Source organism: Vanessa tameamea, chromosome 24, assembly GCF_037043105.1.
Source record: "Vanessa tameamea isolate UH-Manoa-2023 chromosome 24, ilVanTame1 primary haplotype, whole genome shotgun sequence".
In the NCBI taxonomy this organism is placed as follows: Eukaryota; Metazoa; Arthropoda; class Insecta; order Lepidoptera; family Nymphalidae; genus Vanessa; species Vanessa tameamea.
Genome location: NC_087332.1, coordinates 5,269,330 through 5,341,418, shown reverse-complemented (window position 1 = coordinate 5,341,418; position 72,089 = coordinate 5,269,330). Strand labels below are relative to the sequence as shown.

Genomic DNA, 72,089 nt, shown 5'->3' with positions numbered 1-72,089 from the left:
GTCTGTACGACCTTACGGCTGATGTATCATTTAAAGCAATGCTTGTAAAAAAATGAGGTAGGCGACGCGATATTGTTTCAGTTCAAAATAAGAATTTAATGGTTATTATGTTTATTTTAAGTTACTTATACGAACATGTCTTAATTAAATAACAAGTGCTTATACTGTACCTCGTTATTAATAAACCACTGTCTTCGTTTAAGTTTTTATTGATTAAAAATAATGTTTTATAACAATATCAATTATTTAATAATACAATCCTGTCGTAATATCTATGACGTGTAATCTGTGCAAACATGTTAAAGTGCACAAACATAGAATCACTCTCTAATCCCACAAACTCAAGTCCGATTAATTAGGTACCGCCCGATAGATTTATCACAAATCCTACCGTTAAACAGCAAAACTTAAAAATAAATAATATATATTTTGTGTTTTTTTTTTTTTTTGGTTTGAAGGTTGAAGGGGCCGATGTAGCTCCAGGCACAAGAGACATAACATTTTAGTACTTAAGATTGGTGGCGAATTGGTTCGGTTAATATTTGTTACAGCTCTAATATCTATGGTTTATATTACCATTTCATAAAAAAAACTCAACCGAAGATAAATCTCACGTAAAAAGAACGGCTTTACTTACTTACGTAAGTTAACTTTTTAACTCTGATTGCTACTGAGAGTTCCTTGAATAAAATCCAGGAATCAAGCATCAAGATCGACCTTATAAAGTATCAGACATTGGATGATTACTATTCATTATTATTATACCTAGTAGTTTTTGTTTAAAAATAAAATACTGAGTTTCATGGTACTTAGCCAGGTTTTCTTAATCTTGTAAAATGACGATTCACAATTGCTTATAAAAACCTACTTAAATAAAAATAAGTTTTCATTGAATTTATAACCTAAGTAAGAATAGAGAATACAGGCAATTAAATTATTCTAAATGGATAAATTAAATAAATATATTCAAAAGCAACATCTACGTGCAATGCGTTCATCACAAGCTAAAATAAAATCAACTGAATTTAACCAAAACTAACAAACCTTATGTTTACGCATAGTTACAAGTACTACTAACTAAAACTTAATTAGTTATTACTAAAAATGGTTAACAGAGAACTCTTCCCATAGCGAGTTCCCATCATTCGTACAATTTGCTAATGTAATTTCCCGTGCTTGTGCTGTTCCGTACCCACGGTCGGTGTTTGCGGCTACTTACCGGTCAATAGGAAATGCGCATCGCATATTTATACAGCGTGTTTACAAAAAAAAACTTTATTCAAAAGCTTGTGTAGGACCTGCTTAGTTTGGAATCATTATCTTAGAAGTCATGTCAAATGTAGAAGTAGAGGTATCACTAAAGAAGGAATACATGTTCTATTGAGGGTGGTCTGAAACTGTTCTAAATTGGTATCAATCACAACATACCACACGTTGGTCTAGTGAGGCTGCAGATCCCAAGTATTGAGTTCAAACCCAGAGATGTGCCAATGAAATGTTACTGACATTTTCATAGTATTAATGAGCTTATTTATGTAAGCAATCCCTTGCCTTGGAAAGTGGCTTACCGTTTCTTATCCCACATATATATTTCTTCATTAATACATATATATATATACATCATAAAAAACATATAGCTCATTAATACAGGATATATAATTTTCGCTTTTTCGTTAATATCTTCCCATAAAGCGATTCCTCTAGAATTTGTCAAGTAACATAATTCAATCTTGTACCTTCCGAAACTTGTAAATGGAATTTTTACTAGATATTTAAAAGAAATATCAGCCTGTATAAAATAATATAAAGACAATATTTCTCACAGAGAACGTTAACTGTGATAAGTAAGCTTATGCGTGGTAGAGGCCCATCGTGTTGTGGCCACTATTAACGTCACTTAAGGGAATTAGAACGATCTTATACTTACACTTTACGATTTCGGGACTTCTTACACAAAAATAAAGTTTTCTTTAAATGAGATCGTATAATCAATATGATAATGATTAGTATGGGTGAGTCTTTTTTTAGGGACAAAATTCGAATATCTAAATATTCATATTTTTTGGCTGTGATTAATTTACTCCTTGAAGGAGGTGAAAATGGATGGTTAAATAGGTATATTATGTATTCCAATCAAATCAAGGCTGTTAAATCATTATAATCGAATATATAATAACATTTTATTATAAAAACTTTTTCAATCTATTACAAGACAAACGTCCTGCAAATAGATCAAACAAAAATTGAGATTTTTAAAATTGGAAGGCCGATGAGTTAATGAGCTACCAAATGGTTTGAAACATGGTCATTTCTGCCCATAGACAATAGACTAAAATTATACCACACATCAACGCTCTGTTGAGTAAAGAATCCAAGATGTCATGTTATATCCCTTGTGCCTGTAATAATATTGACTCACTGTTCAGAACGAAACACATCAATACAATGTATTTCTTTTTTGACGGAACGATATCTGATAGTTGGTTGGTACCTGTCTAGACAGGTTTGATGTATTGGTACGTATTATTTGGTATTTTGGTATTTAAAGCCTCAATCTGTTCCTTAAGCAGACTGTATAACTATATAACTCTTCTTTTCTAGCTGGAAAATGCTTTTATTTATTCCTTTGTGCTCTACATAACTGATGACACTATTTTCAGCCAATACCCTGGTTTCCCAGGAGTTCAAATATATATCCCGCAGAGATAATTGGAAAATTTGTATGGACAAATAAACGATTTCTTATTATTACAGATATAAGTGTTATTCTAAAGTATTATTTATAATAGACATTGTTTTAATATTTCTATTAATATTTTATAAAGTCATCCAATTCAATTTGTCTTATATTGTATCGTAAGATTACAAAACAATCGAAAAACAGTATTAATATAATATCGACCTTAATACACGTGTAAGAAATTCACTGCGACGCGAAAACGTCTGCGAAACCACAGTCACACCTGCGCGACCGAGTAAGCTAACTATGAAACAAAGATTTTGCAGACACTCTGTTAAACAAGTGTGACTATTGCTTTATAAATTATTCCTCTTGCTGACGCTTTCGTATCGCATGATTGCGCAGGTGAGTCCGACCCTTAATTCGAATATTAACCATCAATCACTCACACTATCTCAAAAAAAAACCTACATAGATAATTCATTCGTGTTTCATTATTCTAAGTAATAATTCGCACTCAGGCAAAATATGTTCGTGTGGGTAGGGTTTTCCGTTTTTTCTTATATTGCGTCATTGTGTACACATCCGTAACACCTACAATCTATATTGACTAAATAATGAGTGATAGCACACATTGAAACTATTATTTGAATTTGGAATTTGCGGTCAAAGGAACGTTCAAAATTAAACGTTCTGCTTAATTTAGTAAAAATAATTACTATTTTATATGATTTTTCTACATTCAGCTTACATAATCATATTTATGTCGTATATCTTTGATTAAATCAACGAATACGTGTATTACGCCAAAAATATACTAAAATAAGTTATACGAATTTAAGAGAAAGTTAGATTAGCACCGCACCTGTCAAACATTTTGCCTGTTTAACGAACAACGTTCAGCCTGTGTACGACTGCATATACCGATTGTCATAAAAGTAGATATTTATCGATCGATCGGCGAGATACAACGAGATGTACGGTATGAGGACTTTCTCCATGAAACATACACAAACATTAAAAACGTGTGCAAACTTACACGATAACGTGGCGAATGTCGTGTTGTTGATCTTATTAATATTTTAAATGCGAAATTTTGTATGTATGGATATTACTCAATCACACGAGAATGGCTGAATGGCTGAATTATACTCTGGAATAGCGAATAGGTTAGTTTTACACGAGTAAAATTAACCTAACACCTATAAGAGGCCCCCCCTCTTCCCTCAGATGAGAAAAGTCGCTGGCGAAAACTAGTTTTGTATACAGGATACAGGTTTGTCGTGGTTATTGTATTTGTGTAAACGTGCGTCACCCGAACAACTGTCGGTTTGTCTAAAGCATTTATTATTATAATTACTGACTTTAAATGTTGGGTGATATTGTAATCAGTGGCTTTATATTACCTAAAAGCCAACACATAACTAAATACAGACTCCGCAGTATCTTAAATCTACACTAAAGACGTGCTAAGGACATTAGCATACAGCAATTAGCAATACGTTGGCAATAATGAATGTTCAGTCTTTGTCTCTTAATCTTTGACAACAATGGCTGAGAAACCAAGGTCTACGGATGTTAATTGTTTGTGTCAAAGGACGCTTTAAGGGATACAAAGAGACGTCTGTTAATAACTTTAATATGTTTGCACTTGTATAAGAATTCGTCTTCTCAGAGCGATTTTATTTTTTCCAATTCAAAATCAATGATTTCATATTCGAAATACCACCAACCACGCGGTAGTTCGAAAAAAAAAACTGAAAATCATATCCATCCTTCATTAATATAACCTCTACAAAGGCCACTAATGCGCGGCACACTCCACAGACGGCAGCTAAAAAAGAAATTATTCTTAATTCAAAATAAATATCTCGGCGTTCGATTTTAGTAAAGGCACCGTCAGTCACAATGGGATCGGCTTCACGAGTGGCCGTCTTGAGGGTCATTTAAAATATATTGAGTCGAACGACAAAGAGACGATTGTGCAGATGGCTATAAACTCGACGTTTTTCTACGGTGAATTAGTGGAGATTATATACGAATAGGGACTAATAAATCTTAAGTGTAGCCGAAGTCGAGTGTCCATTGATTCTAAGGTAGTAGGCGTGATTGTCGGTCGTAATCTCCATAAATTTTACGAGCGAAGCCAAAGAATGGGCAGCAAAGACACTCGGAGATGCATCATTTTGCTGACAAACAGACATTTGTAATGTTCAATATGAAATACAGTTACCATTGAATGGTATAATTATTTTGTATTATATTTAAACTGATAGCAAGTTATGGTGTCTGGGATATATGTTTTCATTCAGTATTCCATTTCGCCTTGTTGATCTAAAGTCTACTTGAAGTTATCAGATCCGGAACTCGCGGGTTCGAATCACCGCCAGTCGGGCCAATAACATTAATGGTTTTTTACTCACATGTCTCGAAAAGTACGTAAAACTCTTGTTCATACTGTATACTCACGATCCGAGATCACCTGTTCGAATCAGTTGGGATTGGACATTAAAGTTATTAATTTAGTATAAGATTTTTACGCATACGTTCCTGAGCCATTCGCATGACGAAGTTGAAACTTTATACACTGTGTTCAGTTACATTCGTCAAGGATTACTTAATAGAATAATAATTTAAAGAGGCATTCCAGCATATTGAGCCGAGATGGCCCAGTGGTTAGAACGCGTGCATCTTAACAGGTGAAAATTCAGTAGTGCAGGCAGGCACCACTGTATTTTCATGTGCTTAATTTGTGTTTATAATTCATCTCGTATTCAGCGGTGAAGGAAAACATCGTAAGGAAAACTGCATGTGTCTAATTTGAACGAAATTCTGCCAAATGTGTATTCCACCAACCCGCATAGGAGCAGCGTAGTGGAATATGCTCCAAACCTTCTCCTCAAAAGGAGAGGAGGCCTTTGCCCAGCAGTGGGAAATTTACGGGCTGCTAATGTAATGTAAAAAAATATATATTATTTAAAAAACACACTAATTGATTATTATTTATTTATACCGTAAGCGATTATCTGTGGACAGTAGGTCTGGCAGCATACACGTCAAAGCTGTCAATGACACCTCTTGATTTGACACTTTGCTTGTTACTAGGAAGTTGTATTAAGTTGACTGTTATCTTACAGTCTGTAAGAATGATATCTGTCAATGATTAAATTTAAACGGCATAATGAGCTCATTTGAATAGTTCCTTTCGTGTTCTAAACAAATGTCAGTTTATTCGTATATTTGTTTTTATAATTTTTAACATTGTTATTTCTTAAACGTATTTATTCGCCATATTATGAAAAAAAATATGAAAAATAAAATTTGAGTCGTGATAAATCGACAGTTACACATACATATACTTATTTAAAATATTCACAAAAACCTTTTAATCTTTTATAAATAAAATTGTGTAACCAATAATAAAAAGAAAGAAAAAACAAACAATATAAAACAGTTTTTACTCATAAGTAAATTTCCTCTTTACCGATTTAGAGCCCAACGGAAGACTACCTCTTACACTAACTCTAATAAATTAATTTTAAAAAAAAATAATATTTATAAAAAAAATCCCGTTTCAAGGCTCTCGTAATATATATAGTCTTTAACATTTCTAATCAAATTAAATATTTCGAATTCCCAATCATTCCCTTGAGCTATCTCGCCTTACAAATACTAAATTGATACCATTACTTTTCCTATATTAATGACAGTAATTTCGAGTGCTCACTAATTAAGCAATTCTTTACCCGAGTTTTCAAGACCACCGACCATTGACTGGTCAGATGGTGAATTAGCATAAAGTGTGGTGCGCTCAGACACCAACAAATGCGCTTATCTCGAGCAGACGAGATTGCTTGAACACAGCGCTTAATTGGTCATCAATATTCGACCTAATAAGTCGGTGCTGCTGCTCGAAAGTTTTGTAACCTTAAACGAAAAAATGCACGTGTAATTAAAAAACAATAAATCTTTTATAAAATCGACGAGAATTACCGTTTTGTTTTTGCAAATTTTAACAGAAGAAAGGCCTTTATATGTGATGTATGATTGATTAATTTAATAAATCATTTTAATAGTACAAATACACCAATAATAACAGTACGACAGTAATTTTAATATCTATAAATAATTTGAAATTTAAAAAAAAATAGAATAAAACTACCGAAGTCAAATAACAAGCACACATGTAAAGAAATTAATTAAAAAAAAAAAACTGTCAAACGTCGTCGGTGATACAAAATTACCATTGTACATATAACTTTGTAAAGTACTGCGCAGGTGTATTTCAGTAGTATACATTTCATTGTATTTTCACGAGAAACATGTTTATTTAAAACAATTGTCACTAGCGATTGAATTGACTTTATTTTATAACCGGAGAAACTTTCTTCCTAAACCGCCTTGCACCGGTCGCCTTAATTAAGATGTAGGCAGAACGCGGCGTATGTTCGCTAACGAGGAGCTAACATCTGCCCGCGGAACCCTATTCATACATACCTATGGTCAAATAGAAGATCAATAAGATTTGCAGCATTTTTTATTAAAAGCTTTTATGTATAGTTTTTAATTTGCTGAAATAATCATTCTTATCTACGATCAATAAGTATTTATAATGACATACTATGAGTGTTTTATTTCATAGTTTGTTTTTCATATATACGTATTTTTTTTTATTTAATTTTAAAATGTCATATTTTGTCAGTTTTTTTTATTTGATTACGAAACTTAATTAGACGAAGGTTAGGTACTATTCAACTCAATGCTGAGTAACATCGTTAAGGGCTAAGTTGAAATCACATGAGATTGCACGGCAGATAGTTTAATTAAGTCCGTCTGAATCATCTGATGGCGGGATATTTTAATTTTTTAATTAGTTAGCCTTAATAGCCGGACTTGAGCGTAAATGTACACAACATTTTAAATTATTTAAAAAAAAAACACACACACATTTATTTTTTATATTTTTCACTTAACTATATATAACTTATACCTATCGTATATATATAAATAAATATATCTGATTTTTATTTTATTGAGTATACTTTATCGAAAACTTTTTCTTTGAGGCGGAATTAAAATAATCAGGTGTATTCACGTAAAATTAACGAATACAAATGTATTTAGTTAATTAAGTATATACCTATGATAATAAAGTTTTGATTGAAAATATAATAATCATCATTAGTATTATAAAATTTGTATATCATCAATCATTCAATTGTTCACTTCATCTGCTATTCACGCGATTGATACGGGTGTGGTCTGGAGTTATTGAAAGTATGTAATGGAATTTAATATCATACACAGTATTAATTTAATAAGTAATTGTGGTCAATATTTTAGATAAATATAAAAGTTGTGTGGTGTATTTTAAAATATTTATGTAGATTTTTAGTGTGCGAGTTTTATTGACATAATTTTCTCCTAATATTCTGTCTCGCTTTATTCGCGTTATTTATGTTTTCGGCTAGATTAAATAAAAAATTATATTCTTTATTCAAATAACTTCCTAAAAGGACTTTTGAATTGTCAATTTACAGAATTAAATGCGCCACCAAACTTGTGAGCTAAGATGTTATGTGCTTTGTGCCTGTAGTTACTACTGGCATACTCACCCTTTAAACTGGAACACAACAATACTAAGTATTGCTGCTTGGCGGCAAAATATACGAAGTATTAGCTACCCAGGCGGGCTTGCACAAAGTCCTACCACCAAATACTAGCCGTAACAATTCAAAAACATTTCGCTCGTATTATCGTATGAAAATGAGACAATTGATAAAAAAAGTATGCGACGTGTATTTTAGTGATATGTGTAAAGTAAAACTTCATAAACAACAAAAAAAACAAATAACTCAACAAAAAGAAAATTATCTTTATGATCTACGTCAGCTCGTCTTTGATGTTCGAATAAAAGACGAAGCCACATTTTTACTATAAAAAATGAATTTTGTTTGCTTCGTTTTAGTGAATTGTGTTCACAGTAAGCGGAAACTTTCAATAATTTTTATTACGCGCCGGAGGTCTTGTAGGCGTTGATTAATGTACTTAGGCGTTGCCTTCGATGTTGCCTACACGTGGGGAATAAAAGTTTAATTGAGGAGACGCCTGTCAGTTGTTTAAATAAAAGTAACGCGATACGGATGATTCTTGTAACGGTATATTTAAAAGTTATTTATATTTTTATTTTATCAAAGACGTAATTAACTAAACGATGACAATTGCTACTTTAAAACATATATTTTTTTATTATTTTTAAATTGACATAGGTATAAACTTTAGCTTTAGCTACATACAACAAAAACTGTAACAAAACTGGTATCACACTTTTTTTCTTTTATTTAACAATAATCACCAGTATAAAATTAACGTTACATCAATCCTTACATTATAACGATTATTATTAATCAGTGAAAGCGTTACTAACGTAATCAGATCACATTAACCCCCATTAACATCTCGAAATCACTTAACAAGTCCAGATTACTAAGCTTTAATAAAAAGTCGAAACCGTAATAAAAGAAACGCAGTCGTTAGCGAAAGGCGAAGCGGTAACCCTTTTGTGGGCGAAATTAAATATCGAACATCATAAATATTGCTCGAATATTAAAGCAATGTTTGGCGACGTAAACTTTTTTTTAATCTGCATATCGGCAGTGGCTGTTTGTGTTATACCTTTTTTGTATTACATAAAATAAAATAAAAATATTCAAATATTAAAATTATTAATGGATGTATAAATATATACTAATAAAATATATATACTAATAGAGTTATATTTATAATCGTTGTCATTTATAAATATTTTTGTGAATAATTATGTGAATTACCTAGTTAAAAACTATATTTTAAATAATTCTTGTGGTTTGAAAAAAAAAAAAATAATAAAATAACGTAACTATGTACGACGAACAAACCCAAGCGCATTGACCGGAGAACGTGCTGCAAACCACAAAGTTGTGTTAGCAAAAACGCCGACACTCTCGTATGTTTTTATTTTCTTTGCATAATCGTAAATTTATCAAGTGAATACACAGAATTTCATCGCGATATTTTAGTATTTTAGTGTCCAGATATTTCGGTATTTGTTCTGATGATTTACGCAGCCTCGAGTGCGAAGAGCGATTGTGTAAAATCAATTTTATTACCTTTAACATATTATAAATGGATCCTTTTGATTGTAATCGTCATATTTTAAACCTCTGACCTTATTCCAGAACCTTCGGTCGTAATATTTTTTACAAATATATATCATAGTCATTTTAAGAATAAACAATTTAATTTGACATTCTGAATTCAGTATTATTTAGTGAGTTACAATAATATTAATTATTGTTGAAGTGTTATTTTAATTATTGTTTTTCATATGACAGTTGGCAATACATGAGAACAAATGAAGTATAGATCATTTATTTCAAAAGTGCATACTGTAATACCGTACGTACCTACTAAGAAAGTTAACATAAATTATAATACAATACAAAATATATAAAACTAACAAACATTGGATATCATACAATAATCGAGCTTGAATAAATTAATAATTTAAAAACGCAATCGTTTACATTTAATATATTAAAGACGATATTATTCTGACAATTATTTGCAATATTATTTAGCGCCAACTAAACATTCTGTCTAATGTCAAAGGTGCATAAAATCTCTAAATAACCTTAGACCCCGCCCATGTTAGCCCCGTGCAGGATATCCCCCGTCCACGGTTGTCTATGCTTCATTAGGAATCGGTACTATAAAATTCTGTCTGAAGTTCTGTGCAGCGACGAAGGGCGTTCCGGATTCCAGCGACCTGTGACACTTGGCGCCACTTTTTTAGCCTATCGTCTGGGTTTTGACGCGACCACAAACTAAAAGATAATTTTAATAATAATATGCAACGATTATTTTGATGTAATTGTAATATTTCATTAAATTTCGTTTAGATAAAAACGTTTGCTTGTATTTTATTTGTTTAAAAACTCTTACATGACGTTCATAATTATAATTTAGAAAAAAAAAACTGCAATTATTTTTGATTTGATATAAAATACTACATATCTCATGAAAATTTGTTATTCAATTATACAGTTAAATACGATAACAAACGAAATAAACTTTTCAGTTATCAACAAATTGAACTCACACTCGTTGACCAGCCAAAATAATTAACAAGAATGAATAAAACATTTCCTACAAATACATTAGTGGCCCCATTTCGTAGTTTTTGTGGTAAATTTTTTGCGTAACGGAATTAGTTTGGAAGTGTCAAGATACAATGACGCATAATTAGCGCAGGACACATTTTTCTGATTAGGTTACAGAGGAGCCGCTGTCATATTTTAAATTTATTGTCTTGGACGTTTTTCCGTTTCGATTATAGTTTTTGTTTACCGCAACGACTCAATTTTACTAGATTTTTTGCTTTTAAAAAGAGGACTTAAATTCAGTACTTAATACTTACAAATTAGTTCATCAGACACAGATATAAAATATAAGCACAGAATAAAAAGTCTATTTCAAAACGTGTTATTTAATAATAAAACAGAGCTATTTAGATTTAATTTATGAATTATTTTAATTTTTTTGCGACAGTTTTGTAATTTTGAAAATCATACTCACAATATGTTTGAATGAAATAGCAATATATCACCATTTCATATCATATAACCAATAGGTATATCGTTGGGGGTGAACTTTAAACAAAACATTTATAGTAATTACTCTTAACAAATATTTGCATGCTATGTGTCCTATTTATTAATGTATATTTAGTGTGTATCTTCTGTTGGAGATTCATAAATTAAATAAATAAAATGTAAGAAAACATACACATCGTACCAAAATGGTTTCTCACAATTTAATCAAGACCACCCATTTATAAAATAAAATAAAAATAGTCAGCAATAAATTTTCCAAATTACTTTAAACTGCGCAAGTGAATAGACGCGAAGCCGAAGTGCATCATTAAAATCAAATCCTGTAACAAATGTATATAAAACTTCTTAAACGTTATTGTAATATAACGTCTAATGCCCGAGAGTTATTTGTAATAAATTATAGAATAATTCGAGTGTAACAACAAATAAATCCTTAATAAGGTGTCGTTAAACTTTATTATTTAGTAACTGACTCCACTTAGTGCCATTGTTGCTTTTTTTCCCCAACATCTGTCTGTGATACGAGTATCGCGTAAATAAAAGATGAAACCCTGCGTCATAGTGGTATTTTTGAAATTCGAGTTAATGTTTGAAATAAAATTTCGATATTATTATTTGTAAAATAATATATATTTATTAAAACACTGCTTTAGATGACAAACATGAGATTTAAGACAAGTTATTAGGTACTATTCTATTAACTGTATAGAATCTCAAAATTAACTTGAACAAAAAAGTATATATATTTATAGTTATTAATGACTTTTAGATGTCGACAGCACACTATAGGTATAAAAAAACGCTTTAAAAAGTGAGTGTTCCATTTTGAAAACTAAATTAAATACATAAATTTAACATGAAACATTTTATACAAATCTCAAATTTAAAAAAAGGTAATTAAATTTTTAAATGTCCAAAAGTGTATTAATCTAAAGTTTTTTTACATACTGTCCGAGTGACAATATTTATAGTTTATAAGTGTCTATTATGCTACCGTGGAGTCGATTGTGATGCCTCTGTTGCCTCATAACTTTTTACTATCAAAATTATTACTTTTATAATACTAAAAATGAATTATTGATTATTTTCATTTGATATTCATCAAAAATATTTCGTGTAAAGGTTGTTTAATTGTGTTAAGTAAATTGTTTATTTGTACCCAAACTTTTATTTATATTTTATATTCTTTGCAAATTGACTGTAAAAACAGAGCAATTTTTTTTAATAAATCGAATTCCACTATATATTTTTTCCATTCGCAAATTTTAATTTGAACTATTCAAAATAATTAACATAAAAAATAAAGTCCATTATCAAAGGTTTCACGCGACAAAATGTTTAAATAGTAAACCAATGCTGATTACAAGGACCATTTTTTTTCAATAGAATATAAATCTATGAAAAAATTTTGAATATCGAATAGTAACTTTAGTCTACAATACTGTACAACGAATAGTTTATTATATAGTATTCAATAACAATTTAAAGCATCTTCACATTCAGCCAACATTACACATCAGTAACTTTAAAAGATTATCGAACATTAAATATCGTTTGAATAACACATGAAATAGTTTTAAATTGTAATAAAATAGTGTGAAATTATGAATGAAACTCAAAAGACAACAAATCACAGGGGATTATTTACACAATCCACTTAAAACGATCAATGAAAAACACTGAATCATTATTCGGCGAACTAATGAAAGTAACTGATACGAGTACCAGATACAAAATAATGACAGAGACTTGCCGACGCCATTTCGGTTATCACACGATTATCAACTCTATTACCTTAGATTTAAGATGTAAGGAATGAAACAAAATTATCGAATGCAACCCGTTCATTCAGCAACTGTGAAATTTGAAATATAATTAATCTTTCAATTGTATCATTAGCCGAATATAGTCGTGTTTACTCGTGCAATATCGCATCACTTCATTTTCTCTCCCTTTAAGTCTCATTTTAATGATAAATGATTTAAGAAATTAATGATTAATGATATTTTCGGATGCGATGAAAAGACGGCCGAGCATGTGTGTCGAGATATTCGAATAGTTACCGAAATGTCAGATGTTTGAATTCTTTACAATTCTGGTAGTCATTCATAAGTCGTTATTAATGGTTAGAAAATTATTTAGAAGAGTGTTAAATTAAGTCGAATATTTCGATGTCATTATACTGATGCTTCTGTAAGAAATGCCTCTTTAAACGCTGACATGTTTGAAGTCAAACGAGGTCCAAATGTTGGCACTTGTCGTTCAAATATATTCGTGAATAATCATGTTCAGTTTATATGAATGTTGAGTTAATAGGCATGAAGTGTTACGTCACCTAAATAAAAATGTTTTTAGAGGATAAGTTCTTTTAAATCCTTTATATATCCCGAAATAAACTTTTCATTTATATAGGTATTATTATTGAGATATTTCCGTCACAATATATAATAGTGGTGGACTGGCGAATGGGCCATCTGTTAGTAAGTCACCACGGCCAATGGACATTGGCGCTGTAATAATTATTATTTTATTAGTAAATAAAAATCCTACGTATAATAATTGAACACACTTAACTTCTCATAATTATTCATATCAACAAACAACATATATTTACTAAGTAAGATCAAGGTTTGTTCATAATTTATACAAAGAATCAAAATATGAGGAGGTAAATATTGTTCTAAATGGTGTTTATTCTGTGTCGTGTCAATCAGAATAAGAGGGAGTAAGCAGAGTCATGCAACTGAGGTTTTTTTCCCCTTAAAAGCGGATTCAACTACCTACCGACCGTACCAAACTTTCAGTATTTAGTGCCTCAAGATTTGTACGCTTTCTAGCTGTTTTCTTGGATCAAAAACATTACCAAGTTATTCAGCCCTAAAAGTCTGCGAAATTCTTATTCTTAAATTGCGCAGAAAACTACTGGCATATAATATTGGGATCAATGGAAAACTCGCAAAAATGTATACCTATAACTAATGGCAATTAAAATTGTAATCCTGATAAATCTATTGTGACGTATTCTGGAAATAAAAAACCACGCAGGCACATTTAACGTAAGCTCATATCCACGGAATACATGTCATGTCCGTGGATATATGTTCGGTAAAAAAATAATCGGACCAATCCCAAATAAATTGGTTAAGGGAAATGATGATAAAAATAATCGTACAACTTGTAATTAATAATATAAACAGAACAAATGGCATATTTAGGTCCAAATTCTGTCTACCATTTTGGACTATTAAGAATTATCTAATACATATTGTCATGATCGACTGTTTTATGATAATAAAAGCAACAGCCAACATTCAGCCAACCGGCTCATATATAGCAACCTAAAGAAATTTTCTTTGTCAAATAGAATAATAGTTTATTAGATTCCAGGTCATGATTCAGATTATTTGTATATCTGATTTGCAGATAAGAAAACCTTATTAAATATAACGATAATAATTAAGACAAATACATTAATGAATTCAAACCCGACGCTTTCTCTTTATTGGATCAGTTGACTGCGTTAAACCGAGTTAAGCGGGGGCTTATCCAACTGCAAGGGACGGTTTCATGCAATATAACTCATGAACAAATGCTACTAACTAGTACGCTTAAAGATTTTTTAGCAATAGAGATATTTTATTGGAACACATTTTAACATCTAGCTTACTCTATTAGCCTAAGGACCGCTTTATCTAAATCTTTATACTAATGCCCACTTATTATGTTGAGTGTGTCATATATGTTCGTTGTTCTAAGGGCAATACTACTATAGTGTTAAATATAGCGGTGCTATCAAAGCTACTGCATTTCATAAGGAGATATATTTTTTATTTAAAAAAATAAGTAATCAAATCAAATTACTCTTTACACCGATAAACACATACCTACATAGATACATAAATCACATTCAAGGAAAATGCACAAGAGCGACCTTATCGCTTAAACAGTGATGTTTATTTTTGTCTCTTTGAGTACAGACAATTTTACTAACAACGTATGTTCTACAAAATTAACATTGACATAGTAAATCATAAAAAGAAGATCAATGCTGTTATTATAATCCTTAAAATATCAAGTGTTATTTTTTTTTAACCATATTAAATAAAACATTTGTTGGTTCTTGCATAAAACAGCCCCCGTCTCCCCTAAGCAGCATCCCCGTACAATGATATGGAAAAATATCGAATTTAATACCGACTAAACGCATTTAACGTCGCTTGGGGACGCAACCCTCCACCCTTAGAGTTAATATTAAAATATGTCAACTGCTGTATTTACATATGCTTACTAAATCAGATTCAACTATGAGCGATTGGTTTCACACGGATTAATATTAAGAAGGTAAAACGTACTATTGGAGTCTGTTAAAAATCTTAAATGGTAGGTACAACGCAGTAATTATTTATATTCAGGTTAAATTTTAGTAAAATCTCCTTGATAAATAATATTTCTTGCGTTTTTAAACCATTCATCCGCTTGTGATTATTTTTTTTTAATTATTCTTAATATATACCTAACTAAAAAACAGAGATTTTTATTTCTCCTTAATCTATCCGAGCGAAATGGGACGTGTTGTTAGTGATACATAAAAATCGGTCTATTACGACTATGGTGTAAACTCAGGGTTTTTTTTTACACATTAAAGTAGTTTTACGTACTCGATTATTTACTTTGTAATAAAATGTCATATTTCTTTAGTTCAGTTAACTAAATTATGAAAGTACCAACATTTTAATATATTGAATATTAATATATTACGAGTAAATTTTGACAAAATTAGGAATAAATTTGTATGCTCAACGTCATGAATGATACGTTATAATACAAACTTACCGAAGAGGCAATCTGCACTACCTTCAACTATTTATAAAAGTATCAAAACTGATCACTCTCCAGTGACATTCATTTAAATCGAATCGTCCCTTTATAAATCGGTTAAACGATTTAATTCAATAAATTCACAGCGCACTATAATTGTTGAATCATTGACTTCAGTATATTTGTGTTACAATAAACATTCTAGTGCGGGTACGGAGGGGAACGATGGGGGACCAAAGCCATTATACCGCTATAATACATTTGTGTTTGAGACATTTGACGTGGTACCTTGTTGCGGAGTTTTTATAGACATTTATTGACTTCCGTGGTCTTTTAGGGTTTATTCACGTGTAGAAATTTTCAAGCCGTCATGAACTCAACTTAAAAACGTGATACAGTCGCATTAGAACTTTAGGAAAACAGACATATTTTGTTCAATTTAAAAACTGTCCCATTGCAATTTTTTTAGCTATTACCTGTCTTAAATTTAATACACACATCACATTCACATTTTGTTTAGTTTTAAAAGTCCCTTTCAAGTTTTAAATACCCTCTTTCGTCAAACAAATAAACGTTTACCTTTAGTTAGACACCACAACAACTCTTTAGGATTAAAATTGAACCTGAAATATTTCTATTCATACAGCGCTTAAATCACTTTTTTTATTGGACTTTACTTTTCTTCTTTCAATAAACCAACGCTTTACGCTCACGGAAATCAATTCAAATATACTTTATTCAAATTGTCTCTTACAAGCGGTTACCATCACTTCGGAATGTAGATTCTATCGAGAAAACCGGAGAGAAACTCAGTAACTACTCGTTTCCAATAATTTAAATGTATATTTAATGTATGTGAATTAAATAACATTATTTATATTACATGAACGATAAACGTTTTTATTTTTTGCGGTATAAAACCATTTTTGACACTTAGTTTTTTTTTTAAATGTAAAGAGAAATACCTTCCAGCATAGACACACTACATCCGCTTTAAAACAGACTAAACAAATCTATTTAAAAAAAACAATGCAAATAAGGAAATAAGTGTTGCTTGTTAAAAATAATCATAATAAGTACGAACAGGAAACCCTTAATTTGATAATAAACGGTAAACGTAATAATAGAATTAACCCGATAGCAGATTGTCTGAAAGGGAAACTAAAAGTTATTAAGCTAATTAATCAACAATAACATTAATTAATACACCAACCATCATAATTGGTAGATTATTTTTCATATGGCATCACTGAAGGCAAATTAATATAGTTTTTGGTAAACAGGAAAACCGCACAATTATAATATTTAATTATCATGAAATATTATTAAAAACAAGATTTTCCCCATAACTGTGAACAATATTTATTTTTTTATTATTAGCGTTAAATGGTTGCAATGAGACCATAGACTTATTTCTAGAATATTGAAAGCAATAACTCATTCATTCATGGTTTGCGGTAATTGTTCGTTTAAAAATAAATCGAAATTATACCTACCTACTTGTTTTAAATACTTGGTGGTAGAGTTTAGCGTAAGCTTGCCTGGGTAGGTACCACCCATTCGTCATATATTTTACAACCAAGAAGGAATACTTTGTATTGTTGTGTTCTGGTTTGAAAGCCGAGAAAGCCTGTTTATACATAGTTTCTAAGGATGATGGAGCGTGGGAGATGTAAGTAATGTTTATAATTTCTTACGGCTTTAATTCCTATGGTCCGTAGTCACCATTCAAGTGGCCCATTTGCCAGTCCGCCTACCTAGGTCATAAAAAAAGTCACGCATATACGAAAATACGTGTACACGAAACAATAAATCACGAAAAGGTTCTAAGTGACCCCGACTTCACCTCGATGACATTATACATAGTATACTCGTATTATATCGTACGGTGTACGATAATATAATTTTTCAGTAGGTTTGTATATAACTTAACTTTTAATTAACGACTCCAAAAAATCGGTCCATTTTTATGGTGTTTTTGGGTTTGGAGTTAGTCCCTAGATGGTTTAGATTGGACCCGTTACGTAGTGTTGTGATCGGCTTCCAAAAATAAATAAAGTAAAATAATTAAGATTATTTAGGGCGGGTATGTAATATATAGATTACGTTTTTTATTTTGACATCCATTAGTTTTCAGAAAAACTGACAAGACAACTTGGTTAATCTCATTTACTGAATAAAATATATTCATATATGCAGAATCCAATTTTAAACTCTCCATCAAAAACAACGAATACTAAATCCATGTTTTTTATATATCATACAGACATACATTCCTTATCTAATGAGCAAGAATAAGAACAACAAAAGTATATAATCAAACATAACATTTAAATATCAATATTTCAAATGATTATCAAAAATATAAAGAATGTGATACATACACTCAAAACAATTTATCATTCGCATACTCCCATCACACTACGTACAAAATGCACACATAGCCTTAAATAAATATGGGAATATCATCTAATTCAAAGTAACACCGATATCACTGAACGATGAATGAACGAATGAATGATTGTTAAATGTACCAGAAGTGAGCAAATTCGTTTTTAAACGGCTATCAGCCGGTCATTAAAACGACTGTGAATGCAATACTATGCGCCATTTTAGGATATAGAGTGACCATGAGGTAGAGATGCGTAAACAGGATCATTTAATTTAATGTATTACGTTAACTTCAAACTTGGTACATGAAAATGATTTGAAATGACTGAAATGTAAAAAAGTAAAGGGTAAATTTTATCCAATGTCTGTGTATCGATTTAATAATTACACGCTGTCAACCGTATTGACTTCTGATTTAAGCTGTTGATTTATTCAAAACAAAGTATCATAATGTGAACCGTACCAATACTTTAAAGTCTATGAAATACCTACCAATAATTAGCGAATAGATACATATTAAAAATCCAAAGTGATTAACGTGACAATTGTTTTAAATAAGGAAATGTTACTTTTTATGCTTCCGATTTTAACTTTGAGTAAACAACTGTGGTACATTTAATATATGCAAGTAGTTATAGATACAAGGGTTACATACCTATTCTCTTGCTTTACATCTTATATGAAATATAAGAAACATCAAAACAATTTACAATACCTAACATACATAAATAATACGTTATAACTAACTAATCACGTGATTTATTTTAAAAAAAGGTAAATTCCGTACTTCTCTGACATAACAGGAACGAAACATTTTAAGGTCAATAACCTTTCCCTCTATCATTACACTTACATTCGACCTTAGTCGTTTTGCTATCACACCTATAGCAATTATATACCTATATACCAATTAAATTTCACTACAAAATCATATCATAGACAATAAAATTGTTCCACAACAAATCCACAGACACCCTATAGGTTTGCGTGCATTAAGTAGGTACTCTCGATAATGGGACAGCACCACAATGGACCGTTGTTGTACACAATAGATACGAGTCGAGCAATTGTTGTTTCCACATCTGGGGTCTCTAATATCGACTCTATAATCGCAGACACCCTATTTATTCCTTTTTCAAATCTTGCCGTGTCATATTTCAAATATAGAATGCGGTTTTCGACTTCAACTTTTTTTATTTATTTACTAAATAACAGTAAATTCACCACTGGCTTCTCATAGCGAAGAAGAACATTTGTAACAGAATTAACATCAGGTCTATGACACTATGCCATACTTTGTTGTGGGTATAGCAAAATACATATGTATGTTACAAATCCTTCCATGAAATAAAGGTTTCCTGACGATTTTTATTCTGTAAGCAATTGTAACCACAAATTAGGATTCCAATAGTAATTAGAACATAACATTTGAATAAATCTCATCTACGTACATTTTTTCCCATACGATCATTCAACAAACATTTAATTAATCATAAGATATATGTATACTTACTTGTCACATAACATAATATAATATAATAATAACGCCAAAGATATACACACGTAATATACGATTTTACAAATGTAAACACAAAAATCTCAGATTAATTAAAAAAACCTCCCATCGAATGAAATGTTACTCCATTATATAATTAAAAGTAAACAATGTATAAACATTAAATCACATTTCAAGTTAAAAGCAACAAGCAATCAACAACAAGCATTAAATTTGAACAAGTCGGTAATCATACGAACACTTTAAAACACCCCACCTTGTTACAACAAACAATATATCTTGACCCCACAAATTGTAACTTAGCACTAAAAAACATTATAAACAGGAAGGTCACCATATACTGGTTGAGGGTAATTCTCCCTGTTGGCTACCCTATTAAGTGATGGGTAATTTAGGAATACATAAAGTACATAATAGGGTCCTTAACTCGGGCTAAATGAGGTGAAAACTGGGACGCCCTACCCTGTTAATGGTGAAGATATAGGCCTGTGATATACTGAATAATTATATTAAGTTGCGTAGCTAGTTTGGTTTAAAGAGGTTTGGTTTAAAGAGGTTTCGTTTAAAGAGGTTTATTGATTTTTTATTAAGACATATCCGGAAAGAGCAATAAAAGAAATGAAATTAAGTACGACGGATGTGAAATAAAAACTTATCTAATATCTAAGACGACGAAATAAATCGAATTCTGGGGAAAATTTAAATATATTGAATACATTATTATAATCATGCTTTTGAAGTAAGATATATATATATATATATATATATATATATATATATACCTATAATGTCAATGTATTCATATACGTGTAAAATTAAAAAAAAAAAATACTAGAGATACTATTACGTAGTATAATAGTATATAAGAATTGTGTTAAAAAAGATTAAAATACTGTTAGGTAATAATCTTACAAATAACTTTGCTCATTGTTCATGTTCTGTATAGAATAAAAATTAAAGCATCCAAATAAAAAATAAAATAATTTACGCTATATTAAACTCCCGTTTAAAATAAGTTGACAACTATGAACCCTTTATTATTTTAAACGAAATCTTTTATAAAGCCGCTCAGCAGATGTTTCGAGATATTATAACAATTTAATCCCATAAATAATTTGATTAGTCTCGTATTTATCAACATAAAACCATCGAATGGAAAAACGTCAGCCATTCATTCATTCATTCGAGTATGTTTTATAGCGGAATCCATTCAATTTACCGGACATCCATTTAAAAGCCACTAATGTTATCTTAATATCTTAAGGGTATGAAGATGTCATTTTTGACAATGATTAAAAAAATCTACTTGAATTTAAACCTTATTCATTCACAAATAAGTATACTGTCAAGACAAACTTGAATTTGATAATATTATTGTTGTTTATATAGTTTTTTCCGTCACCTTTATCAAAGGTAAGATATCAAAAGGTTTTCGAGTTCTTTGAAGTGACACAAAGAGGTTTTGCACGTGTTTGTTAGCACGCGTTTAAATTTCAAACTGGCTGTATCCAACATTATATATGTATTAAAAAAAAATAAACGAAGTAAACTACTTCATTTGCAATATGAAAAAATGTATCGAACAAAATAGTGACTAGTTTACAAATCGGGTTAAGGGTGTTAATTTACTAAAAAGGTGCGACACAGATTTAAAATGATGCGTCCTGACTCTTCGGGCCACACACGATGTTTAACCTCCTTAAAAGCACAACAGTAAAAGGTGTTAATGCGAAAACACTCGTTCCATTTTTAAAATGCAAACAATCTGCCCTCAAAACCATAATCTGCTAGCTCAGTGGCGCCTCTGTTTGAAATTCGAACTTGTTACACTTCCCTATTCTTTATTCGATTGTTACACGTTCTTTGTTCGGTTAATATTTGTTTTAGGTATAATGCGTTTAAAATATAAAGGTCTCTATTTATACAGCATTTTAGAGGGAGAGTAGGTCTATTTAAAGTGGTTTCGTTAAGTGATGCTTAAGTGGGAGCCCCGATGTTTGGTTGTTTTAGGACTTTGTTTGTTTTTGTGCTTTACACGACTCGTCTTTAACAAGGTTTATTTTTATCTTCTCAACGGTATAACAAGGGGTTTTAACATTAGGACATAATGGTATTAAATGAAAGTGACTGCATCACTTCGACATAATATAGTCTATAATAATAATTATTATTTAACTTGGAACTTTTTATTAGTAGTTTAATGTAAATACATATGTATTTTATATAAATTTAAATTTATCTAATATTTTCGATGACAATTTAATCGAAGAACTGATTTTTTATTTTAAACATCATATGCATTTTATTTTATTTTTTTATTTATTTTAAATATAAAATCTAACAAAATACTTTTTATTCAACGTCCTGACAAAATTATTAAAAAAAAAATTAAAGATTTCAAATTTCGATTATACAACCGTCAGAACGGGAATATGAGATGGCAATTGTAGAATATTAAGGCGGGAAATGTTTTTACGATGACAGCGGTGGGAGCGACACGTTTTATTACTTCACCGCTTTTCTATTGCCCTCAAAATACATGGTGTTAAAAAAATGAGATTATCATATTATTAAATTGTAATAATAAGGTATATTTTACTTATTAAATATATGTATATATTGATATTACAGGCACAAGGGACATAACATCTTAGTTCCCAACATAACATATTTCTTACAGCGCCATTGTAAAAAATAATTAATATTTATCTAAGTCATCTTATCCAAGCCAGTATACAAATACAATATCAGCGTTCGATTTACTTTGATATTTAAATATATTTTACAGTAAAAACTATTTGAAGAAACGTATTCCATGGAAGTTCAATTAACTTCAAGATGGTATCTCAAAATTATACGTCACAGATAAAATATATATACGAGGTAATCGATGGATGTAACGAATTTTTAATTTAAAGGTCCCCATTACATGGGACCTATCTAATCAAGAACTACTTTCTTGTCTTATCAAAATAAGTAACTACATTACGCTGATTAGATAAGTTCTCGACACGCGAGATATAGGAAGACACGTGTAATAAAATACTTTTCTACAAACACTAAAAATAATATTTTGTAGGGGCCATTATTTACTTCATATGGCAACACCCATTCGTTTTTTGCCTAAATTCTTAAAATAATCAAACTATAACATCAATTTATACATTTTAGAACCGAATGCATTTTTTTTTTTACAATTTCCAGAGCGCAACGACATTTATTTTTGAAAGTTGTTTTATTAAGTATATTATGTAATCAAGGTATTATTGATTAAGTCATTTTAGCATAACGAATTAATATTTACTCGTGAAAACATGATAAGACCTCATCTCACCATTCAAATTAACATCGAACCGAGTTATAACATTATATAATACTTTATAAAAAAATAGTACGAATGAATACTTAATATTAGTCAATATAAGATTATATTCGTGATAAAAAAGCGTGGATATGATTTATATAAATTTAATTGTACTTTATTGACATACTCTGTAATTGAAATGGTGGGTAAAGAGTAACTGAACTGAGTACTGAGTTTCGCGCCGGTTCTTTTCTATTGAATCTACTTTCCGAACCGGTGGTAGCTCTACATTTGATTCAACACTAACATAACGATTCAAAAGTGCTTTTATGAACCTACTTGAATTAATCAAATTTTTATTTTTGATTATATCAATTAAATTCTCAATGTTTAAGAAGTTGTACGCAATTCAAAGCTACGTTGTTCGCAAGGAAACATTATTAGCTAATAACATAACGTCATACTCGAAATTTCGTGATTATTTATTGGAAGCTCTCATGGTTATATCAATGTGTTGTGTACAACACCTTTAATTTTAGGCTGTACTTAAATCTCTTACGTTTAAATAAAAACTAAAGCTAGTACCTATATACCTACTAACGGTTCTATTAACTGGGAAAAGAAACAAAACTTCTTCGGAAGAATTCTTATTTCAGATTTGTAACCAACACATAAAAGTGGGTACTTGAAGATAAAGTTTTTTTTTTTAATACAAATATCCCAAATTTCCAATTAACTCACGATATTTTTTTATAAAGTAAGTGCTGGAAGATATCAACCGACATCCGGTCGAGATCCACTTGTTTCATTTACGGTAACTAATTCAGTCTTAATTTCTGGATTAAAAAGTTTGTGATCAACCGATTGATAGGTACACCTGGTATATTTATTACTTCCTCGATCTATTAGTCGATGTTAATAAACCCGTACCACGAAAATCTCATCGAATACAAGAACCAGTTCGTTCGAATGTTCCTGTCAAATACCCGTCAAATGGGGAAAGATACCATATAATCTGAATACATATTAAATACTGTTTCATTAATTTTCATAGCATTTTTGTATTCCCGATAACTTACAACAAGGTCACAATAAAATAAACAGTAAAGTAAAAAGTGAGCTTAATAATGTCCCACTGTTGGGCTACAGTCTCCTCTTTCTTTAAGGAAGGTTCTACACTAAAATATAATAAATGGCAATACCAATAGATACTATTGAGTGACAATGATATCAAAATTTATATTGTGCTAGAAATTCGACTATATATTACTAAATAAGAATGCGTATTATTTTTATTCCTAAAATATAATTAAATAGTATTTATATTGTAGTATTTATATTTATAGTGTAGTATTTATATAATATTGTACGTACAATCACATTTCTTCAAAAGTCAAAGTCGAAGTCAAAAATATTTATTCAATTGAGTCCTGTTGGCTCTACTAAAGGTCACTTGCGTATTGATTTCCAAAATCTCCGACCATCTTTTGTAAATGTTAATTGTTAGGTATGAACCTCTTTATCTTTATAATATGCCGAATAGTATATATTCTATCATAAATAATATAAATGTATTGTACTTTTACTTAATTTTCATATTTGAAGATTTCATACGTTCAGTATTCAAATTACTGAAACAACCTGTATAAGCTGAAAAAAGGCACTAACTAAAAACTCATTTCGCGCGCTGTAATGGCCGAACGGTCCTTCCACCCCACTCACAACTACCCCCAGGTTTTTAATAAAAAAAATATCTCATCTCCGCTAAATTGTTCGCGCCACTCGGGAATATGAAAGTCGTTATTTAAAAAAAGATTGCCCTTTCGTATTATTTCGGTATAAATTTTCAGTTAAGCCGTTTTCGCTAAGGGCCTCTCGAGGGAAGACGGTATTAGATTTTCATTGCTCTCATTCTTATATATATAATTTATATTAAGATGTCTTTTGCTCTTAATTAAAAAGCAAATAAAAGTTAACGTTTAACGAGTCGAATTCAGCATTTTTTTTTTTAATTTATTCGATCATAAATTAAAAAGTCTTTAACTGGTCTGCCATTGAAGCGCGTTTTTAAAAAGTTTTTATCGTAATTTTGAATTATTCTGTATTTTATAACTGAAACTTTTTAATTTTATACCAACTGTATTTTTTATATAAAACCAGATCTTTTTATTTCATCGTGACAATTATACTTTATATCTGTATTATTTTTTTAATATGGTAATTTTTTTATTTAAAATTTTTAAATGTATTGATGATTTGAATATTTAATAGAACAAGAAAACTATTAATTACTTACAATTTTTCATTAGTTATAAAACTTTCTCATTCCGGATGATAACAGACGAAAATTTTCTCACATTTAGCGATATTACAAATATTTTTTTGACATAAAGCCGTATACAGAACGCCGTCATTACCCTCCTCCATTACAGTCAACGATAATCTGCCTGTACAATTAAATCACGTTAATTGGCTGGAGGGGAAATGTATCAAAGCGAAATCTATGCACTCTATTACAATGACATAAAGTTCAATTTCCTACAACAATTGTTGAGCGAAAGTCTTTTGTTAATATCTGCGAATTGACGTGTTTTTAAATTGCAAATTTCGACCTTATTGCTTTTGAATAGAGCTCTGAAATGAGAGTTTTTTTTTTGAGGAAATCACAAAGAGATGATATCGATATAATGCGATTAACGCTAAGTGACACAGCGCTAACGATTTGATTTCAAATAGGTTTTCTTTTGTAATCGGCTTTGATGTATTTATGTCTTTTTAATGGAATACTTTCGACAGATAACCTTTTAAACGCTTGAATGATACGATCTTACGACTGCTTTCTCTCTGTAATCACGCTGTTACGTGCTGAATGTTTTTAATGGTTAGGTAAATCGTATAATTGCGAAATTAAGTCGTTGTATACACATTTTACACATTTTTACATTTAACACAGCCGAGATGGCCCAGTGGTTAGAACGCGTGCATCTTAACCGATGATTTCGGGTTCAAACCCTGGCAGGCATCACTGAATTTACATGTGCTTAATTTGTTTATAATTCATCTCGTGCTCGGCGGTGAAGGATAACATCGTGAGGAAACCTGCATGTGTCTAATTTCAACGAAATTCTGCCACATGTGTATTCCACCAACCCGCATTGGAGCAGCGTGGTGGAATATGCTCCATACCTTCTCCTCAACGGGAGAGGAGGCCTTAGCCCAGCAGTGGGAAATTTACAGGCTGATTATGTTATATTACACATTTATTTAAAGATAACTATTTAAGACTATTTTACATTTTTATCTAATATCTAATACTGCTTTCGTAAATAAACATCGGATACATATTTATTGTAATTATCATTTTCATGTACCAATTCAATTAATGACAGATACCTGCATACAATTATCTGATTGTAGATACTTACGTCTCTATACTCTCGTAGTAAATCAAACATTTTATTACTCATGTAGATAATATTAAAATTAGTTTGTATATTATTGTTGTATTTTAGTTATTATTATTACATATCAAACCATCGATAGTATATAACTCCTTATAATAAGGGTTAACTGGTAGAAAATACCTCGATGGCTTTAATTTCAGTGTACTATCAAATTGCTTCTGTTCAACAAAGTTTAAATAAATAAATTTAACGTAACAAAGTCAGTTAGTACCTACATGTATACAAATATCAAATACGTCGTGAACAAGATCCGCTTTACGGCTGGTAGAATATAGAGAAGCATTTAATCCACGTTCCTAACAATACCGACAAGTCTAATAAAGATAGTAAGTAGACGAGCGTAGCGAAATTAATTCAGAGCCAAGTTGCAGAGCATTGAATCTGTGTTTCCGAACTCAAACTGTCGCACAGACGTACAAAACATTTCAGAACGGTAGCTAGAAACGTCACCCGCTTTGCACCTCGCCCGTGTCATAAACAAATCAAACATGGCCGGCCGAGATATTAATGAGACAATGAGACATTAGCTCGCTACAAAATGCCTCCGTATTCGCGAATAATTAAATCGTAAAGTCCCCTCTACGCCGCCTACGGCACCCGTCTATTTACTCCTTTTTCATTCAACACAATAGCCACTGCAATCCGAGATGCTTATTACCTTCACGTCACTACTACAATAATCGTATTTAACGAAAATCAACTTTACTACATTGTAATGCGGCTTCAATTAGAATCCCAGAAGGGGACGTTATAAGGCGTATTCCATAGAGGCTATTAATTTGAGCGCGACGGACCCCGCCTACCCAATATCGCGTTTACACACATGTCGGATTGTATCGTCGTCTCGTTCGCTCCGCGCCGCTTATTAAAATTCCTCGCTCGGTAGCTGCGTCTCTCTCGAATGTAGCAAAGAGGGAGAGGCGGTCCGCGGGTCGCGGTTTGCGCCCCAATGCTAGCGCGATTTCCAACGCGCCTCCACGCGAATCATTACGCGGACGCATCGCGTTTCACAACGTATTCGCAAATTTGCGTTGCGCCACAATCGCCGATTTTGAGTTTAGAGCACTCGCATCGAAGGAAACGAAGTGTTACATTATGTGATGTGACTGTAAGTGATATCGTATAGCAGCCGTATCGCTTTGCACTCGTATTCGGATTTCGGATGCGTGATTTACGATCTTGTTTTACAACTTATTTTCGTTGCAAGTACATCTCATATGAGCGACGACTATGCAAACAGCGTACGACAACCTGTTTTATTACAGAAACGCGTAAACATTTTACCTTTTGTTAATTAAGTAATCAATAAATCGTCCGTATTGATAATTCACTTCGGAAATCGAAACCTGTTGAATTAATCGAGTGAAATCGATTCGAATGTTGCAATTCTTCGATTCGAAATATATAAACGTAAATTAAGAAAATAATGACGACGTAAAATACCGTCGGATTGTTGATGGAAATGAAATCGCGTAGATGAAATGAAGACGTCGCTGGAATGCGAGCGGTCGGAGGCCGCGGAGAGCGCGAAGGGTCGAATATCATTCAGTGTCGACTCGCTCCTGGGCAGCAAGTCCGACACGCCGCGGGACACGCCCGACGCACACAGCAACGATGCGGAGAGCACCGTCGATACCGACGACAGCGATGTGGACATCGAGGATGTTGAGTCCAACGTGGGAGATGAGAGAGATGATCGTGACGAACGGGGGAGTACAAACGATGATGAAACGGAGAACAGGGGTGGAGTTGTGGTTCCGCAGCCGTTGTTGCCGCGACTGTACCAAGGGCCGACGCCAACTACATGGCCGTTCGGCGCGTTCCCGTGGATGGCACCGAATCCCATGTTTCGCACGGGATCGCCAAACAGTAAGTAGTTTATTTCTTTCATTTCTCATTACATTGTTGAGTATGTATATTCAAAGGCATGTGAACATTTCCCAATCTCTTAATATCCAATAAATAATGTCTTGAAGGGAGTGTCACCAAAGATATTTTACATAATTGTAATACAAATTGTATTAACCGGTGATGGCTGTGATTAAATACAATAACGTCAAAATTGTATGCCTTTGAAAATAGGAAATAAAATATTATAAGTACAGGATGTATTGAGGAGGTTTTTTCATGAGGTACTATTCATTTATTTATAAAAAATCCACAAGTACATAAAAAGTTGTAATAATTAGATAGGAACAAAATATATTATGTACATCCTTCTCATATTTTAGCAACACGGTATATAACCGAATATTTAATTAGATATAATACTAAAATACTTTTAAATTATGCTTTATTTTTATTTAAATATAATAAATTCATAATTTGCCGTGTAATCTACCTACAAGCAGTATTATTTAAAATTTACACAAACGCTTTTTTCGGACACCGTTTGAAAGCATTTTTTTTTTTAATTCGAACAAGGTGTGAAGGCACCTAACCGTAACTAACGCTCATCCGAACTCTGATAAAAGAAATAAAATTATAAGAACATTTTTTAATTATTTCATTTCGTCTTCCAATTTCCGAACGAGTTCTTTTTTTGAATATTGCGAAATGTATAAATTTAAAAGTCGAAGGAATTATTAAGCCCAGTATTGCATTGCAAATTGACATTGTTTATTACATTAAGCTTATCAGTTAGGATACGAAAAAAACCTATGTTTAGTTGTTTTTGCAAATATCAAGGACAAAAGCAATAACCCAGCTAAGTAATACATACTTATTAAGTGTTATAACTTTAATATTAATTTAAGTGTCCATTAGGAAATCTCTGCCATAAAAAAAGTGTCACTATGCTTTAAGATTTTCATATTTTATCTGTACTTACTATTAAGTACAGATAAAATATGAAAATATTAAATATTTATTTTAAAAACTATGTGTTAAAATATACTAGGTTTATAAATAACTATGTGCTGTTCATTGATTTTCATTGGCGTCTTAATATTATTGATTTTTGATGAGTGATATGTTTCTACTAATAGCTTTCGATATAAATGATTACCATTCCAAATGTCATTACTATGTTAAACAACAAAATCTTAGCAAAAAATATATATAAACATTTGTATCTTCATTTAAATTCATATTAATTATTATAAATTAGTGATAACAACTGATACCAACCGACGGTGAAAGGCAAAATAGATAAAAGCCGAAAAAAAATCTTTATTATGGCGGTATGATCAATGATCATAAACTCGAATCGAATACCAGATTAAAAGAATCAAATTATATAAAAAAAAAAAAACAATCGAAAATTTGCGTAGAAACTGCTAAATTTGCATGCGACATTATAGTTTATTTTTTAATTAGAATGATAATTGGAATTTTATACCTAAAATATGTATTACAATACAATTATAATTTAATTAATTAATTATATACATATATATTATTTCTTAATTTTCAAGGGTAAAATAAATTATTTATCTGTGGACGTTTCGTATAAAAAAATAAATAAATGAACTTTAAACTATTAAAGGAAGGCTCTTTTATTTTAGAAAGATTATCTCACTTTAAAAAAAGTTAATCGAATTAAAATTTGCCTCCTTGCATCAAGTGGAAGAGATCGCTTTAGCGATATGACAGTTTATTATACCGACTAATATTAGATACAGATATTTATAAATAACAAACTAGGTGAACCTGAAACCGTCACTCCTAATTTATAACATTGAGTAATGAATTAAAAAAAATGGGACTCAAACTATTTCCAGACCATAATTCATCTAATTCGGGTTAGCGGTTTAAGCTTGAAGAGGTACCAGACAGAGTTTTTTTCGCATTTATAATATTAGTATAGGTAATAATTTTATCAGCCGATTGTATATTGAAATTTTTAAGTTGACATTTGGCAAGTAACTATATAATAATAATCGACTATATTTAAACTTTGACAAATTTCCACGGCACATAATCCCTAGATATAATTTCTGCCTTTTATTGAAGGTATGCATATAAAAATTTTTGTTTGCCTGTTAATATATAGTTTTAAATGAATGAAAGTGTATATAAAATGCTCATTGGACTTAAAAATTATTCCCGTTGCGAATTCTTTATTATGAAAAAAAAAACAAAGCGTATTTTGTATTATGGCACTTAAAATGCATACATACTAAAAGCAATTAGTGACCAATGAGTAATTAGTATTAACATACTCAAACATTGGTCTAAGTTTGGTCGTTAGCGAATTAAAATTGTATTCTCTTTGGTAATTTTTAACCTTGTAATGCGAATATGCGTATCTTTTACCTATGAAGCTCTTACTAATCTTATATCAATTTAAGTTCAAACCATTATCGCCATCATTGTTAAAATTGTATGTTATTAAAAACTTATCAATTTAATATAACCAAACCTAGGTTATCATTAGCCCCAAGAAGATCTACCTACAATTATACCTACTCGTGTTTAGTACCTAGATTTTGTGAAATCTTCATATTGTTTTACGTTGTAATAAAATAAACTACTAAGCATACTTCCAGTTTTAAGCAACTATTGTTCGTTGGAATATTAAAAATTTACAGCTTAGCCTTACAGCCTTAAATTAGGCACGAGCGACATAACATATTAGTACCCAAGGTTGGCGCATTGGCCATCCAAGAAATGGTTATTATTTCTTACAGGGCCATTGTCTATGGTTGCGGTGACCACCCATATCATTAAAAAAAAATTAATTAAACAACACTCTTTAATAACAGTAAGAGTTTACGTCTGGACTAATATCATGATTTAAAAAATAAAAAACAACAGAAGTCTCTCTGTATCTTCAGTGGACCAAAATTTGTTGCTTAATATCAAATTTAAACAAATGAAAAAACGAAAATAAAAAAGAATTTTTAATTCTTAATTTTCTTTTATTATTATAATGTAATTTTATTTGTTTTAATTTAATAAAAAATCTGCTAAGACGGTTCAAATAGTTATATAATAATATAATAAATTAAATAAATCGGAATACATCAATACCCAGTAGGTACCTATTGCTGTTTGGCGGTAGACTATATAATTTTTTAAATTCTTTTCTCCATAGATCATCAAAAGTTAATCTAATCTCAGAAATGAATGTACTTTTTATTACATTGACAATACATTCTGAGATTAGTGTAAAAGGTTGTTTTTCCTGGTTTTCGGTACCTTTTTTCGTGGGTTTAATTTAAAAAAAATATTTCTGAACATATTTTACAAAACATTGATTTTTCCTTAAATTCACTTCATAAAAGAACTGCGTAATACTGGAAATTGACATATTTATTTACGAAAGCAATAAATTATTATTGCAATAATCATTTGTATTTAGATTTATACATCTCGATCAAAACCAATCAGCAAACTCGTTAAGTATTTCTAGCAAATAATCCGTAAAAGTTTAAAACGAGTAATTTAAATGACGACTCGTATAACAAGTACGAATTGCTCTCACTAAAATCTAATCCAAATCCAGTACAAAAAGAGCCTCGTACAAAACTTAGTATTGTCACTACTCTAATATAGCTAATTCCAATCTAAGTAGGAATAAACATAAATATATTTACGTATTTCATGCGATTTGCTAATAACACAGCTATATTGTACACTACTAAGAGTTTATGATCGATATATCTTTGTTTATAACTTAACTAACACTTAACTACTTATATCCAATTTTACTTCCAAAATTCCGAAAACAGCTGCGTCCACGTTCAAAACGTCATTTTTTCGCAAATCAATAGTGAATATCACAGATTAGTCAAGCCCTCGTAAAAGTCAAAGTCAAGTCAAAGTCAAAATATTTTTGTATGGAATAGCATAGGATATTGATATTTAAATACTTTTTTATTTCCTAATGTATTATCATAAACATGCTTTGTATTGCTGTATTCCATTTTGAAGAGTGAGGGAGAGAGTGCGATTGTAAAGGACGAAACATCTTCGAGTAATTTCACTTCCAATTGGAGTGCCTATTGGACTGGCTAGTGATTTGTTAATAGAGTCTCATAACACAAGGATCACCCCACCGACTACGTTCTGAGCCGAGGTGCGATCTCATAGGAGACACCCTCAGGACGAACGTCACTTTCGAGCCCAAAAGGGTTCACCTTAAGGCAGAGTCTTAACACTCGCCCCAACGTTCGGTGATGCTGTAAAGGCCAGTAGGGTCAACAGCAATACACAAATCCAGATAAAAAAAAAACAAGGATCGGATTTTTCCAGTCCCATCGAATAGTAAAATTTTAGAGTGCTTATATCTGGGCTTAACTTTGAAATACAGATAAGATATTAAAAACAATAGAGAAATAAATATAAAATCAAGGCTCACAATATCACTCTCAGTATTGTAACTAGATGTTTATTTGATGTAATTTGCAAGTTTTTATTGTGTACGTTTAAAACTATCACTATCTATATTGATATATTAATTATCAATCTATAAATTTCATAAAAAGACATGACATGAGATCACTTAGAGAATACTACCAACTCCAAAGAGAATGTGAATTCCTGGACAAAATATCAGTCTTATTTGTTACACGACTCTAAAAATTTGTATGTTATTACAATTAACAGAATTAACATATTCATATGTATATTTAACAAACAAAAATATTTCAAATGCAACATAATTTATATTAAAATAATCCAAAAAACAAAAGATATATGTAACACAGTAGTAATTAGATTAGTTAATGATAAAAAGGATAATTTGACGATAATTTGACTGCGATTTGCGTAACACGGGTCATCTTGACCGTTGGCTTTGGAACAAAGAAAATACAACAAGAAGATGACTCTGGTTTTGTTCTTTTATTTAAAATGATTTTGTATTTAATAGACAAAGATTACTTACGCGAAAAAGGCAGATATAGCCGGAGAGCAGTGACTGAAATTCTCACTTATTTAACAACTTGTGAGACATAGATGAAAAAATTGACTTAACCTTTGAGTGTTGTTTAGTATATATAGTTAAACAATATTTGTCTTCCTCTTACGAATCAATAATGACAGAAATCAATATTTAACTAAACAGCCGAAAACCAGCGCAATTGGTACGTAATAATAAAAGATCCCAACAACAGACTGTTTAGTCTCTCTGACACATATTTACACCACGGCTTAAAAAGAAACGTTTACTTCAATCTTGCTTAGGATTCCTAATTACTATAAATATTATTCTGCGACACTTTAAATATATTAAAAATGATATAGCACCCAAATGTATAAATATAGAAAAAACATTTTTGAAAAAAGGATTGGCAATGTTCATACAATTCCTTCGTGATTTGGTTTTGAACTCTGTGCTGCTACTGGAGAGTTCTTGATAGAAAGTAACCCAGAGTTCATAAGTAACCCACAGTCCATAAATAATGGTATTTTTATGCTCCCTAGGTTTGGAAACACGTAAGGTTTTTAGTCCTACTAAAACTCTTTCCCGTCAAGTCGAATAATTATGATAGTGATTAGAGAGTGTACTCTGTTTTGCGCACACACTTGTGCACTGTGCACAGTAAACGGGATATAAATTAGGGCTGTAGCTTCTAGAAAACTCATTGTCATCCTTGAACAAATATTTGATCCAGATAATTGTTTTTTCTTTTATAAATAATGCTTTACATAAACAAATTATTTAAGCGTGATCTGTAGAAACTTAATTACGAACGAATCATTTGGACATTAAAAATTATTTGATTTTGGTGCTATTTTCTTTTCTTTATTTACTAATCTTTCATATTTGGAAACAATTGTACCATCAAATGGAGAGCACCATGGAGTTGTGCAGCATCAAATAACTAAAAAGTAGTAGATAAGTACAGATTGTAAACATAAATAATAAAAAAAAACATTTCCTTTAAATAATCTACCATTCAAGCAAGCCAGATCGGATCATGAAAGTGAAGGAATAAAGAGTTCACTTGTGTTTGAACCGAACCGTTGCCGAAATCGCCCAGGAATCAAAGTGGAGGTTCGATCCCTTCCGATATTTGTATGACGGATTGTTACATACCTATCGAATGAAACACTTCATTATGACTGTGAAATTAAATTGTTTTAGAATTTGAAATCGTCCATCAATGATTACTGATACTTATATACTTATACAGACTAAAGGGCTAAAGACAAATCTCTCGTAATATATTTTAAAAATAACGAACAGACAACCCACTTGTATTGCTTAGATATTTGTATTTAAGCAAATAAAAAACTTAAGCCTTTGAACTTGACTGACGCTCGTTGCATTAGCAAAGCAAAAAAACATATTTTCACAAAACCCCTGAAACGGTGATGAATTAATCATTTCAAGGTATCTGATCATAGGTACAGTTTCTTATTGTTGTATGAAAAACTTAGGTGAAATCAATGTCATCTTGTAATTATATTTAAACGTACACACATATAACGATACAAACACATATAAGCAACTATCTCTTTCTGACAACCTTTATGTTTGGAATAAGAAAACGCTAGAAGGCTGAACAGAAATATAATATAGCTTAATGTTATTACTAGCAATGTTCCTCAGTATCACTCGAGTTACGTTTGGATTATGTGTTTTGTATACTTTGTCATATTAGTTGATGGTTTATGATAACTTCATCGCTCCTTAGAATTGTTGAGAAAATGTCGCCTAAACCTTCCTCAATAAACCGACTATCTAAAGCCGTTTCTCATATCGGATGGATAATTTCTGAAATTAGTTTTATCATGGTTAAAAACTCTCCAGCTTTTATAATACAAATTAGAAATTATGAATTGTTAGATGACGATACGAACTATTTTGAATTTATTTTGTAAAAATAAAAGCATTTCTCTAGAACGACTGATGCCTCTAAACTTACTCAGTAAGGCGATTTTGGTGAGGCTTATTTTATCCAGTCCTTCAATTTAATTATCTTTCTGGAATATATATATTATTATAATCTTACTGGAAGCTTTACTATTGGTCAAATCTCGAAACTTGCAAGATTACACGTCACGAATTTTTTATCATTATAAAAAAGCCATTCTCGTGTTTACCTTTAATAATTTTAAAGATTAATTTAACTTCATTATTATCAAAGAATTCTGGAATTTAGGTCGCTCGGGCGGTATTGACATCAGACAGAATGCTGTGCAATCGAAACCAGACTAGATAATTTTACTAATTTGTCTCCCTTACAAAAAATCAAAATAATATCATAATAATTAATGCTATTCAAATATATCAAATGTTTCAAAGTTCACAAGTCAAAGACAAATATGTAAATGACGACGTTATTAAAATCGTATTTTCATTTAGGAAGGTCAAATGAATATCTCGTTAATTGCAAATGTATTTGTGTTCAAAGTTTTATTCAATTATTTCATTGCCTGCAAATGTATATGTTTAATAGTTATTATTTAATTAATTGTTTATTAATTACATATTCGCAACTTCCTTGCTATTTGTTTTTATATCTTAATATTTAGTGACGAAGAAACAAACTAAATAAACCGCGTTGAAAATAAACGAAGTTTCTAGATTATTTTAGTTGGTTATTTTGAAGAAATAAATTTCGGATGTTATTTAGTTAATCTTATATGAGGTGCAAATAGCAAATATTTGCCGAAATAGTATTTTTTAAGTAATACTTGACTGACACATTTTTATTGTAACGACTATATACTTACATACAAAAAATAGATGTATAGAGTTTACAAACTTTAAAAATTAAACCACTACTAAAAAAAAGAAAACATAAAACCACTAAGATCTTATAAGTAAATCTTTATGAAAAAAAACTATTACCTTCGTGCTAAAAAAAAAATGGTTTCATTAATCATCCTTCTTCGATTCTACACGTCTCTTTTATCTCACGTACATTGACAATGGCTAGGGCTGAACTTGAGGTAAAAATAAAAAATAAAAATGATTGAGAAAATATAACTAAAATTTAAATCGTAGAGCTCCTATTATTTAGTCAAACTTCGACAAACTAGTACAGCACAAATAATTCGCAATTCATATCATTCCAAATTATGTTTTTGTTTCGTTTCACGTAACCAACCATAACTATTAATTGTATGTTTTGCAATTATGTTTTACTTACAGTAGGTAATACAAAAGGTACGGTAGAGTCGGGTAAATAAGTACGATTAAGGTAATTTAACAATATAACGCAAATTTGTAGTAATTATAATACTCTATTTATTAATTGTTAAACTTTGGTTATTTGACTACCAAATCAGAATGAATATTCATTTGAAATACTTCGACAAACACTTTTTTTTTTTTCATATACACAAAATCCTCCGTTCTTTAACCTCGTGGTTAATACGAATATAATTTAGGAATATTTTTGCGAACACACACGAGTAAGTACTTTACGTAGGAGTTAAGATTATCCGATTAATTTCAATCTATAGAGAATATTTATGTAATTTCATCGTCATAAGTACATCAGCCTGTTCTCAAATTTTGAAGCCAAAATCAAACCTTTTTACTTGTACTTGTATCAGTTCTTGCTTTTTTAAACATATATAAGCAATATATCGTACATAAGTATACAAAGATTATAAATAAAAAACTTGTACTTTGCCGAAATAATCCCTACACCTTTAAAACCATGCGACTGTGATTTGAAAAGTGAGGGAGCCAGTGTAACTACTGGCACAAAGAACATCTTAATTCCCAAGGTGCATTAATGTAAGGAATGGTAATTTTATTTCACAGAGCAATACCTAATAAATATGGGCAGTGGTGACCACTTACCATCAGGTGGCACATTTACTCGTGCGCCAAACTATGCCATAAAAAGTGACTATAATTGACTACCAAAATTGATCCAATGTTTTACAAGTTATCCTTACAAAAGTGTAAAAATTTGTTTTCTACTTTCTTCTGTTCATACAAATCTCCTTAAATCTCTTTGTGTCAAAATTATAGGGGTTATTTCTTTGTATTTTAACCAATAACTAGTATTACATGGGAATTAATTGTTTAACTACTTTTGATTATGATAGCGATAAAGAGCCAGACCGAAGTGAAAATTTGTACCAAAATACCATCGGATCCACGACCACCAGCGTTCAAGGTCAGTCAGACGACGTGACACTTTAATTAAGTTATTGTATTCAAATTAGTTTTTAAAAATAGTTTATTTAGTTATTTAAATTAGTTAAATACCTAATTGAATGATATACTACATGAGAATCGAATTTACGATTAATTAATTTTACTTAATTATATTAAAATTAAAATTAGTTTATTCTATTATTATTATTATTAATAATATTAATGTAAGCATCACACTTGGTTATTAATAGTCACATTAAAAACTGACACATGAAGAACCGTAGAAGAAAACTCAACGGGTTTTTATTGCCTGTCTTTCTATCTATCTGTTACCGGACTAGAAACCAAACTGATAGTTTGTCGGCCAGAATGGTACTCATTATTTAAATTGCTATAAATAATTTGAATACACGTGTTTTCAAATTATATATAGAACTTAGAAAAAAATACTGATATATAATTTATTTGATTTTTTTATTAGAATGGATAACTAAACACACATTAAGTTTTAAAATTGTTACAAATATAGTATGTTGCTTTACTGTATATCATATAATCATTACACGAAACCACTTGCTTATTCCCTGGCGGCATCGCATATCACGTACATTAATAAAATAAAAGAATAATATTTTTAGTGCTGATTAATAATTACATATGGTTAAACTTTGAATTTTCACACAAAGTTGGTGTATATTATCATCATCTTTAAAAGGTGCAAAGGTTCTCTAAAGTGTACTTACTTCTTTAATCGGAGCCTGGAAGTATGTATACACATGGAAAGCACGTATTCACATGTATAGCCTATTCCAATGGAAGTGGGAAAAAAGATAAACAAACCTTACATTTACGTATTTCATGCAATTTGCTATTAGCTCAGCTATATTATGCACTACTAAGATTTTATAATTAATATATCTTTATTTATAATACAACACTATTACACCTAACTACTTTCAAAACATTCAAAACGCCATTTTTTCGCAAATCCACAGTGAATATCATAGATAGCTCTCGACCAATGATATCGCCTCATATCTGCTGTGGAATGTTGTTTATTTAACTTTTCTCCTCTTATGGTTGGAATAGAGTATACAGCCATTGGTCTTGTGCCTGAACGCTTTCCGGTCGTATACTATTTGCCGTTCCATAGGATTATGAGAGTAACGGAATAGACAATGCACCTGTATTTGGGCACTATAATATGTCCTTTTTTTTTTGTTGACGCAGGGTAAATCTTCATAGATACCCGACTCCTGGGGGGGATGTCGGGTTATGTGAGATTTGTACTCACTAAACCCCTGCGATTGCCACCATCAGCACGGAAACGGAGAGGTTGCGGGATCGCTTTCGCAGCACGTCAGCTGCCCCTCAATGGGGCTTCACAGGGAAGAGCGAATCTATCACTCTCCTCAGTAGATCTGGATCTAGGGTTTCCGTCAACGGGGGCATCCATGGGCGCAACTTGCCCAGCACCATACGGTACGGGCGGATCCCTGTCCTCGTCCCAGAACCGAGCGCTGGCGTCCGAGATTGCAACTCGCAACGCCTGCTTGGCTGCCTGGAACGCCCTGTAGACTTCGTCTTTCTCCTCTGGAGTTGCTCGCCTTCTCCTCCGGGTTCTGCTGGACTGGCGGTGGGTGCGTAAGCTTGCGGTTCGCAGCTGCGCGATCTCCATCGACCACCAGTGCATCGCCCGGTGCTCGAAGCGGCCTGCCCGGGGCATCGATACGTCGCAGATCGACGTCATCGTGCCCCTGAACCAGACCGACTCACCTTCGAGGTCAGGGAAAACCTCCTCGGCGTTTTGTGGCCAAGCCGCGACGATGGCGGCGACTTCGAGATAATCTCGATTCAACTGCTTGAGAGCCCATCGTCACGACAGGGTGTCCCCCTGATGACGGCTGGAACGGTCGAGACGGCGGATAGCCACATCGAAAACGATGTGGCGGTGGTCAGATAGCGTGAACACCTCCTTAGTGACACGCCATCCCGAAAGCATGCGAATAGCAGGAGGAGTCGCCCATGTAAGGTCCACGACCGACTCACCACCTGCCACCGCACGCATGTGTTCTCCGACCCAACGTTTACGAGCCGGAGGTCCAGACCAGCCGCCCAGTCGAGAAGTGTCACTCCCTTCGGATCGTCTCTAGAGTTACCCCAAACCCTGGCGTGGGCATTCAAGTCCCCTAGGACGATCAGCGGACGGGGTAGGCATCTGCGAATGCAGTCCGCCAACCCGTCCAGGTACAACTCGTAGTCGGCGAGAGACCTGTTGGAAGAGACGTAGCACCCCACAATGGCCAAGGGCCCCACCGAACGGCCACGAACCCCTGCCCCGCTTCGAGCAGGGAACATGGTGGGACACCCTCAACGCCCGCCCAATGGGCGGCCACGGTGCCGGTGGCATCCCCAAATAAGCGAGGATGGTCGGGGACGCGATAGGGCTCCGCCACGACCTCGAGACCTATGGACCGCTCCGTGGCCGCGCTCTCCACGGGCGAAGCACCGCTCGCTCCGGTCTGCCCCACTGGGGCACATCCGCCTGACGTGGCCCTTCTCGAGGCACCGGAAGCAATATAGCGGCCTTGCTTCCAGCACTTCGACCCTGGCGGAGCCCCATCCCACGCGGATGCGTGAGGTCGTCGCCAGCTTACTCACGACGGCGAGAGGGCACCTCACGTGGGTGATGCCGAGTGACGTGAGAGTCCAACCGATGTTCATCAGTACCCCGCCAGTGATGGCCTTTTTAAACTCGACCCGGTCTCCCCGTCAGTGGCCCTACTGGGCCCAGCACAAGAAAAGAGGCTGAGACGAGTCTCATGTCCGAGTCGCAGTTGCTCCCCTCCTCCCCAGCGCCGGCAGTGTTGGAGACAGGCGTGTCCGGGCGGGATTACCCCCCATGTCTGTCTCGTGCCACCGCTTTCTTCACCTTAGGATCCTTTAATTGGATCCTGATCGCAGGTCTGGCCTTGTCGACCCGCGACTTACCTCTCCCCGACCGTGCCTTAGGCACCTTCGGGGGTGGCAGGACATCGCTGATCGACTCTGACCCCTGCGATCCTTCCCCCTTTCTGACGCACAGGCGTTTCTGGCTATCGGGCCTCGCCTGCACGTTGTCGGTTCCCACAGCCATCGACTCCAGGCTGCGAGAACGGGTGGAGCCTCCTCGGCTCTTGACGCTCTCAGCGTGCGGATCAGCGGTATGCGCCCCCCCCCCCCAGATTTCGAGTCGGGGCGCTTGCTAGTTATACCTTTCAGTGTATTTTCCATATCGCCTTTTTTTTTGTTTAGCGCTTGCGGCCGGATGCCCTCCGGCCATTCATCCTCTCGGCACGCTAGACCTTAGGATTAAAGTTGCGTATATTGGGGCGAAGTTCCAGTCTGCTAAAGCAGAGCGGGACAACGTGCGTCCCCAATATACTGACTCTGTAATTAAAATTGTGGAAAACAGTAACTACTGAGTTTCTTGTCGGTTCTACTCGGTAGAATCTACTTTCCTAACCGGTGGTAGCTTTTTAAAAACAACGATAAAATAAAAATTACACGATAAAATAACACAACAAGTGTTTTTGTTGTTGTTATTGAATAAAGAATATTTTGATTTTGATTTGATTTACTTATGTTTTTTTATTATGAAAACTATAAAATAATCTGCTTTTTGTGCATATTGCGTTGAATGGAATTTCATTGGCGGAGTCATCTCTGACAGGCAGTGTTGCAGAGTAATCTTATATCCTTCTCTATAAAAGAAAAGAAAGGTGTTACCCACCGGTGGGATATTCACAAGCCTCCACTTTTACCTAACAATACTATCTTCTCATCAAAATAATATCAGGTATTTTTTAATTATCATGAATATTTATGGTTTTGAGTCTATAGTTTATTAGCTTATAATCCGGTCTGACTTTGTCTACACCTGTGTTATTAATGCGACCGCACTCATTAGCACTGTCATCAGCTTTTTAATTAATTACAAACCATTGATTCGATATTAAAATTCTACAATACGATTTTATGGTTCCGTAGGAAATAAGAACATTGTTTAAATATTTAACTTATTGTATATATTTATTATTTTTTTATAATTAATTAGTATAAAAAATTCGGTTTACATTACTATCAATTACAAGGCTTCGTACGAGTAAAATAATATGTCAATGCCTAGTATTTCTTTATTCAATTCTCCCAACTGATCTATTCGGTCGTACGGTGCACGTTACCCGTTTTTTATTTTCAAGTTTTTTTAAATAACACGTAATATACATATATCTAAATCTCCTGGTTCGAATTTCAAAAATTAAAAGTTTGTTTTATTATATTAATATGAAAATATACATATTGATATGTTATTTATTTTGATAAAGATTAAAAGCGGCAATTAAAATTAAGTTGTTATTAAATATGTCGCTATTTTTCTGTAACATTTCGAAGGTAAAACTAATTTCTGTTTCATATATTTTTTCCTTTCTCTGCCTGGACCGATAATTTATCTGCGTCTATGTAACCACGTTAAGCTATATATCAAAAAATATATGTAAGATACTAACATACCATATAACCCTATCTATAACCGGAAACTATAAACTAAATTACTTTTTGTGTGAAACCGCAAAAAAAAAACAAACAAGTCATACGTATCTCTTTATAATATTAATATGACTAAACTGCCTCCTGGGTCTAGTGGTATAACCCACAGATCTCAAGCTTCTGGGTTCAAAGTCCAGATACACATTTTCTTGAGCTCTTCTGTCAAAAATTCTCAGTAACAGACCGAAGTCTGGATGTTGTGTACACTCCCGTGCCTTAAAAAGCACGTGAACCCGTTGGTCCTGCGCCTGAACTCTTTATGATCGTATTCGAAGACAAATCGCCTTCGTGACTGAAATCGACCGGAAGATATGATGACTAGTATAAAAAAAAATATATTTAATAATAATTAACCAAATTATATATTCATTTAGTAAATATAATATTGTATAAGTCCGCCATAAAATAATACAGAATAATTTTTTTTGGGATTTCATCAAAGGGTCTAACTTCATCATCATCATTATCATCAGCTTTACGCTTATTGCAAAACTCACCTCCTTATAACATTACTATTATAGGCACAAACTTATGGTATAACTTTTTATAACATCAATTTGACGTGATTAAATAATTAAAATTTAAAAAAAGTTTATATATCTTTACATAAAAAAAAGAAATCAAATTGGCAAAAAAATACTTTTCGCTACAGCTATAATAGACAATTTAATTTTTTTTTTAATCAAAACACAGTCATTGTTGACGTCTTTATTCGAAATAAATATAATATATTTCGGACAAAGGACACGAAATTATACTTAATATTCAAATTAATTGCTAATGAGTCGAATTTATATCGTCATTTTTATAATTGAAACATTAATTTAACTTAATTAGACATTTTGAGGCACATGTCATACGCGACATCGGTTAAATTTATATTTAATTAATAAAACGTATTTGTTTGTGTCATCAGTTTCGGTTATAAAAACAAAGAATTTATAATCTTTTTCCTTTTTGTATCTATCACCTAATCTATCTTGTCTGTTAGATATTTTTAATTAGTTAACCATAAAAATGAAAAATATGTTCGGTATTTAATCACTTTTAACGTGTTATTTATGGTTTCAAAATCTATGATAAATATAATAATAATTCGTTTGAAAGATGTTTTAAAACGAACATACGTATGTACATACACGCATAGCTCCGCACCAAGTAAACACACTTCACATGGGGGTAGGGCTTTGTGCAAGCCCGTCTGGGTAAGTACTACTCGCACTTCAGATATTCTACCGCTAAACAGCAATACTCAGTATTTGTGTTACGGTTTGAAGGATAAGTGAGCCAGTCTAAGTACAGATACATGGGTAACATCTTAGTTCTGAGGTTATTGGCGCATTGGCAATGTAAGGAATGTTTGATTCTTCTCACAGCGCCATTTTTTTACAGGTGGTCGTGTCCACTGACCACTTACCGTGAACGTCTAACTATATCATAAAAAAATGAAGGTAAGAATGATAAGAAAGGATTTATTTGAAACAACACAGATATCAGAAAAGATAATATAAATAAAAATGGAACATAATTAAATAATTGATCTCTTATGACCTTCTGCTATTCATTTGGTCCTAATAAATAAATTAATCTCCAGTTTGGGTCCCTTTGCAATTTATAAAAAGCTGAACAAATATTATGCCATTTATATAACTTTAAATATATTGTTTAAGTAGAAAAAGAGTAGAAAAAAATTGCTACGTGAAATCTAAGTCACCGTGACTTAGACCTAAAGCTATACAACCTTATCTCTTATCCAAACTTGCATTGCGTGCGTAGAGGGCACGATGCGTGGTAGAGGTACAGATATAAATTATTATTATAACACATATATTACATATATGTAGATAATATAGGTATACAAATTGTATAATTGTGTGACCATAGATTTGCCTCCTTCGTTTAAAAATAGAATTTAGTAATAAGTAGGCTTTAGGAATAAAATTTCATGCGTCAATAACGAGGTGACTAAGAATTTGAAAATAATATTTTTCTTAAAAGATTTATTATTAAAAGTAAATAAAACACAAAATAAATCAATTTCCGTGGAAAGAAATCAATAGTTTCCACTTAAATATCTTACATAGATAAAAAAGTATGAGAATTAATTAAATATTGAATAGAAATTTAAAAAATGAATAATACTACGGATAATAAGAATTAAAATTAAAAATAAAAATTCGAAATTCAATTCGATTTTTAAAATTCTGTAGCGATCGAAAAAATGTCTACATTACTAAAATCATTATTGTAATAATAACAACAAATCTAATAATGTATTAATTTAGAACTGTAACAAACAACTTTTTACCATGAAGTATATAAAGTTGAACGCTATAGCTGTCAAATCAAGTGAAGGTGTTAAAACGAAATAAAAATCGAACATATTTATTTATACTTACATTCATTTCAATACAAGCAAATGAAGCGTGACGATTAAATACATATACTTTTAAACACACTCCACTAAAACATAGCTTCATATATCTAAACATAGCCCAACTCGCATTACGTTTCGTTTTACCATTTAGCTATAATTAAATAATGACAACTAGTATTTTAATAATGATGAAGTCCAAAAGCTTTTATAAGAAACTATGTTTGATCGGATTTTAGAATAGTACATTGTTTATATTACAAGAATATAAAGACGCATTCAAAAAAAATTTACGTTATTTTGAATTAAGTATGAATAGTATTCATTATATTGTTACAGCGTATTATTTCTAGAGGTATTATTTTAGTGGCCATCACCACTATGGCTATTGTCAATGACATTGTCAAATTTTGACACTTATGGTATCAAAGTTGTTTTATTTTTTGTATCTGTTATCACCTTGCCTACATAAAATCTAAAAAACTGCATCGCTTTCAATAAATAATTCCAGTCACATATTTAATAAGTCGAGAGTATTTAATCGCATGCTGTAGTACTGTACAGTAATGGAGCGTCAGCTTTAGACGTGTGGAGAAAAGGCGAGTCGTGTGAGCATATTATCAATTGAATTAAATAACCCACATTAACGGGTTAATTGAATTGAGTCTATGCGTAACGTGGTTAAAGTGATTACGATTTGATTAATAAAAAAAATATTGCGTTCGACTGTGTTTTTAAAAAAATAATTTGTTTTAATGATACGATTCATATACAATTTTGAAACGCAGTTTGATTATGAAAATCATTCGAGATTTTTTTTCATATTTTATAATTCATTATTTTTGTAATAAAATTAATTTCTTCGAGAACCTGCGTGGATTATCGAGCAGAATATATTAATACGTTTATTTTTACTTGATGAATATATAAAAAAAAAAAGAGTCTTGACGAGCAGACGAACAACGAAGTAATCTTAGTTTAAATTTAGTTAATTTTTTATTTTAATAATAATACATTTTTAATTTTAGTTCCTTTATTAGTTCCTTTTGTCCTTTAAAGGTACGGAACTCGAAAAAAACAATTCGTAAATAAGATAAACATGCGCGAGTTTTGAGTGTTGGGTAGGTTGTCTGTACATACGAACAAATCACTTTATTTTATATTTATATTACTTTATTTAGGGAGGCGGGGGGGTGTCAGGTGATCCTATACTTTTCTGATCAGCTGAATAGTTAACACATGAAAGCGTTAAAAACAATTTAAATTTCGCATCTCTTATTTGAACCAGGATAATATTGTCTTCATTGAACCGTTGAGAAATCCAGACTAAGCCAGTTAATTAAGAAAAAAACCTGAGCGTTTTATTTGAAGTAAATTACAACGCAATTAAACTATCTTTAATAACTTTTTTACTGGTATAAAACATTTAAATATATTCTCTATTACGTGCCAAAGACTAGTTAGAAAAATTGTTTATTCATTTGAATTATCGACAGTAGAGGTAAGCAAGCGTGGCAATTTTGTGTTCAATATACATAAACGAAGAATTTAATCGACAACCTCCGTGCTCGAGTAGTGTGTACACCGGTTTTCATGGGTACGCCACTCCGAGGTCCCGGGTTCGATTCCCGGCCGAGTCGATTAAGCAAAAGTTCATTAGTTTTCTATGTTATCTTGGGTTTGGATGTTTATGGTACAGTCCTTCAATTGTGGATACACTTGCAGGTTGCACACAATATTTGTAACCATTTAATTAATTTTAACCAATTCATACTCAACTAGATTCTTCTCCTAGAGACTTCTCTCTTGTCGAGCAGAAATTTCTAGACATTCCTCATCATCCTACTACATCGCGGGTTATCATAAAGTCTACTTATAAAAATTCCCGCCCATGGCTTTGCCTGCGTATGGGGATGGCGCTGGCGGGATGGGATGTTGTTCCCTATCATTGACAACATATAAACCAAATTTGGCGATAATGGTTCGAGCAGCTAACGTGGAAGTGCGACAAACAAATCAATTTCACATTTATAATAATAATAATTAGTTATATAAATTTATTTATATGATATACCATTTATTCCATTATTAATAAAAATTAACGAAACCATAAAATTTGAAACTTGTACAATGAAAAATGAAATGACAATGCGAGGACAAAAAAGTTTGCATATAATGATAAAAAAAATACAAAAAATAGAGAAACATTTTCTAACTCACCGATTAAAAGAAGTGTTAATCGTCCGTGTATTAAGAATATAAATCAACAGAACGATTAAAACGGTGTGGACACAGCATTAGCTTCATTCCAATTATTTGAACCGAGACTACAATCAGACAAAAGAATTATATTGATTGTTATTGTATTGAACCCAGTCACGCTATGTTATTAAAACTTGAATACACAGGTACTAAATAATTTAAACTTTATGATAAGAGTGATAGAATTGATTTTACAATAGACATCACACATCACAGCTGTCACCTCGTGTCATATTTTAAAAATCTCAAGGCTTTTTATTATCAGAACCGTTTGACATAGTTTAAGTTGAACTTATTAACATTCATGAATACAGTGTATTAAAGCCTAGTTTTTATATATAATTTTTTTTTAATGCTATTGTGTTCTTAATCCGTACAAGAAGTAAAGTTCCCAAGGTTAGGGGCGCTTTGATGATGAAATTGTGACCAATCGCCATTAGTTAGTCTATTTTCCAGTCTGCTTGTATTTTAATGAAAATCAAATATCCTCAATTCTATGGTACCTATATAAGTATATAAATAAATCGGTTTTTTTTTGTGTACCTAAATGACAGACTAATCATGATGTTTGTGACGTTTGGTAGTTAATACGTAAGCGAAGTAATAAATAACTTTTTTTTACTATTTTGCAACTAAGCCAAATTATTTATTTAGTTAAAAACAAAATTCTTTGCCTGTTAAAATTGTATGACAATAAGAAGAGTAGACACTTAGACATTTAATATAGTAATATGTTCATATATTTTTCTTTATTTTATTTATTTTTATTTTTATTTATTAAACAACATCCACGGGCTCATAGTTGCCCATGTCATCTTTAAATTTGTGTTTTTATTACTTTCTAGCGGTTTATAATTCTACTTATTGACTAAACATCAGCAGACCTTAGCTGGGACTGGAGATAGCCTCCCTTCGTGAATGACGTGGCCCTTACTGGCTTAATTTTGTTTGTTTTGTAATAATGAAATCATGTTTATATAAATATACATATTCTGTTTTTTTTTTTTTATTATATGTTATTATAATATATACAGTTTCGCTTACAACCTACTTGTACACATTTTAAACATAAATTTATGCTATCCCCAAGTCTAAGGCTTTACCGGAATCCAGCGACCCCTGCTCCACGCTGGATCATAGGGAGCACAGCTTCAGTGACCGTGATCATTCACGATCACGTTGGTGGATAGACAATTGGAGGCTGTTCTCTGAGATGATCATCGCTGATATGTTCATTTACAAATGAAACACAATAGTATTTTTGATGCAAAACTAAATTAAAATTAATTTACTTTTGAACCTATTCTTAAAGTAGGTATATCCCAATATTATAAGCGCACGCTAAACACAACTTAAAACATATTATTTTTAAATGATAACTAACGCCCGAACTACGACACTGTGCCCTTTGAGTCTCTAATAACTATTTTTCGGCATAGCTTGTAGAATTTCATATACGTTAATATATCAGAGCCTCAACATATAAAATATTTTCCGTCTTTGAGGATAAAGGCGAGAAGGATTGTGCATAACTGAAAAGCAAGATTATTATGCGCACAGAATTTTAAGAAATCGGTCATTCTTCATACATCCTTAAAGAACATATCAAAATAGTAACCATTGTAAACCTAATATGTCTACTAACAGTACCGTGTTGCCACTAATTACTGCTAATTGCCAACATCTCGAAACAAAATGTAGCAACACATTCACCCGTCAATCATCGGCACGTCATTCTTATGAATGAATGATACTTGAATGAACGATATAAGGAACAAAAACAACATTAATGAAGGTTGCCATTATATGATACTTATAGTATATAATGATTGATGCCAAGAATTGTAATTTTTTAAGCTAGAATTCTACGTAAGACTAGCTGACAATTAGTGTTAAGGGGCAGCATTTTAAAGGGAATTTTTGATTGATTAGTCTGTTACTAGTGGAATTGCTAACGGAAATGCTTAAAGTCGTAAGAATGAAGTCGTTTTCCAATTTAAAATATTTGATGTATGTGTATGTGGAAATCGAAGAATGATATTCGTGCAATAATCAATATTAATAAATAAAGTATATTTATTTAATATTGGTACAAAAATAACATTCATTAAATTAAAGGTTAGTAATTGAAACGGTTGTTTTCATAACTTGGCTCGGCTATTTACACCGCTTTGTTATATTTTGAGATTTATTTTATATTCTCTGTAATACATTTTAAAATTTTCTTTTCCGCATCTCTCAAATATTTTGATTCTATTTTCAGAAATAGAAAGAGACAAAAGAGGAAAGTTCATATATATAATATATAAATCATTTGTTCAAAATATCCGAACTATGACGGTGCTTTGTCAAAATATTGTTACGTAACGCTGAATAAATCTTAGGATATATACAAAAACTGAGGTACCTACTAGAAAATCGTTGGGTTTTAAAAAAGCATATAGCGAGTCCAGTTTGACGGTGTCTTTTAAAGTAAACTCATACTATTTTATCTATTACAAATTATTAAAAAAACTTTTGGTTGTTTGTGAAGCTGTTTTCTCCAATTCCTTATTAATCTTTTTTCGGTTAAATATGTTTGCTACCTTGCACCTTTGTGATATCATTGTTTCCAAATAATGTTCAATTATATAATTGTATGCTGCGAAACGGGCTGTCTAGGGCGCTAATTCTTCTAACATAAAACGGTCATGATACGATTCAGACAGAAATAAAACTCAGTTTAATCATAACTGACACCAAATCTACTTATTTGTATCCGTTACGATACGATATCTATTATCGATCCAACTTCGACCGCAACTGTGTCGCTCTGTTATTAGAATAGCAAAACGGTTGAACGGCAACGGTAACATTTCGATTCGTTTACAATAAAGTGACATTTGTTAGTATAATTTGATCTCCATTTAAATTTAAATAAGACACGTTGATCTACGTCTCACAATAAAATGATTACCTATTCATATTTCTCATTTTTGACATATAAAAATAAATGTTATAAAATTTATGTACCTGTTAATATTTTCTTTCTAAGCGCACAGGAACGCATATGAGAACTCTTTCGTAGCTAAGAATAAACACTAAGTTCGGCTTAGAATCACGTGTTTTAGTTATTAATGAAAGATTAAACTAATAGTATTTATGGCATAAAAAATATATGAAAAATCGTGTTAGACCTTTCAGTGAATGTATGTTATTTTTCTTTTAATTTTTGTACGATTCGATATGTAGAAACTATTTTTAAGTATAAACTGTCAAAGTCAAATAAAATAAAAAAAATATCAGATTTATCATATAATAAAAAAAAAAACAGATTACAATACAAACAGATTTTTACAAGTACCTATATCGAAACGACCATACCACTTAGGTAATTAATTAATGTCAAACTTTTTTTCTTCGATAATAAATTATTTTTATTCAAGTTTTACTTATCTTATCTTTCCGGTCGTAAATCTAGAAAATATAATTCAGCTCCGCCTCCATTTCCATATTATATGTTACGAGTAACAGGCTCGTTGATATTTTAGTGGGGCCGTAAATAGTTATAAGGTTTTTCTGTTTCGCACTTATAGTACAGTACACTTGGTTATGTACCAGAGCTATCCCCAGTCGTGTCCTCTAGTTTTAAATAATAATTCATTCTATTTAGAATATAAACCTTAGTCATTTCCACTTAAAAAAAAAAACACAAACAAGACTTTGAAAATAGCCTTATCGCCATTCTTGTTGTAGAAATACTCTCAACTCAATTATACCAACATTAACATAATTAAATACGACGTTTAGGAATTAGTTAACGATTTTAACGTAAAAAGTATGCATATAAGACGTATTTTCTAGTCGCACAGACAACTTCGGATGTATTTTTTTTTTCAGAATACATTAGCGTTCGCATGCTAATGAGATTAAATTGTTTCTGTGTACCTACTTGCAACCAAGGGCCTAACCTGGTTCTACTCTTTAAAAGGCAATAGGTAATCTGAATTACTTGTCTTAGAAAGGCAAGGGTAATATTACTGGTGTAAATAAATAACAATATAAATATATTGAATATATAGTAACGTTGAGTTGTGTTATATAAAACATTATATTGGTTCTTGGTAGTAGAGCTTTGTACACGACCGTCTGGGTAGAAACGACTCACTCAACATCATCATTCTACCGCAAAACAGCACCACATTGTATTGTTATGTTCTGGTTTTGAGTGAGTTAGCCAATGCAATGTACATAGGGACATAACATCTTAGTTCTCAAGGCGATATAAGGAATGGTTCGTATTTAGTTAAAGGTCCTATCCACCACTACTTTTACGCTTAACTAGTATTGTTGTGTTCATTATAAGAGATGAGTAAGCCAACGTAATTACAGATAGGTACAACGCATCTTAGGCCGCATGGCTAGCGGTTATATTCTTGCGTAGAATAGAATAAAATAAATAATTAATTATTTACTCAATATTATCCTTAACATTAACTTACACGTACTAATTACCAACTCCAAATTAAATATTCCTTTGGAAATTAACCGCGTTATTCTAGTTGCTTATAAGACTGACGATATCCGACATCCTAAGATCAACTTCGGAATCGAGTCAGTAATGAAATATTAATATTTTTCTAAAATTTGTCGGCAACAATATCGGTGTTGAATGCGGTGTAATCGAAGATATTTACCATATTCTATTGGAATGCGGCCGGAGCGAGTCCCTAAGACAGGATATTAATGTTGATTTGGGCATTACTTTGACTATTGCGCACTGTATAAGCTTTTTAGCATTTCCTACATCATTTGAAGCAAAAAAATTGTATAAATTAGTTATTAATATTCTAAAATTAAGGAAATAAATTAATGTAAACTGCTTACAGTACAGAGCGATATAGTCAAATTGATGACTAAGCTCTATAATAATAAAAAAAAAAAAAAAAAAATATCGGTGTTAATACTGCTAAATTTTAATGTTGGCAGCATTGAAAACCTCGTGACTCAAAAAACACATGATCCGTTGATCTCGCGCCTGAATACCTATGCGGTAGATTGATTATATTTAAAATAAATAATCAAATTAAGAATTATTTAAAAAAAAAATACCTATATATAATATTAAATTTACATTAAATAACTATACTTAAAGTATACCAAATCTAATCATAATTATGAATATGATATTTGATATAATAATCCCAATCAGTAAGTATTAAAGATTGATTGGATAGATTTCCCTTTTTGGGATAAGTCCATCTGCTCTCTTGAAATAGCATTAAATGTACAATAAAAATATATATAGGAGAAATATTATATGATAAAAGTGTAAACAAATGAAGTGTACTAGATTACAGTAATTACTGAGATTTCCTGGAACAAACACTGCTTAGTTAACACGCTTACAATCAATTTTTATAAATTATTTGTAAGCGTGTTCGATGTAAAGCAGTAGTTACATTTGTTTATTAATTATTTTTTATATAAAAATAAATATGGACTAGAAAATCACATATAATTTAGGATTTATTGTCACAGACGTTTGCTTGGTGAAGAATCTCATGTGAAAAAAAAAACAAAAACAAATAATCCAATCGAATCAAATCCAAAAATATCTTTGCAGTTTTGAACCACCCAGCTACCCATTTTGACACTCGCGTGATTACGCTTATTTATATATATCAACCTTATATGAGTTATACCACGTTATTCGCCAAACAATTTTGCATACCTATAGGTAATAGTTATATATTAACGTATCTCATCGTCAATCTGTTCCTGAACGAAACAAAAGTTTTTCAGAAATTCGAGATCATTCTGTTCTAATTCCTAAACGTTTCTGATTGAGCACAATCGAAGATCAGCGTCGTAAATTATTTAAAAAGTAAATGTATTGACTCACAATTCATAAGATATTTAAATATGCAGAAATCCGCGCGTATAACATTATGCGCAATCCTGTATGATAAGATGCGTTTTTTACAAAACACAAACAGGTTTATTTCTTTATGTTTACCAATTACATTCGATACAAATTATTTACTAAGCACGTGAAACCTATTACTGATATTAGTAACTGATCCCACATTGAACCAGTTTTGCCTTACCGAGGTAACATTCTCGGTTTTGCTTTAACTCTGCAATTATGGTCACTTAGCTACAACTTTCCAGAATCTTACCGATACGGGTTAAGGGATAGCTTCATAATCCGTGAGAAAATAAATACGTTTAACTAGCTGGTATTTGAATATATTTGTATATATTATGTGTACTGGAATTTTATATGTATTAAATTTGATAAAAATATGTTTTAATTTAGAGTTGTGTATTGGTTTTACTGCAGACGAATATTCAGCGTTTTTATGAATAATAATATACATATAAGCGCCAAAATGGTACCTGTAGGAAATGGAAACCTCATTTACATAACCTTATTAACTTAACTTTAAAACTCATTTCCCAAAAGCACGATTTTGGCTTTTACTCCTTTCCAGTGACGTAATTATTTGATCTTTATTAAATCAATTTGTGTTATAATATTACAAATTAAGACCATCTAAATAATTGAATAGTAACTACCTGTGAATTTCCCACTGATGGGCTAAGGCCTCCTCTCGCTTTGAGGAGAAAGCTAGGAGCTTATTCCATCACGCTGCTCCACTGCGGGTTGATAGATTCACATGTGGCAGAATTTCATTGAAATTAGACACATGCAGGTTACCTCACGATGTTTTCCTTCACCGCCGAGCACGAGATGAATTATAAACACAAACTAAGCACATGAAAATTCAGTGGTTCTTGTCTGGATTTGAACCCGCAATAATCGGTTAAGATGCACGCCTTCTAACCACTCTTAAATAATTTAAAATTAATAAATTACCAAAAATATAACAATCTATCTACAATATAAACTACTAGCTAATCTTTAAGAATATTATAATTATATATATGCCTTTTTTTTTCAATAAAAATATGTTTCTTTATTTTCAACATTTTTGTTATCAACATATATGTCTATGAATTACGAATTGGACTTAAAAAAACAAAGATTTCATAATTACTTTAATTAAACTAAAATAACACTAATTTGAGGCAATAATGAACAATGTTAAGTTCAGATATTGAATTATTAATATTAATTTACAATTAATTACGAAAACTATATTCTGCTGATGAAGACTCGTCGATCTGTGTTGTTTCAACCTGGAACCGGCGTATCGCAGCATCAGCGATTCCCCTACATTCGTCTTATGTCATATGTGCATATCTAATTTATAGACAGACAAACTTTATTTTCAATTCGATCAATATTAATTTTTACTGTATATAATTTTTTACAAAATATAATATAGGAATTAAATGTGTTAAAAAAATCTCCTATCGAAAGTCATGAAAAGTTAAAAAATTTAAAAAAAAATGTTGACCATTCATACTCGAATATCTTTAAACAGCAATTATAATAACGATTTCTTGTTAAGCTTATTGTTTAACTATTTTAACTTGGTTGAACTTGTTTCACTAAGTTAAAATAGTTATACGTGTTCGACACGATTACATATTAAAAAATATATAAAAAACCGCGGACCAATCCAATTAAGACTACCAAGCTTATTCAAAACAATAGGTCCTTTAATAAAATGAACACGAGTTACCTATATAAAAAAATCGATCACTAACCAGACTTCACCTTCATAATACCATATAATACATCATAATTGATAAAGTTTAATAATTACTGGTCATATTCTATAATAAATTATCGATTATATAAGAGTTTAATTTATTCAATTACTTATCAACACACACCTGTCGTTAAACGGTTAACATAATACAAAATAGGTATTCAAAGTATTAATTGATGAAATATCGAAAAAATACAGCTGCAAATATTAGCAGGTGATGTTTTTCGATAATAAAGCTAAATCTATTTTTTAATCTTTTGCCAAAATTGACGTTAATTTGAGTTCCATTTGCATTATCTCTGGTTGAATAGTTTCCAAAAAGAGGTTTGATGTGTTCGATTAAAATATAGTCTCTGTTTAATTAATATGAAAAATACAAACTCAACACTGTCTCGAAAAATATTTTTTCTAAATCGGATAAAAAAATAAAATTGTTAGCGTTCTATTTATATCAAATTATATTCTTATATATTGTTATGTTATTATAATTCACATAACATTAAAAATTCCAAAAAATATATTGAAAACATTTTCCGTTCCTTGAAAGTATTATGGATTTTAAGAACTTATTTACATAAGGTAATATAATCTAAAAACAATTCGGACGCCATGAAGAAGCCGGTCATCGGTATGCGAATTGTGTCCAAATTGGTCTCGACGGATGATATTAAATAAATAATTACACATTTGTCAGATGGGAGGAAAAAATGTCCGAAGGAAAATGTCCAAGCGAAATGTCCCCACCATATTTGGCGCGCTATGCCGGCGGGTAGCGGCGCAGGTGAGTGCCAATTACCGGCGCCCGCAAAAAAGTTCGCACGGACAAATTGTGAAATTGTCCACTTGGACCACTTCTGACTCTGCCATTGCGTACATACTAATGTTTAGTTTTATTGGACTTTTGCAATGTTGTTAAATAATAAAGTAATTGCGTGAAATCAGCGTAGCATTCGTGTTCATAATACTAGTGAACTGTATCTGTTATAAAAATATAGCGAACGGTGTCCGTATGTTCAGAGTTTTTAATCAATTTATCGTTTCTGACGATATATATTAGCGATATTCGAATAGGGAATTCAGCTTATTTTGCAATGCTGCTCGAATACGGCATTTAGTGGATACATATGTTGTGTGTTTGTCTGACTGTGATTTACATCCGAAGCTTGAAGGCCACCTCACAATGTTTTTATTCACAGCAGCTCCCAGATTTTTCGATCTATAAAATCATTTATTAATTTATAAATAAATTAATTAACGTTGATATAATTTGCTCTAATCATGGAAATAATCATTATTTTCTTCTCAGAAAAAAATGGTTTGAGTGAAGTTCTGGGCCAGTGTCGGAAGAAATTCTAAGACAGAGCATAGACTTAAGATAAAGTCAAGTATACTAAATATAAAAAAAAAACTAAATTAAAGTAGTCAATTGTGTCTTTCCTTATTATCAATTACGAAAGGAAAAAATTAAACTAAAATCGTCCGAAAATTTATATTGCCATAGATGTGGACACAATATGACGAAGTTCATCGAATCGACCACACACAACATTATACAATTTAGCTACCTGTCTCGACTTCACGCGGGTACAATAAGACCTATATGCAACCTTTAGATTTTAGAACAAACAAAATGAAAAAATCATGTTTTATCTCTGCTTTTTCTTGGATTACTGTTTATTATGAAAATCTCATTAAAGTTGCGTAGTTTAAAATATCTAAACGTACAGACGACGAGAAGCGATTTTGTTTTATACTATATAGACATATAAATTCCTTATTGAATAACAGGCAAACGTTAATAAGCCATAAGTATTATGTTGAAATGTATAATCGTAATATCTAGTTCGAAAGGACTTTAACGATGAAATATACAATAATTTAATTCATACTGCGCAACGATTACTAATAATGATAAAATATGTTAATTAAATCCTGTTAATATTATAAGATTAGTAAAATGTACTCGAATGTAATTAAATATATTACCATTTAATTAACACTACAAGTACCAATTCATTGTTTTTTAACACATCGAAAGCAAAGTGGCGGTTTTAGAGTAACAGCACTTAATAACCCATTGTTGGGCTAGGGTCTCTTATGAGATGGATAAACCTCGGTGATCTTGCTCGAATGGGCGTTACTCATAAGTATGCTGTGCGCTAACCCCTAACTGTCTGTGCAAAGCAATCATTGCAAAGCAAATTGTCACAGAGTGGTGGCATTGGTGGTAAAAACATCATTAAAAAATATTTAAACGAATTTTCTGTAGAAATAAAAAAAAAATCGTAACAACAACAACGAAATCAGAGGATACTTTGAAAATTTATTTCTATTACTTCTAATTGATTTTATTTCTTTATGAAACGATGAGGAAATATATTTCGTGTAGCTTAACATAATATGTAATTTTTTTCGGTAAAGGTTACTGTGGAAAAATGAAAATCACATAACTTAAATTTTGCTATTACACGCCCTCTTCTTACCAATAAATTTTTCTGTCTGTGCACTTTTCCGATGAACGGCGGTGACTATCTAGGTGGCTAATTTGTTAGTCTGATTACCTTTTTTAAATTACATATAGGTAGCCGGACTGGCACAAAAACCACCCAATAATAAATAGTGCACTGCACATGGACAATGCTCCACCAAACTTGAAAACTAAGATGTACCCTGTGCATGAAGTTACACTGGTTCACTCACCCTCCTTGCCGATAGAATATGTGATGAGTGCCTGGTACCTACCCAGATGGAAAACAAAGACCAATTAAATACGAACATACTAGCCATTGTTACTGAATATATATATATTTTAAGTGCTTTTTTATAGGAAATGTTTAAATATAATATTAAAAAAAATCAAGTAAATACAATAATATAAATTATTTATAAAATTAAACGCCGTGAAAACCGATAAAAACCATTTTCCACCGACAAAGCGTCCGTCTTCTTTCCACGCGTACGTTTTAACATGAGGTAGAAGAGGTCAGACAACACGTTGATAAGGCAGCCATAGCGATAAGTTGAATACAAAATTATGCAATCAACGGCCGTCAAGTTTTTGCTAGAGGCTGCCATTATTATAGCAATCAGCATTAGTTCTTGACTCTTAATGTGATACGTATAGGGGCTATAATTCACAGAACCTTTTTTTCTGATTTTAACCGAACTACCTCTAAATAAAGCGTAGACACGGTATAAATTAATTTCAAAGAATTAAGTTGAATAATTTTAGGTAGATTTTATTCAAGTAATTTTATGTTACTTTTATACATAAAATAAATAAAAATCTGATACTTTAACTAAAAATAATTAAAAGCAAAAAATTTTTTTATAATATAATAAAATTATACTGATAATTTCCAATGCTTACTATTTAAACAATAATGATAATTAATTTACCTAAATACAAAGTCGAGCTGGTATATGTTATACCGGAAGATGATAATACTCTTTGCTTTTGTAAGGATGTTGAAGTGTAACATAATCAATTTAAGTAAATTACCCTTTAAAATCCCTTCAACGTTCTCAGGTACGAGTATATCTGTTACTACGTTTACAACAACCTATATATCCAGTGTATAATGTTGTTTAAAAGATATCTACGACGTCATTAATCTACACAAATATTATAATTGCGAAATAACTCTGTCTGTTACATTTGGTATGGAGATAGTTTGAGGCCCCAAGAAGAATATAGCCCACTTTTTTTAATTCACCCCCTGAGTGCGTAAAATGGAGACGACCGTTTGTGCGCTATGATAGTTAAAGTTTTATAAATGTCGTGCAGATAAAGTCGAAGGTTTCTTCTACGTTCAGCAGTCGTAAACAATCTCACCTTTTTAATACAAAAAATACATAATATAAGTACTTCAAAACTTACTCAAACCAGTATCGATATATTTTTTAAATATACATAATATATTACGCATTAAAATATGCATCTCATATGAATTTTATTTAAATCATATTATAAAATGCACTTAACTATAATAAAGATCGTAATTATTCTTTCATAATAACAGTTAAAGAAAACAATCGTAAGTATACCGACAATCACCGCCGACAATTACTGCGTCGATAATGTACATTTGTAATTAAAAATTAAAATAATTACAAAGAAATCATTCATTCAATCAATAAATTACAAAAACGGGTAACTACCCATCAAATTGCATCCTTCCTTGCGTCTAAATATGGACCCACACTGATTTTAAAACGTTTAAACGATTTAGGTACATAAAATAAAACATTTTACTCCGATCACGGCTGACCATACTTCAGTTTAAAAAAAAAAAGCAGTCGCATTTAGAAAGTAACATAACATGCGTCTAAATTTATTTGTTCGAATGTTAAAAAGTTTATTCAATTATGATTAAATCCTTGTAACCTCAAAACGAGATTTACAATTAAATTAAAAAAAAACTAACTAATAACAATACAAATCAACATTGTTTTAAAAACATTTATTACGGTAAAAATTATATTTTCACGCTGGTTGCGTTAGTACCTAAGTCATAAAACCGACTTCCCTTATCCCAGGGTCAAAAAACACTTGGTGATCAAGCAGTTTGTTTAAGACTAAGCTTTTTATGTAATCCGTTAATGAATTTAATTGAATTCAATGACCTATATTATTTAACGTTTGTTACTAAACTTGGTATCAACGTTCTATGTCACAATTTCTCAAAGTTTTATGTAAATTAAAAGGATTTATAAAACAATGAAACACCGCGTTTTCTAAGATCTAACTAAATTGAGGGTAGACTATTATGTAATATAATATGTAATTGTATTTATAATTATTTCATTAATAATAAAAAGGTAACGGATCTATAACAGATCATTATATTATATTATGATACAATAAAGAAATAAAAAAAAATGGAAGCCTGATAGCTGATGTGAACCTTTAATTCTAATGAATTAATTCCTCTATTTTGAATGTTATTGAAATAAATGTTGAGTAAAATAAATTAATTGCGATTAAAAAATAAAAAATAAACTTATTATTATAATAAAATATAGCAAGTGGGTATATATCAGTAGATATACTACAATGAACAGACAGCGGTGGCGGTGAGGAGACTGATGCCGTTTTCGTCAAGGCATACAGGTCCTTCTTACCCCCAAAGCGCACAATGATGTCTAACATCGACACGCACAGACGAAAAGTCTGCGAAATTTATTTAAAAAAAATCTATGACGATTGCTTAAACTTACAGTTGTTTATAAAAGTAATCGTTCAAAAAATACTTTACGAGTTTTCTTATTCTGAAAATCGAGATTGATTCTATAAAATTAATATTTATACGTGCACGTATACGTTGTACTGTTATTTAATAACATTCTCAAGCCACTCAGCCTTGTCATATCTCCGCTTGATACTAAATTAATTATAATTGTTAATTTGTACAATCCATACAGTCATTTATGGTGAAGCGAGGGGTTGAATACTTATTTAACTGGACTTAATAAATCGTTATCGATTTAACCCTCGTTTTAAAGGTTAGATGCTAATCACGCTGTAAGAGTGAAAGTCAAAAAAAAAATAACGACACTCCTAAAAAATACACAAAAAGACACTCATAAAAAATATTATAACACTCACGATATGGAAAAAATCGAATAAATGTTAGAAGAAAAATGTTGGCCCCAAAAGTTTTGGACGGCACAATCGAGGATTTGAATTTTGGAAATCCTTGCCTTCGTGATTCGCACCCTTATAAACAAGCTACTGACCAATGAAACAGTCGAATGCTTTTACTTTACTCGAGTAAGTTGATATTATAAATGAATTATAAATCGTGAAGATATAATATGCTAAGTGTAAACAGATTGTGCCAGATAACGAGGGTCAAGTGTGTACGATGTCAACTGTCCCGGTGGCTTGACCGAAAGCCGCTGCAGTCGCATTGATTGACAGGAGATAATTCGTCCGACAACAAGAAAGCGATTCACGCTTGTAGCGTACATTTCCATGAAACTTGTTTCTATGAACGCATGCCTAGACTTCACTAGTTCTTTTTTGCTGGTGTGACCACAAATGCGCACGGACGAACGTAACATTGTTAAAATACATTTAATCAGCTTAAAATGTAACAATAATGAAACGCTAATTCTACGATTTAAGCTAGATTGCTGGAACGATTATGTAAATTAGGTTTAAATGTGTTTTTTTTATTATTAAATTATATTATATTCCTTACAGTAGATTTAATTATAAGGCCAGACCAGATTTCTGGGAACGATTTACTTTACGCTCATGTGCATATTTAAAGTTCTCTATTCTTGCATATGATAACTGATGGCTATTATTTAAAAGACATTCGTAATCAAAGACTATATTTAAATAGCTCATAAAACTACTTGGTGTCCTCGAACGAAATATTCTTTGTTCAAAAATGAAGCTCGAAGACAGTTTTCGGAATCAGGATAGTCCTATATCGAATCGACATTAGTCTCATTGATGTAGAAATCGAATATTTATGTCTATAACTGGGCAATGACCTCATCTCCAGTCGAGGAGAAAGGTTTGAGGCTTATTCCACCGCAATGCTCAACTGCAGGTAATTAAGCATATTATGTTAATTCAGACATATACAGATTTCTTCATTATTATGATAAATCAGCCTCCAGAGCAACTTCTCCGCTTATGTTGGCTGGTCATTGGAACGTATTGGCAAATAGGTTGACTAGATTCAAACCATCACTAACAGCCGTGTCTTTTTGAATCACAGACACCAGATGTTTAGATATTATTTAATCATTCATCATCATTAGCCCGTGATGATCTCAGATTAGAATAGGACATCCCCCATTCTACCCGTGGGTGTTGTAACAGACGAACAAGGGTATTTAAGGCCTAGTGCATACCACCTGCACTTTGAGCTACCCGCGCGGTGACGGGTAAACCACCACATCAGCATTCCCAAGGAGCGTTGGTGTCAGGCAGGCTGGTGACTGTAAAACTTAAGCCAAAAAAATTTAAATAATATCAAATACATGTTTAGATATAATTTAATATTATAATAAAAAGAAATTTAATTAATACACGGTAGGCAACGATAAATATAAGACATTACAAAAACTATCTATTCGCAATTCAGTTATTTGCTGGCGAGTTGTTAAGGGCAGGATATAAATAAACAAGTATCAATGATTGCAAAAGTTACTTACCGGAAAATGGCAGTCGATCACGTTTTCTTATTTACTACGCTTCCTCTTGTGTTCGTTGAATATTTAAAGATAATTGGTTATGAGTTACACGATATAATTACAATCAAGGGATCGGTTCAAGTTAATAATTGATTCGCTACAGTACGGTGAACCACGGATTTAACCGACTTAAAATATTATTTGGGACAAGATTAAACACAAAAAATAGAATCTATGCTATCGGTTGAGGAGTTCCATCGTCTGAATCCAAACCTGGGTGTAGGATCAGACAATGCTCATCATAAAATACCTTACAAAAAAAATTTGCTACAAGTTTAAGAGGAAGTTGTTAAAACAACTTACTCGGTCAGGTTGCAATATTTGACCAAAACAAACGAATCACCATTGCAATGACATAAAAGCTGGTAAATAGCACATGGGTTTCCATTTGTTTGTATATTTTATTATGTATTTTTTTCCTTTTTACGAACCGACTTCGATGATTATTTTTGTATGGGATTAAGTATAGCTCATTTCTTTACCACTTCTTTCCATCGAGTGTACATACAGACTAATTTCTGAAACGGGTTTGTATCATGAACGTCACTTGTGTTCAATAAAATTGTATAAACATCCTTTATTTGCAGTTTCATTTCCCTTTATAGAAAGTTAAATAAGCACTTTAAGAGGAAATACGGCCTGAATTTTGTAGAAAAGACATCGGAATTTTTTTATAAAGTGGTACCCTAGCAGAAGTATTGTTTATCCACCTGTGACAATCACTACATATTATAAAACAAACTCACCTCGCTTGTTTCGTCTGTTTGTCTGATTCACAAAACTCAAAAACTACCAAACAGTATCACATTGTTTTCATTAATTAATCTAATGATTCATTAAGTTTAGATTTATAATTAATTATGTGTGTAAATTAGTTGAAACATGACAATGATTGTTGAAGATGTCAACAAACTTCACGGCGATTGGGACTTTTAAAGCGTTCGCCGCGTAAACCTATTGAGTTATATGTATTACAATATTAACCTTTTATACCGACCCTTATTCTAGTCTAGTATCCGTTCGAAGCCGGGTGGATAGCTAGTTAAATATATGGAAATATATTATTGTTAAATGATTAAAGCCGAGATAGCGCACTGAATCATAAAGGTTAATATTTTTATTGCTTATATCCCATATTAAAAAATGTTAAAACATTAATTGATAAATCAATAATTGTTTATTTCCCATAACATTTTTAAAATCGACACAGATAGCGTAACGGTCACGCACCAATGGCTTGGAAGATGCGAACGAAATTTAAATAATTCGCGATTGAATGATTGCGATCACATATGAATGTTATTAACAAACGCACTTGAAGACCGTGATAAGGTAGTGCTGCCTATAAATATTATGAAAAAAAGAGAGTTTTGTTTAATAACTGAGTAGCATGCAATAGGCGTCAAAAACTCTGATTGACAAATGTGATTTTAATAGATTTACAACTTAGGAAAAGAAAAACCCAGTCATGTAGAACCTTAATTGACTAGGCATTATCGATTCTTATTGATTTTAACTCTAGTACCTATAATTATGAAAAAGGAGCGACTCATAAACTGAAATGAACACCAGCTCAATAACAATAGAAAAGCAAGAAACAGCTCGTAATTGTCCCACACCTGGCCTTTGTCTCTTCCACTTAGCGAAAAGTTTTTAATTTCAATCCACCAGGCCGCTCCAATTCATGTTAGTAAATACACATATGATAGAATGTTATCTGATACGATGTTTTTCTTCACCGCCGAGCACGATTTGAATTATAAAAACAAATAAAGCAAGACTCGAACCCGTAATCTGCGAATAAGGTCAAAGAATTTTATCCATAGAAAGCTTACATAAAAAGTTTTTAGTCATAAATTACATTCATAAAATATAAATATTAATTTAGTATTGATATGACGTCAAAAAAAATCGTATAAAACGTTCAAAGGAATTTTCTCTTTAATAACGACATAAAACCTGTGTATAGCATATTAAAGAGAAAGGAATTACAATAATCCAATTAAATCACGACATTGACAACTAAATCCTATTAAGTACCTACCCCAAACAAGCATAATTGGCCGCCATTACGCGTCTGTCATTGCTACAAAATGGCGGGGAGCGCGGGAAAATAAATACGTTTAGAAATGGATATTATATCTTCATTAGCGTACGGTAGCGCATTGATATGTCTAGAATCTAAATGTGGGGGCCATTGAAATAGTTTGTATTTTATCACTCTTGGACGATGGCTTTTATTCTTTGCTTTATTGGAATTTTCTGTAGAGCATTGTATAGATTCAACGCAAGGTCGGGTCTCTATACAGAATATTGACTACAAAATGCTTGTATCGGGATGGGTTCGAAGCGCCGTATTTTACTTCATGAATTGATTTATACATAGGAAACGGGCCGTTAATATTTGCTATGGATATAGAAACTTCATCTTCAACTTGCGCGGTGTAAATATTGTACAAAAAGTAGCAATATTTATTGCGAGCAAATCTTGTTTATTAGAATGTTAGTTGCGAATTCAATCCGATGAATGTATGTTTAAATATTTATGATGTTGTCCATACCGATTTCGCCTGCGGCGGCCAATCTCAGGGGAGTATCCTTAACTTAACACGCAGGCCACATAACAGTGCACAAATCTGTGTGCAACTATAGTTGCATTTTCTTTTCCCTCACTCTCATAATCCGAAACGAAAAGAAGTTCAGGCGCAGGACCAACGGATTTTCATACTTTTTCTAAGGTTTGAATCCATGACCTCGGGATCTGCGGCCCTATATCTAGTCACAAGACCAACAAAAAAATCAAAAAATATTTTTATTAGATAAATAATAAAGTAACACCTAAGATCTCTCCTTTTGAAGACGTTGAGAGCTTGTTTCACCACACTGCTGCTTTCCTTTACAATTTAAGAACATAATGTTTAGTGGTGCTTGCTTGAGCTTAAATCCGCAATATTCGGCGAAGATTCCCATTTTCCGACCACTGACATCTTATTAATAGAATTTTTAGACTAATCCAATACATATAACTATTAAGAGGGAGGAAGCGGGAGCAGGAAGCGTTTGATAAACAGTGGAACATTACGAACTGTAACTTCAATAATAAAAATACATCCTTCCCGAAAGCCATTTGAAGTAATCAAAGTGAACCTACACCATTAATTTGCTAATGAAGTATATGATTATAAAACGGGGATCGACGACCGATATTCATGAATAACAAACAAAGGCCTAAAGGAAATTGAAATATTATTAATACGATTGATTTAATTACGGTATCAAACAATAAGACATAAAATTAATGTTTTATAAACGGACACTGTAACGCATAAATGATGATAATTAATACGCTTAAGCTGCATAATCCATACTACACTCGATACCGGCTGTAATGAATGCATTCAAAGGGCCATTTTGGTTTAGTGTCGATTTCAAAATGGTTAGACACAATAAGAGTATTTATATATAATACTGCCTACCCGACCTGGTACAATACCTATATACAAATTTCAGATTTAATTTTTTTTTTTAATTATCTTTTTTTGCCGATGTTATTGTAGTTGAAATTCTCGACTTTTGTCTATTATAATATGAATATATTATACATATAAATCTTTCTTTTAAATCTCTGATAATTGATGAAAACCACATTAAAATCTGTTGCGTAGTTTAAAAGATCTAAAGATACAGACTTCGGTTATCATCCTTGTAAATATCATAAATGCTTTAACAAATCCTTATTTGTTTTCATGAATCCACATATCAACATGAATTTGTAGTCCATTAAACACGTACTCGTAAGTAACGGAGCCATGATATAAATCAATATAAAAACGCAACTCAAATAAGATTCGGACGAATCGTTAAAATTAAAAAAAATGCTACACGAATACGTGTATTTCGACGTCATTGATACTTAGATTGGTTGTGAAATTAATCGCATAAAATTCAGCACACGTATCAGATATGAAAAATATATATTTGTATATTTTAATAACGTTCAATACATGAATATGCATATAATTGAATAGACATACATTTAAACGGCAAACAAACACCAAAGCAACAAAACGAATGATCTTCGAACTTAACCTCAGCGTATTCTAATATACACCACTTATATAATTTAATTTGAATCGATCGATTAACCAGTTGAGAGGTCATTTGCTCACCGGAAGCAGGACAATGGACGACCTGAGCGCTATTACACGGCACAACGATTATGTTAAATATTCTAATGAGAGTACAATCATATTTAGGTATTTCATCGACCGATAATTTGATATTAAAGTGATTCAGTTAGCACATGGGCTTTTTTTTTACTTATCATTTAGAAGTTATCCTAATGTTCTTGTTCTTGTCGGTTCTTCTCCGTAGAATCTACATTCCGAACCGGTGGTAGCTTTACTTACGTAATATAGTTTGTTAAATGACGATTCAAAAGTGCTTGTAAAAGCCTGCTTGAATAAAGTATATTTTGATTTTTGTTCATACTTGATTCATTTGTAGTCTAAAATATATTTTTAGTAGATAAAATCCCCCAAAATATTATTAGTGCTCTGCCGATATCTAAGGGCCAGGTTGTGACCACTTATCATCAGGTGACCCGTTTACCATTTTCGCTAAATCCTTTCATTGTTACACCTTAAATAAAAGCATTTGTAAGTTTACTTCATGTCTTTGCAAACATTTATTTTTTAATCTATAAACTTACAGTTCACATGCGATTAGGACGATCTTAATACTTGGCATTGCTCATCTCAATTACACTGTTTAACCTAACAATCAATTTATGTAGGTAATTTTTATTTACATATAGAACTTAATAATTTTAATAATTATTGTAATAATGATGTAAATCGTTTCATTTCTTTTTCTTTCCACTGATTATATGTGTATCCTAGTTACTGACGGCCTGTAACTATCCCACAGCTGGGCTAAACCTCACCTTCTTGTGGAGGAGGTGTAGAGCTTATTCCACTACGATACTCCAATGCGAGTTGGTATACAAACTATTCGTTCCTAATAATAAATTAAAAAAAAAAACGGAATAAATTTAACAAGTTATATTAAAATATATTTTCAATTGCGGTTAAATAATTAGGAACGACTTATGTCAAAAGCACTCTTGCATAAACAGGTACCTGATACTTTAACGATAACTTTCTGATATTGACTTTAGATTACGTCAAAATATCGCTAATTGAAAACGCTTTAATAATAAATGTAAAGCAAGATATTTTTGTTTATCTTTAATCTGTCTTTAAAAACCATTAAATTTCAAAGCTACTGATTGATAGAAAAATTAACAACGTCCGTAAGAACTTTAAAATATAGTACTTTCTTAATGTATTTTAACAATAGTGTACATTAATTTTTCGAGGGATGGTTTTTTTCACTATCGAGCATTAAATTATGGGTCATGGAGTTTAGTACATTTTGGCAATGTTTTATCTTTATAAAAAATACATGTACAATATAATAGATTATCTTTATAAAAAATACATGTACGGTAATGACTTATATTATTAAAGTAGCTTAACTAACTAAAGGAGAACTATTCTTAATACTTTTTTTTCGAACTATGTAACGCTGTTGGCTCTCATTGGCCTCCACAGCGTCACTGCGCGGAGAGGCTAGTAAAATGGATATTGAGAACCCACTCAGAGGGCTCAGAGGACACGCGCCCTAAGGGTAGGCACCCCACCCTTAGGGTTTCCTGTGAGATTGGACCTCAGCTTAGGACACCTTCGACGTCGGCAGGGAAAAGTTCTTAATATAAATAGTTGATTACATATGTATATATAACATTTTCGCAGAAAATATTTATAGCGTGATTCAGACAAACCATGTGTCACGTGAAAACCCTAAAGAATATTTTAATACAATTTATCTGTTACATTCCTTTGATATTCAAGTACTATATTTTTTGTAGCTTACAAGCGGTTGGCAATAATTAATAAAGTAATGTTAGGTTTAATTGCTTTAGTAATTTTATAAAGAAACATGAATATCCTATATTTTTATTTGCATTGGACTATCATTATCATAAACATGAATGGAAATAGTTCATTGTTGTACAAATTTAAACTTAATTATAAATACTGGCAATCAGCATTGTTGTTTTTAATTGGCACAAAATAAATAAAACCTTTTTATGAATAATATATATGTAATAATAAAAAATAATTGTATAAATAAACTACATATATACTTTATAGAAAAATTATTTATTTATTTGTGTGTGAATCTATGGCAAAGGATACACGCTTTAACATATTATACTTAGTAAATGTTCAAAGGGTATAGAAATTTGCATACCTTCAATAGAAAAATAGAATTGAAAAACGACAACAAGTCACCGTAAGAATTGCCAGTATAGACAAAATCGATTTTCACCATCATCATTTTTAGGAGCAACACTCTTAATAGTAATTAGTAAAGATTTCCGATGTTATCGAAATCTGCTACCATTATTTTTTGTACAGGAGGTTTCTTTCGTCAGTTCGTTTCAGATCTGAGATTTTTCTTTCCGAACTGATGATCTGTGAAAGGGAGTCATTCTGAATAAAAATCAATAAATATTTATTTAGGACAATTCATAAAATTTCATAACACATCTTTAATTTCCTAATCTATTTCCCTTAGTATTGAAAAAAAAATCATAGCAAATAACGAGCAATTCAACAAATACCTAATGACAACAGAAAATGAAAGAATGAAGAACTCGAGAGACACCTGTATTCGAAATTGAAATAATGAAATAGGTACTTGTATTATTATTATTTGACCAATGGCCATTAAGTATCGTTGACCTTAAGAACGAGAAATTAACGAATGCTTTGCCGTTTATCATTTTATATTAAATAAAATGTAACATAGTTAACGCAATGTAACTAAAATGCATTACAATGCATTCATATCTCTCTACACATTTAAAAAAAAACCCTTAAGTAACAAGTAAAAATAACAAAATATTTACATGTATTTTTATTAATAAAGAATATAATTTATTCAATAATGCGGTTTTCAATTTTTTTTTTTTTTATTTCCTACTGTCAAAGATCTCATTTCTAATTACTTAATAATAATGTAGACCTAACTATATTTCATATGCTTTAAAAAAAAGGTAGCCTACCTTAAAAAAATTGCTCGTCAAAATTTTAGGACGATATTTCAATTTATGTAAATGACCGAGGTTTATGTTCGAAGAACATATTAAACTACTCTAAGTGTTTCGACACGCCCTTCATTTATATAAAATTCGTTATCTTAAACATGTTTTAGTTCGTTAAATTGATTAATTTATTATATTTAAAGGCATAAAACTCTGGCATGTAAATAAAATTTTTAAATTACGATTATTATCGCTATGTAATCCTTTAATATTTTGTTTTTGGCTTCTGTCTGATAGAGCCGCGCTTAACAATTCTACAGCGATTTTTCTAGTAGCTTTTATTTATTCGTATGTAATTATAATTTAAATTCGTTAAACATATTTTTTATTTTATTAATGTCATAAAGTGAAAGCATGTTTGTTTAGACATATGTCCTTCAGTCACACTTGAACAGTTAAATTGATTTTAATATAATTTGATACGAGTCGATTTCGTGAAATAGAACATAATCTTTTTTTTTATTATAAGTAAAAAAAAAACAAAATTTATTTCAAGTCAAGCGAATAACGAGTAATCGGACGAGTAAATAAAAAAAAGCTATTATATCTGTATTGAATATTGTTTGATTAAGACAGATATTTGTTAAGATAAAATTACAATAAAATGTTGTCACATTCATCTCCTTAACCAATCTGAGGTTCACAACAGATCATACGGACCTATACAAATATTTATTATGAACAGGAAAAGAACCTGTGAACTTTAAAGTTTAGTTGCAGCGACAACTTGGACAATTAGAAAACATATTAGACAAATAAAATCTAAAAACAATTTTTTTGTTTACATATTTCTGATAAAGATTATTTTATCCTTAGCTGGCCCTCCAAGTGGTCCTCCTGTAGTACGCTGCCAACTCCGCAAACACAAGCCGAACAGGAAGCCCCGTACGCCCTTCACCACACAACAGCTCCTCGCTCTAGAGAAGAAGTTTAGGGACAAACAATACTTAAGTATTGCGGAAAGAGCAGAATTCTCCTCATCATTACGACTAACGGAAACACAGGTTAGTTGTAGCATAATATTTTCGACATTGGGATCTTTCTGTGGAAGGATGGTCCTTACCATTCTTCTATAAAATGGAATATTTTTCTTAGATCAGATCTTAGTTTTATTTTGTTTAGATTGAAAAATACAGTTTTCATGTATTTCTTGGGAAGAATAATTATAGGTAACTTAATATAAACAATAAAATTTGGTGCCCAATCTCGCAAAAAATGGTCAAACAGACCATATAAACACTACACTACGCTTTTCTCTAAATTAGTCTAATTGATATAAATTTGGCACTGGCTGCTATTCTCAACGAAGACTATGATCAACGAAGATTGATGATTAGATATGTTATCCATCAGACATGTGTATACGGTATGAGCGTTTAATATTTCCAACTCCTCAACTTTAAGGTGGAACTCAAATGTATTAACAAAAAACCAATAACTTTTAATTGGCTTGGATATAGACTTGATCTACAGCCGTATAATGTAGCAATTACGCCAACGAGCCAATATTCTTGTGACCAAACATCCAAACATAGCAAATTGTATAAAATATTCTTAATCCATTAACAACTCAATACATTGCGCTGCTGAAATTAGTAATATACGAGATTAATGTAAAGGGCAAAGTTATTTTCGTCATTGTGAATTACCATCCACATGCTAATAATTGCAAATTCGTAACCATATACGTGAAGTCAAGTTTCTGATTTTGGCATATCGTAAATTCAGCTATTTGCCTGATTATTATACAAAGCCCGTTGCGTGTAATGTCCGCACCATATTAGACTAAAATGTATTTTAATCCAATTTGTTGACGTATCAAAAATAAGCTAATGTTATCGAAATATGTGCAATAAATTGTATATGCTCGATACCTAGCATTCCGAATTATATGTAGCAAAGATTTACCGAATATTTTGAATTGTTCATCAAGTTAGTACAAGTATTTGATTGTTTAATTTGTAATTTTATATTCATTTCAGGTTAAAATTTGGTTTCAAAATCGTCGGGCTAAAGCAAAACGTTTACAAGAGGCTGAAATAGAGAAACTCAGACTCTCTGCACGGCCCTTACTTCCTCCATCATTCGCGCTATTTGGCGGAGGTGGGGCTCCACCTTTGTTCGCTGCTATGGCTGCAGCGACGAGGCCGCAACTCAGTTTTTTAGGAGGGCCACCTACCCACCAGCACGCTATAAACATGAATATACTGAATTCCTTACAACCACATTGACGGCATGAACACGCGGTGGCGCGTGACGGAGAGCAGCCGCCATCTTCCTAACATGGCGACTAGAACTGAGAGTTTTATTATGATCGGATACGCGGACTGAAACAAGTGATTGATAAATAAAATAAACTGTGGTATACTATAGTGCCAGTACTTAATTTTATGTAAATCGGTTTAATTTTTTTAATAAGAAAAATGCATAGAGTGACATAGACTATATCCCTCAAAGCTGATTTTATTAATATAAGATACATTTAAAAAAATCTCAATGAATAAGTGCAATTCCTTCAGTTTGATATAGCCATAATTAACTTTAAATATTTTTTTTGTAAATATAGCAATGGTATAGTTAATAGTTGTTATAAAAGGCGTATAGTTTCACTAATATCGGTAATAAAGTGTGTAATTAACATGATTATTTATTTTTTTAAGTATGATATTAAACGTAATATAACAGACATTTATGAATGGCAGATGATCGCTAATTACTTAATTTCAGAGCAATTTACGTTAAAGATATATATAATATCCATTTTTATGTTTTTTAATTTATTTTACGGTAATATTATTATCTATAATTTTCGTGTGTAACTTTTTAATTTTAACGAGACAAGACATCACAATTGCTGCTTTTATTAGTTTCATGATGTTAATTATTATTTTATTCCTTATCGTGTATCGTTTATCAGACTTTTAGAAATTTAAAACTATTTTGTTTGTTCATATTAGATCAATTTTAAA

The 72,089-nt window shown here is 31.6% G+C and overlaps 1 protein-coding gene across 1 annotated transcript; it reads left to right on the top strand.

Annotated features, from left to right (window-relative positions):
* The first annotated feature begins 27,737 nt into the window (after positions 1-27,737).
* Positions 27,738-71,477, top strand: LOC113402718 (muscle segmentation homeobox-like). The gene is made up of 3 exons (XM_026643026.2): positions 27,738-28,696; positions 69,937-70,124; positions 71,103-71,477. The coding sequence occupies exons 1-3, from the start codon at positions 28,309-28,311 to the stop codon at positions 71,349-71,351; spliced, it is 825 nt and encodes a 274-aa protein (XP_026498811.1). The 5' UTR covers positions 27,738-28,308; the 3' UTR covers positions 71,352-71,477.
* Positions 71,478-72,089: the final 612 nt, after the last annotated feature.

Coding starts and splice junctions, on each gene's coding strand:
- LOC113402718 (XM_026643026.2), top strand. CDS start 28,309: ATGAAGACGTCGCTGGAATGCGAGCGGTCGGAGGCCGCGGAGAGCGCG. Junction 28,697..69,936: donor TCGCACGGGATCGCCAAACA/GTAAGTAGTTTA, acceptor TTTTATCCTTAG/CTGGCCCTCCAAGTGGTCCT. Junction 70,125..71,102: donor TACGACTAACGGAAACACAG/GTTAGTTGTAGC, acceptor TATTCATTTCAG/GTTAAAATTTGGTTTCAAAA.